Source organism: Vipera berus (genome assembly GCF_964194415.1).
Source record: "Vipera berus genome assembly, chromosome: 2".
Lineage (NCBI taxonomy): Eukaryota > Metazoa > Chordata > Lepidosauria > Squamata > Viperidae > Vipera > Vipera berus.
The window spans coordinates 164,010,934-164,083,022 of NC_138203.1; positions in this window are offsets into that span (position 1 = coordinate 164,010,934).

Sequence of the window (72,089 nt, forward strand, 5' to 3'; positions counted from 1 at the left end):
AACATCTGGAGGCCTCTGTTTAGGGATCTTTACATCATTTGAATATTGTTTATGGTATCTGCTTACTGCTGAATATGAAATGTATGTTTTCAAAATGTGATGCTTTTCTATTTAGAGATATTGAAGTGTTGCCTCAACATTTTTCCATTAGAAATAATATACAGCTTCTGATTAATAAAGGATTAGTAGCCTCACACAGTTTTCTATATTATGTCAGAATCACCTGTAGGTCTCTTCATATCACTCTAGATCTAAACCAGCATCTTTGATTATTGGCTATGTTTCTTACGTATGCTGGATTGCTGAAGAACCTCTGTAATCCCTACACAGCTGTCAAACTTGATCATGTCACATGATGTATCGTGACATATTGCAACGTTTTTTACCTTTGCAAAGCTGGGGTGGGCGTGGCCTGCACTTGACTCATCTGGCCCGCGGGCCGCCAGTTTGGCACACAGAAGTTGGTCCTGAATTCAAAACTCGATTCCCCAGAGATGTCCACAGTTCCAGTAGAATTTATTCTAATCAAGCCTGCTGCTGGAGGAATGATGATGAAATTGCAGAACCTGCTGAGATGGAAAAAAATGACTTCTTTGATTAGAGAAAGGCCAATGTCTATAATTGGTGACTGGAAACCCCTTCTGGACTTTTTGCACAAAGATGAAAAAAATGAACTTGTGATTTGTTTTGATGATTAGATAGGATAGATTAGAGAAAGAAGAGAGTCATGATGTTACTTTAGAATATAATTGTACCTATAACTGCTGTGAAAAATGTTGGAAGTGACTTTTTTATACCTTCCTACCTTTCCCTTTTTTTTCTCTTTTTGGAGTTTCTTCTTCTTTCTTATTCCACTTTTCTGTTATTTCCCTCTTTTTCATTTTATCTGTTCTAATTTAGTTTGTATTAGTTCTTGGACTAACGTTACATAGGAACGTGTAGCACAGGTACAATGGGAATCTTAACACTATTGAATTAAAGGGGCTGATTTTCCCAGGGTTCTACCTGGAGGTGTTTTTTTATTAAGTGACCCGCTCTTTCTCTCTCTCATGTAACAAACTGAGCAAGCTCCTCAAAGGCGCAGTTCATCTACTCTACTTTAACTGAGCATTTATGTCCTCTTCCCTGAAAATGTATTCATGGTAAACAGCTGTCTCTCTAAAAGCTCACATAGCTGTTCTCCCTACTCACTTTCTTCTTAATCCTTCTTTCTAGTGTAGATCTCTTCCAGTTTGGTTCATCAGATTCCACTCTGCTTTTTCATCCAGCCCTCCTAGTTCCAAGGCTCCTTCAACCTATCCCCTAGGAATTTGCTTGCTGGTGAAACTCTATCCATATTGGCCAGAATAACCATTAATTTCTTGACTCCTTTGCACTCCATTGGCTGCTTTCTCCCTTCTTGGCTATAGGGCACGTGACGTGTCACAATGTATTGCAACTTTTTTTTTGCATTGTCGGAGCTGGGGTGGGCGCAGCCTCCGCATGATGCCACCGGCGCACAGGCCGGCAGTTTGACACCCCTACTAGAGGGAATGGAATCCCAGATAGGCAAAGAGCAGCAGGAAAAAAGAGTCTAGTACTTTCCTTTCTTTCACCTCTACTACCTCTAGTAGCCTTTCTTTCAGCAAGAAGACTCTCAGCTGTGATGATTTCCAATACATTTCCTTCCTCTCTGTCCCTCTTCTGGTTTTCCATATCTAAGCCTGGACTTTTCTACAGTCTCTGAAATAAGAAGAAATGAACAAGCTCAAATTGTTATACTTTGGACATATTATACAAAGACCTACCTGCTTGGAAAAGAAGAGGAGACCCGGTAGATGGACTCAGTTACAGTAACAACGGGCACACCACCAGAAGTTCTGAAAGACAGGTTAGGGGAAGATTGTAATGGACAAAATCTATCTACTGGTCACTAGGAATCAACACTGCCTTGGTGGTACATAATCAATTTCAACCTCCATTTCAGGGTCATACTGTAGATTTTTAATTTATGTGCCTTTTTTTGCATGTTCTTGCCATTAGTTAAGTGAGTTAGAGATCTGTACAGAATTTCACAGCTGGTTCATTGTAGCAAATAAAATGTTTTTTTTCCTCAGTGAATTGTATATTGATGTTGCTTTAACTGTTAACCCAGCTTTACAGCATTTTTTGAATGCTTTTGGCTTTGTTGTGATAATATGTAGGTATGAATTGTATTTGTACTTCTATTAAATCAGTGCCAAAGAACATGCCTGCAGAAGACTGCACATTTCTTTCCCCCACCTTCTCAACATGTTGAGAACCTGACAAGCAGACAGACACCTGCTGTACTCCCTTGTGGGAATGGATTTGCACCTATTCCAGGGTAAGTAGGAACATGATGTTGTACAAAACTATTTCTCCAGGTTTTGTGCTGCTGATAAAACATCCAATAGTACCTTTTCCATCAGATGGCAGCTCCAATTTGCTAATGTTGATTTACATTTCTGGTACCATTTGCTTTCCTTTCTCATTGCTCTTTCAGTTGCATTATGTTGGTCATATCATAGCACTAGCTTTTCCCCCATGCCAAAATTGCTTTTAAAGGCCACTCTTTGTGTGTGTCAGCAGATAGCAGCAACTCACTGGTCCTGTCTGGGTTCAGAAATGTTTGGGTTTGGTTAGTACTTTAAGGAACTCTCAGGGAATCTCTGGTCTTTAGGCCAAACCAGGAAATTTAAAAAAAACCCTTCCTAAAACAGTGAAAAACCATGTCTAAATTGTTGCCAAGAAAATGGCATAAGTTATCCAAACAGTTACCAAGATCTGAGCTGTAAAGATATTTAATTTGATAGCTGGAAAAGTAAAGTGGATAATGGGACAGAACAGACAATGGAAGTTGATTGGTTGGAGAATGCGGGCTCCTGCACGAGACAATCTACATTATGATTGGTTGCTGGGTGTAAAGGGGGAGTCCCTCCCCCGTGCCTTTTTCTTCTGTGTGCTGTGTATGCTGTTCTGTGATTTACCTGATGATTTACCTGATGATGTAGTGATGTGCCTGACTATCTTATTTGCTGTAAATATAAATGTAAAATATATTTATTTATATAAAAATACAGGTTTGTGTGAGTATCTCTGACTTCATTTGAACACTGGTTGTGCAATTCCCTGATATGCGCCTACCTTGAAGCAGCTTTTACTGTTATTTGTATTTATAGAAAAGTCAGATAAATTTGTGAGTTCTTGCTCAGCATGGAGATTACAGTTTCCAAATCTCACAAAGACAGCTGTCTTATCTGTGGAATATGACCCTTCAGGTGGAAAGTACTTAAATATTTAGTCTCCCCCACACCTGTTGGTATGGATATCCAGGTCTTGCTGACCAATAAGCAAATAGTGAAATAATAATATCGAAGCTTTTCCAGATGTAGCCCAGAGTGTGGAGGCAAACCAGGGAGAGTAGATAGTAGAGGAAACCACCATAGCTATTGAATTGTTTTCATTCCTAAACGAGGCACCCTCTTTTCTGGCTTCTCTAACAAAGTCCTCTAACAAAAAAGCAAGAGGAGTGAAAATATAGAATAACTAAGTATCTAGAGCAGCACAAAAATAACAGAATAAGTTCGCATGTGTTATAAGTTGTAACAAAGAAACAGCTAGCACAAGTATTAAAAGGTGTCAGTACTATAGTATCAAATATAAGTATTAGTTCACTGCAAGAAACAGACATGCTAATGTACAGCATGGCTGCAGTTATAACTCAATATCTTGGATGCAAAATCAACAAATGGGGGGGAGCCAAAATGGAAGATCAGGTTAGAAAATAAAATCAGCATGCTAAAATTGGATGCAAGCAAGCTAGAACAGATGAATGAAAAGTTAAACAACGAGAATACTAAAGAATACCTGATCAAAAATATTACCTAGAAACAAAGATGATCAAGGAAGCATTGGAAATAATAAATCAGCAAATGACAACTATAGCTAAAAAGATCAGCTGATATGGAGCTCAAACTGCACATTATAAGCAGAATTTCCAGTTTCAGTCAAATAAAAAATGTTTCTAGCAATCCTTTAATAGAGAGACTGCACTGAACCAGTCAACAAATAACAAATAAGAAATAGTGCAGTTCTGGGTACAACTATAGGAAAAACCAAACAAATATAACAAGAATGCAACTTGGATAAAGGAAATGGATAAGAATAAAAAAAGAAGCTGAAATGAAAGAACTTGTAATAACAATGGAAATGGTGGAGAAACAGAGGATCAAGAATTGGTCAGCAGCAGGTGAAAATAAACTGCAAGGTTTTTGGTTGAAACATCTGACTGGTCTATACACACTCATTGCCAAGCAGTTTAACAACATAGTATCAGGAGTTGAAACTGAAGATTGGTTAACATCTGGAAAACCTACCCGATAATGAACGCTCTAACAAAAGGAGCAGCAATAGCGACTACAGGCCAATTATCTGCTTACCAACAACTTTCAGACTTCTAACTGGTGTGGTAGCTGATGCAGTTCAGCAGCGTTTAGTTGAAAACAAGCTTTTTCCATATGAGCAGAAAGAAAATTGCCCAAACAGCTGAGGAACAAAAAATCAGCTCCTAATGGACAAGGTGATTTTAGAAAAGTGAATGAGAAAGAGAAGGAAGACCAACTTGAATGAGTGCGAGAAGGCATTTGACTCTCAAAAAGTGTGGATAATGGATGATGCAGGTACCTGGAGACAGCAGAATAACCTCGAGAAAATCACAAAATACAAAGATCTGCAAATAGAAATAGAATGACTGTGTCAAAAGAAAGCAAAGATAGTACCAATAATAATAGGTGCCTTAGGTGCAATTCCAAAACATCTGGAGCACCATTTGAACATCATCAGCATTGACAAAAATCACCTCCAGTTAACTGCAAACCACAGCTGTTCTTGGAACAACTTACATCAAAAGCTTAATACCATCAAAAGCAACATCTGCCTTTTCCTAGGGATAGGTGAATAAAAATGCCAAATCCTGTTTAAACATTTGGCTGACTATGTGACCAACCATGATAATAATATCCCCAGTGAGGTACTACCTTGATGAAGTTGTGAGGCTTGCATGTTCTGAAGAAGATGAGTGCTATGCCAGAGGTTCAACTGGTCTCATCAGGGAAGTCAGATGAACAGTGTCCCTTTCAGAGACAACATAGTGAGACAAAATTTACAGAAACCCGTACTGTATCAGTCATTGCCCAGGTCAACAAGCACTGTACTAGGTGTTGGAATTCTTCAACATCTGGTGACAAATGGGCTATAGGACTCAAGGGCAAGAGCTGCAGGACTGCTGGAAGAAAATTTGCTTGCCTGTTGCAACTATAAAAAGACTGAAAAGAAAGAAATAATTATTTGTATTATGAATCAAGTTCAATGAAAAGAGGACATCTGAAAAGAATGCACCAGTTCCAAAAAGAATAGCATTCAGAATCATAAAGAGGCTATGAAATAATGTATTCACGAAACAGAATTGGAGGCAAAGGTCTAGCCAGGGCAAAGAAATCAAAACCTTGCCAGAAGTAGCTCAGACAGTAGAGGCAAATCAGGAGGAGTCAGTAGTAGTGATACTAGAAGTTAAGATTACCAAACTAAAACTTTCTTATTTTGGTGATGTCTAGTGGTTAAAACACCAGGCTAGAAACCAGGAAACTATGAATTCTAGTTCATATTTGGCTGGGTGTCTTTGGGCCAGTCTCTCTCATCTCAACTCACTTAACAGCGCTGTTGTTGTGGAAAAAATAGGAGGAAGAAGTAGTATTAGTTATATTCACTGCCTTGAGTTATTTATAAAAATAATAAAGGTAGGATTAAAAAAAACTAAAAAAGGCTAAGAAACTAAAATTGCAAGAGAAGGAAGGCCAAGTTGAATGTGCCACAGATTGATTACAAGAAGACTTTAAACTCCCTGCCATGTGGCTAGATAATCAAATGCCTAGATATAACAGTCAATAGAAACATCAGAAGTTTTGTGCAAAGATCAGTGGCACAATGGCAGACACAGTTGCTGGTCAATAGGTGATAAACTGGGAGAGGGGGAGGTTAACATCAAGAGAAGAATCTTTCAAGGATAGTTACCGTCACCACTATGTTTTATCGTTGCATTGATTCTTCTATCAGCAATATTGAACAAGTCAGGCCGTGAATATCAAACATCAAAAACATCTGCTACACTATCCCATCTCCTTTATCTGGATGATCTGAAGTCATATGGAAAAATTCCACCTAACATGGAATAATTGCTCAGCACAGTCTGTATATATAGGCAAGATATTACAGTGGAGTTTGAACCAGACAAATATAGCATCCTTACTATCAACAGGGGGAAAATAGTGAAAACTTGAGTAAAATGGCCTTATGGAAATAACAAGAATCTGGAAGAAGATGATACTTGAGCATCCTTCAGGCTTACAATATCTAGGACACTGAAGTCAAGAAGAAGGTTAGTAGTGAATACACCAGAAGATTTTAAAAGATATTAAAGTCCAAACTCAGCAGAAGAAAAACTGGGAAATTTCAGTCATTAGATATACAGCTGGAATAATGGACTAAACTCAAGTAGAACTAGAAGCTTTGGATAGGAAGACCAAAAAAAATAATGACAATGAATCATACCCTTCATCTGTGTAATCATCTTGACAGGTGCCATTTACCAAGGAGGTAAGTAAGGTGGGCATGGAATTTTGCAAGTACTCCATATAGTTGAAGAAAAAAAAATCTGGAAGAATAATTGAAGGATCATGAAGAAGATGCATTGAAGCTAGTACACCATGAAGGCTTACTGAATATAGGAGAGACCAAACAGGCCTATAAGAAACACTAATTGAAAAATAGAAAAGAAACATAGGTTAGGCAAAGTATTACATGGCCAGTATACCAAAAAACCTAGCAGGCAAAATACACAACAACAAGAATTGACAATGACTAAGAACAGGATAGCTGAAGAAAGAGGCAGAGGGACTAATTCTGGCTGCACGAGTCCAAGCCTTCATAACAAATTCATATAAAGTCAGAATTGAGAAGATAACAACAGGAAATGTTGCCTCTGCAAAGAAGCTAAAGAACCATGTATGACTTAGTTAGCTGCTGCAAGAAGATCATACAGATTGATTACAAACAGTGGCATGACAAAGTAGCAACAATGGTACATTGGAATATCTGCAAGAAATACCAATTGTCTGCAAGCAAAATAGACAAAATAGACAAAGTAATAGAAAATGACATGCTCTGGGACTTTAGACTGAAACAGACAAGCTCCTGCCACACAGCAACCCAAATTTAACAGTTGTTGAAAAGAAAGGCAAAAACAGTCTGGAAAGTGGACATGGCAGTATCTGGAGACAGCAGAATAGGAGAAAAACATAAAATACAAAGAATAGCAAACAGAAGTAGAATGATCAAGGCAAAAGAAAGCAAAAATAGTACCAATAGTAATAGATCCTTTGAGTGTAATTTCAAAACGTTTGTAGCATCACTTAAACACCATCAGCATTGACAAAATCCCCAGCAGTCAATTGCAAAAGGCAGCTTTTTTTTTGGAACAGCTTAAATTCTCTGGCAAAACCTTTAATATCATCAAAAGCAACATCTGCCTATCCCAATCAGCCATAATATAGTTTTAGAGGCCTCCAAGTCCAAAACAACTTGGGGACAGGTTACACTTAAATGTTACCTTTAAACACTGCTCCTAACACTTGGCATTGTATGTGGATGAATTTTTCCCTGAAAGAAAAACAACAGAACAATGTTGGGCATTATTGAATCAGACCTTGAAATTTTATTGGGCAATTGTGAGAAGAAGAAAAGAATCTGTTCAAAGCAGGACCATCAAACCACTATTGTCAAAGAATTATATAGGCTAGAGGTGAGAAAGCTGTAGCCTTTCCAATGCTGCTCAGTTATTCTTGCTGTTATTTAAGCTTGACAACAAGCCAAACTTCAGCAAACTTAGGCAATGACAGAACGAGGAGAGGAGGGTGCAAAATTTAAGAATAATTACTTCACAGATTGTAGAATGAATGGCGCTTCTCTGAAAATACTTACAGGAATGAAGTTAGAGACAACAGTGCTATAAGTAGCAGTAATTTTACTTTTGTACTCCTCCACCCTTGTGTCAACTTCAACTGAGGCTCGACCGAAAGTCCACGTAGACAAGTCTGACAGGTCAGCGGTATGGGAGAAAGCTCTGGCCATCAGGGATCTTTACAGAGCAAAGGGAGACTTCCTGTGCAAGTCTTTGTGTGTAACACAAAAGTATGATATTGTGTAAGGCATACAGTATATACATTCAGAAAAAAGTGATACGGAAATTAGTCATAGATATGGGAAATCCAAGTTTTGCTGAAAAATGGCAATAAATTCATTGCCCTTAGATCAGGGGTGTCAAACTGCCAGCCCGTGGGCCAGTTGCATCATGCAGAGGCCGCGCCCACCCCAGCTCTGGCAATGCAAAAAAAGTTGCAATACATCGCAACACGTCACATGACTTGGTGAGTTTGACACCCGTGCCTTAGATAGACCCAATTGGTAAATTTCCACACTGATAGTATGAGATGTACTATAGAAAACGATATAAGTCTTGTTTTTAAAATGATCAGTTTCACAGTTTTGCGATTATATAGCTTGCAATTGCTCTATTTGTAAACCATATATATTCCGTTTAATCAAAGGAATGGAAGGTTAGCATATGGTAATAAGCTATGCTGTATGAAGTCTCCCTTCAACATTCTCTTCTACTCAAAAATCCAGAAGATCTTTTATTAAGAACTATAAGATAATATATCAGGAGAATTCTTGAAGCTTCTTAACATGCTAATTGAATGAAAACTTTAAGTAATTATACTAGCATGGATGAGCAGTTACATGTCAATCTAGGACTCAAAATATTAGATTTCTCTCATGATATCTGCTACTTGACCATTGCTCTGATTTTGGATAAAATCCTTATAAGACCAAAAGGAGGGATGGGAAGTCAAGGACAATTCTTAACCCAGTTGAAGGAAAGACAAGACATTTTGCAATAATAAAATTAAAAATGATAACACTGTATCTTATAACAATTTTAGATGATATGGAGAAAGGAATAACAAACTGAAATATTGAGGTGATAGGATCCAAATTAGGCAGGCTTCCAGCATGGACCATTTCTACCGTCTATTAACAACTTATCCATTTTTGTATAATTTTCCCTTGGTGTCATTGCAGGGAAGGTGACTATGATGGTATGGGCAGAGTTAGGAAGCCCTGAAAGAATGTAAATTACAGGGTAGAAAATAAATTGGGATCCTCCAGTAGTTCCGTGAATGGTTTATGACAGATCAGTAAAAGGTTCTGAGTAATAATAGCTGAATGATAATGACAGTAAAACATACCTTTTCCTCTTCCTAATTAGCTGCTGAAGAAAGAAAAATATGGATGATATCCAAATAGAAGTTTTGGCAAAAGGATAGATGCATGATCTTTGGCTCTGGTGCTGGAAATGAATTCCGAAATTCAGCCTCAAACTGAGATATTTTGTTCTTCTATGCCTGCCTGTCTGAGCTGCTATTTTGCACTCAAATACTTGGAACATGGAGGTTCTTATGAAAAGTGAGTTCTGCCCACTTCTGCTGTAGTACAGATAAAGCCACATGAATAGAGCATTAATTTTGTTTCCTAAAATGTCCTGGATGGGAAATAAGGCTGGCAGTCAATGCAGATATTTTATTAGACCATTAATTGCTTCATGATTGGTTAATCAATCACAATACATATTCCTGCACTGCAATAAAAACAATGTACTGAGAATGGTAATAATGACCATTGTTTCCCTTGACACACATACATTCACAGTCAATTGTCTACAACAATTTTCCTCAGCCTGGCACCTTCCAGATACACTGGTTTACAAGTCCCAATATTTCTAGCCAGCACGAGCGGGCACAATGGCTGGGAATGATGATGAAACTGCAGTTAGAAGGAGTCAGACTGGGGAAGATTAATTTAGAAGACCATTGACAATGTAAAATCAAAGAGTTAAGGATTACACAATTATTAAAACACTGCCACCTACACTTAACACATGCCAGCCCTTCAAGGTAGTTCAGATCAGGGAATAGAGCAAGGATTTCAGGTATGATACAGTATAGAATCTTAAAGCCTGCCAGAATCTACCCTCTCTTATACCAGACAGAATCAAGGTAAAGTTATTTTGAGTTCCTTTCTCTCACCTCCTCCTTTTCCACAACTGAGTTGTTCCTTACTTTAGTTCAATGATTTGTGCATTTCTTCATCAAGATTATTGTACTATATGATACCACCCAGCCTATAATAAAAGTTAAAATCTTTGCAGAACGATCGATGAAGTTGATGGAATCAGTCACAGGGTAGTCCTCACTTGACGGCCACAATTGGGATCAGCAACTCTGTTACTAAGTGATAAGGTCATTAAGCAAGCTATCATCTGACTGTGACTTGTAATTTCATCCTGGCTTCTCTTTTGACTCTGTTGGAAGCCAACTGTGAGATTTGCAAATGGTGATCACATGATCACGGAAGACTATGATTGTTGTAAATACCCACTAGCTGTGAAGTGCCTGGATCTCAATCATGTGACCACAAGGATGCTGCACTGGTCAAAAGTGCGAGGAACCAATCATCGAGTTACTTTTTCAGCGTTGGTAATGTAACGTGTGACTTGCCCTAACTGATTAGGCAGTTGAAAGTGGTGGCAGAAAGTTTGTACTTTCAGACCTGCAAGTTTTTGTTAATGTTGCCTTACGATAAAGTAGAATTAGTTCATCTAGTCAGGTGCTCTGTCTGGTATACCTGGGAGGGCTGAAAGCGCTGTTGCAATTTTGAATGGTTGCTAAACAGGGCAGTCGTTAAGTGAGGAATACCTGTAGTTACTTTCACAAATTACAAGGTATGTCACAAAGCCAAAGGACTGAGACCATTTACAAGCCAGAAGCTGAAAAGAAAGGCAAAACTCTAGATACAGGAGGCAAAGATCAGTTGTGGAAGTAACACACAAAAGTAACATGTAAGAGATGTTTAATGGAGACATTGTTCAAATACTAGTAATTATTTTCATTTAGGATTAGATGGCTCAGACAGTTTATAAAAAAATAATAAATTTACTATTTCAGGATATTTCTTAGAGAGAAAGTCAGTTTAAAAATAAATAGATTTATCTGGTTTCTCTGGGAAATTTCCCTGAATAATTTAGGTTGCTAAGGGGACAGCCCCCTTCATGGATTACAGCAAAAGTAGATATGCATGAAACAGTATTCTCTTTATCAAGCAATGCATCTCTATGAGACCCAATTATATGACTAGTGGCCTTCGGCATAATTTCATGTCATAGCTTGTAAAAAAAAATCCTCCTTGACTTCAGGAGCTACATTCCAGGAAATGATTTGGTTTCCCTGAATGGTCTACAAAATAGGTGTCTCACAAAGGGTTCTGGAAATGGGGCACTTATTCTCCTCACAGGTCTTATGGGCAATGAATCTCCCATGTGACACTTTTCAAGGCATCCTATCTGTAGCCCTGAAGGTTTTAATTCTTCTTTGTCGCAATTCCACACTTTACTTGTTTCCTGTTATGAAACTTCTGTGGTACCTAAATAGCTTCTTTAATTTTAAACTAGCAGTTTAGATGTTCAGTGCATTTTATTTTAGTTTGTGTTGGAAGAAAGAAAAGCGGTTTAAACCGCAGCTGTGTTTTATGATGAAAGTGGCACTTCTGATTTTTTGATAAAACCCATAATGAACGATTCACTTAATGACCATGGTGGTTCACTTAATGACCATGGTGGTTCACTTAATGACTGCTGCAAAAAGGTTGTAAAATTGTGTTAGTCACATGACTGACCCATTTTATGACCAGGTAAGATATGACCAGGCTGAGCCTGAGGGAGGGGTCAAATGTGTCCTCAATCTTGAATCCCTTCACACAGATCTTAAGTCTAACCCACCTTGAATTCCATTGATATCTATCTACCGCCAATTTGCTTTGACCATCAGTAGTTCAGATTCTTGTAGAGAATGTTAACATGCAATAAACCTATATATTCACCTGAATTGCCTGGACTTCTGATTTCCTGTGGTTGACATTAAAGGCATACAATCTTAAGGACAGGCTCCGTTGCTATCATATGTCATGGGTTTGAAGAAGTTGAAGAGGCAGTTTAGGCTATTAATTCATGGCTCCACTCATGGTTGGAATCCCAATGGAAGAATTCCCCCACAGGAGGCTATTCAGCCTCCACTTCCATTCACCCAGTGAAGGGAATCTGGCCATCACTCCTGCCCATTCTCACCCATACTGAACTACTTTCACTGTTAAAAAGTTTTCCCTCTATTAAATCTGAATCTGCCTTCCTATATGTAACTTTATTAGTTTGTAGATTGGAATAATAGAGAGCAAGCCTGGACTTTCTTTTTTAGTTTGGGACTTTTTTCCCAGCAACGTTTTAAGTTTTAATATATTTTCAAAGGAATTTTATTTCATTCAAAATATAAAAAGTATGAAACAAAACTTAAATACACAAACAGTAAAAGTAAGGGAAAGAGAAAATAGCAAAGATAAAAGGGGAAGAAAAAGAAACTATAGGGTTTCAAAATAATGCTAATGCAGGTGGTCCTATTTAGAATCACTCATTCAGTGACCCTTCAAATTTATGATGGCACTGAATGAATGGTACTTATGACCAGTGGTGGGATTCAAATATGTGAACAACCGGTTCTCTGTGTGGATGACGCTTCTGGAAGTCTGTTGCCCACCTGGGCAACAAAAAATTAGCAACTGGTTCTGCTGAACTGGTGCGAACCGGCTGAATCCCACCCCTGCTTATGACCCCTGCTTGAAGTTCGGGCCATTTTCAATCTTTCCTGCCCGCTTCCCACAAGCTAAATCAATGAAGAAGCTGACAGGGAAGGTTATAAGTGGCTCTGGTAAGACTTCTGCAGCAGTCACCCTCACCCCATCCACTTGCCATACTGGCCACTTGTTCACCTTTGTGTGCCCTGCCTCACCCAGCATCAGCCACTCCAAGCCTTGTTGCACTTGCATTATGCCACACCAGTCCCTTATGTGCCCTTCTGCACCCTGCAACAACCACCCCCACCCTAACACACTTGGGCCATACCAGCCCCTCATACTGTATCCTCATATGCCCCCCACCATCCAGCAGCAGCCATTGTAAGCCCTATTGCACTCACATTTTACACATCAGCTATTTCCACAGCCCTGTCCACCCTCCCTCAATTGGCAGCAACCACTTATCTGTCTGCCACCTTACTTACAAGCTGACTGGGACTTGCAACTTCCTGTCAGCTTTCCACTTACTTTGGTTGTTGGAAGCCAGCAGGCAGGTAATCATGTAATCAGAATAGAGCTGGAAGGAAACTTCAAGGTCTTCTAGTCCATCCCCCTGCTCAAGCAGGAGACCCTGGCTATACCATTGCAGACAAGTGACTGTCCGGACTCTTCTTAAAAACCTCCAGTGATGGAGCGCCCATGATTTCTGAAGGCAAGCTGTTCTATTGGTTAATTGTCTTCACTGTTAGGAAGTTTTTCCTTAATTCCAGGATGCTTCTCTCCTTAATTAGTTTCCATCCATTGTTTCTTGTCCTGCCTTCTGGTGCTTTGGAAAATAAGTTGATCTCCTTTGTGGCAGCCCCTCAAATACTGGACTATTGCTATCATGTCACCTCTACACCTTCTTTTCTCTACTAGCCAGAGTCGAACTACATTAGATGTGAGGAGATGCATGCTTAATGACCTACAAACCTCACTTAATAATGGGAACAGGGACTGCCAGGATTGCCGTTGCTGAGCAATATATTCACTTTATGACTACATCACTTGATGCAGAAATCCCAGAATTTCTGGTCCCAATCATCATCCTTAACCAGAGCTACCTGTATAGGGTATTCCCTGTAACACTCTATGGAAGTGAAAGTTGGGCTTTGAAGAAGCAGGATATCGATCCTTTTGAACTTTGGCATAGAAGAAGACTCCTGAGATTACTGTGGACACCAAAGGAAACAAACCAATGAATCATCAAACAAATCATTCTAGAGTTCTTCCTTGAGGCACAAATGATAAAGCCCAAATTATCCCGCTTGTAGTGTATGCCCTTAAAGCATACACGGAAATGTCAGCACAGCAGGGGGCTGGACAGCTCCAGGCTATAACCGCTTTTGGCGGGAAATCCTGAATAGAGCGAGTCGTTGACAGCCCCAGGGCATGGTCAGCTCTGGTGGGAAGCCAGGGTTTAAATCCATTGGCCACCTGCACTGGCGGGAAGCCCAGGTTTAAATCTATTGGTCACCATTCACCTGGGCAGGTATAAAGAGACGCCAGGTAACCCCTTTGCTCCAGCTTCATTTCTGACTCAATAAAGAAATACTACCCAGCTCAAGTGTCCATCTCTCTGTGCAACCACGCGACTTTGCACCACTTGAGACACATTATGCATGGATCTAGCTCTTGGAAAGAGACTCAAATGCTGAAAAAGGTGGAAGGAAAAAGAGGAAGAATATGACTAGAAGTAAGGTGAATGGACTCACTCTGGCAATGAGTGCACTGTTAGAAAGCTGAAAGACCTAGTCAGAGACAGTAATGGGGAAAAAATGTGTTCACTAGGAGTTGGAAACAATTTGATGTCATATACAGCAATTAATCAATATGCTGTTTGATGAATTAAGCCTAGTCCATAAGTAATGAATAAACAGAAGGATAAGAATTGTCATATATCATTAAACCAAACCTTAACATTCAGTAGACCCACGTCTTTTCAAGGATATCAAAATCACTTTTTTTTTGCCCAAACACGATATACCCCAAAATCCTCATGCATAGACAAGTTCCACATTTTTGGAATATAATTTAACATTGCATTTATCTCTTGAAACCTTAACTAGTTAATCTTTTCTATGCTGAAGATGTAATGAATTTGAAGGAACATTACTTTGTGCATGTCCATGGATGGTTTCTTCTTAGTTAGAGATTAATATTGTGTTGGACAAAACTCTTGGAAGTAGCTTAAATCTCTGATCTCTTTCCCTTCACATTCTTAAAAGAATCATCCTATCTAGTCTATTTTTCATCATTTGGAAACTATGCTTCTAACAATGTAGCCTAAAAATGCATTTGCCTTTTTAGCAGCTATGTCATGCTGCTGACTCATGTTCAGCATGTGATCAAGTAAGATCTAAGATTCTTCTCACGCATGCTGTTAGCAGTCAGCTATCTCCCACCTTATTCCTGTGCATTGGATTTCTCACTTTATGCCTATGCATTTGATTTTTTTCCTAAGTAAACTTTGCATTTATCTTTGTTAAATAGAATGAAAACATAATTACATTTATTTAATCTGAGGTTTTTGTTTAAGTCAAAATACAGTATATTATGACTGCAGAATTCCCAAAATTTATACAAGAAGTTATCTGGTGGAAAACATGAAATAAAATTAGTCTGACAAGTTTTTGACAAATCTGTGCTGACTTCTGGTAACAAGAAACTTGCTTTATGGCATTGGAATCTTCCTAGGTATTAATTTCAGACTGACTGATCTGAATTCATTGGGTTCTTATTTTTCCAGGTTTGAAAATGGGAATAACATTAGCCAATCATCTGGATCTCACCTATCAAGAGACTGGCTGTGGATGGATCAATGATTGACTTGCGAGGCCGGTGTGTAGTGCAATAAGCTCACATGGTGTAATAAGATGGAGGGTTTGTGTCACTGTAAGTTGTGGGGTGGGGGCACAAAGAGAGGCTCAGCCAATCTCAATATATACATGGTTGTACTTTGACAATAAAGGTTCATTCATTCAAACAAACATGAGGCAAAGGTTTTATACTTTGTGCTGAAGTTCTATTATACAGGCATCTTCTAAATGCTCTGTCATGGTTCTGACAGATGAAACCCATCAAAAGAACTTCAAGGCAAAATTCTTCCTTAAAGAACATTTTATTTGGGAAACAAAGTATCAGCACTACATAATTGAACCCAAAACTAAATTCCCTTTCCCTGGATACAAAGTAGCAAAGTGCAATTCCCACCCCCAATAAACTGTCATAAAGCACATTCCCCAATTAGCTTAAAGGGCAGGCTTTCTCCTCATCTCCTCAGCCTGCCAAAACATTATCAGCTTGTCCTTGGTTTCCCGCGGCAGCATTATTATTATGGCTAACTGAGCTCTCACCCACCACCCACCCCCGCTTCACCTAATTTCTAAAAGCAAGAAAGCGTGTTAAAGGAGAAGGGGAAATGGCTGTATTTTCCATCAGTTGTTACAGCAGAAACATCCAATGTTAGCAGCGTTGACATGCGCATCCAGACAGGGTGGTCTGCAACTTTATATTTAACATTGCTTTATAGTCCACCCAAATCAAAATTGTCTGGATGAGTTACAACATATTAAAACTTATAACAATAAATCATCCTTCCCCTAGGAGCGACCGCAATAACACTGAATTATAAAGTTGAAGTCTCAGTGAAATAAACTGTCTTCAATAATCTTCTAAATGCCATGAAGGAGTGAGCTTTATGAATCTATGGGGTTTTGGAATTACAAAGTGTGGTGCCACCACAGAGAAGGCCTTTTGCTTTATCCATATTATCTCAACTTCGGATAAAGGGGGAGAAATTCAGATACTGACAGATGTTCCGGACCAGAGCAACCTATGTTGTTTCCATTCCAAGACTAGGTAGGACTTCTGACTGGCATGGATACAGTTAATACAGTATGTTTCTGCAGTTGAATCACCACTATTTTTTCAACAACTTCCTCTAAAAGGATCAGGCTGGATACAGGGTAGAAATTATCAAGAACTGGTTGGATTTAAGTAAGATTTTTTCAAGAGGTAGTGGTCAATCACCTCCTGGCATTACTTCTCCCTCAGAGAGACATTGACAACTTTCCGGATCCAGCAATTTACACATCCTATCTAACTACCTAGATGAGCCAAAGTAGAAGAACTGTACTGAATATGCTTGTGGATAAGTCCATTCACAAATAAGCAAAACCCAATTTTTGGGGAGGAGCACCCAACTTTTCAGCTTATCCATGTTTATATGTGATAGTGCCGCAGTGAAGCCTATCAATTTCCTCAACTACAATAAGCTCAAAGAATCCCAGAAAGCATTCCAAGGTTTAGCTTTATCCACTCCACTGGATTCTGGCCAAGTAGTATCCAACCGAGAGTTGAAGTCCAAAACAACTGGAGAGTAATAATAATGTAATCTGGAGAAGAGTACATTAGCACCTCAAATATCACAACTGAACAATGTACCATACTAATACTATGACATTAATCCAATCAACATCTTTCTCCAAGGCATGGTTTCATTGTGATTTGTTGACTAAACCACAGTTGGCTGGGTTCATATGAACTTGCAATCCATGGTTTACAAACTGCATTCACACAATGTGTTAAGCCTAAAACAATTATGTCTTAGTGCAATGTATGACCCAAATAGCTAAATGGAGAAAATGTCTGTGGAGTTAGATCAGAAACCTTTATCATCACACCAGCTAAGGAAGTACTAAGTTTCTACAGGAGTAAGGGTTTCTAATTCCCCTGTAACCTTAATTTTGCTCTGCTGCATTGTGATTCTTTACTGTCCATACTGGCCTTTATTTCAGCCAGCAACACTTTCAGAAGAGAACATATATAGCTTGAGGTCAAACTGATGGGCTCTTGATGGTCTTTCATAAAACAGCCAAGCTCACAGAACACCAAGAAACCCACAACTTTTTTTTACTAAAAGACATTTTGGGGGCAAATTTTATGTTTTACCCTTCTTCTGAATTTTATAATTTCAGAGCAAGTTTTCAAAATGAATCAAGAAGCAACCCATTCTTTTCCTGATGGAGGAAGCTAATCGAGCTTTATAAATGTATCTGTGGTATGGTTCATTACCTGTGATGACATATTGAAAGCCATGAATGGTCTGGTATCAGCAAATCAATTTAAAATTTAATCTGAGAGAAGGGGAAAAAAATGAAAGAGAAGAAATGGTACGAATAGAAGTGGTTTGAGGTTTTTAACATCTTACCAAACACTTTTATCAGAGTAAATTGAGCAACTCCTCCCTTTTTATAATATAATTCTTACTGTGCATCAGTTGCTATGTAAACATACATATACATACATACACATACACACACTCACAAGTTTTCTGATGATTAATTTGTGCAATTAGAATTATGTAAAATCAGTGAACAGAATGTGAGTTATGTAAAGAACTTTTCAGTAAAAATGGAGGGGAAAATATAATTCTTAAAATTTTGAAGGATTTTACTCATTATATCCATCTACAATGTTGTTTTAATATATGCCCTGGAGTCTGTAATGAGTTTACTGCTTAGAATGCTATGCTATTATCATTTCTAGAAAGAAAAACCTACACATTGACATGGTGGAGGTTGCAGTGGGAAATATCTTTACTGAGGTAGATCTATGTAGGATGATGATTTCAGGTAGAAATGGGGTGCATAAATAAGTTCTTTTATGCAAATATAAATTTCTTAGGAAAAGCATCCCATACATGTTAAAAAAATTGGCAATCACCCATCCATGCAGTGCTATTTCCTATCATATGTAATAATAAAAAACATTCTTAATAACGTACTATATGTAGCAATTGCTTTGGTCAGCTTTGAGTGCATACGTACCATAGTGATCCTTGCACTATTGTGGTTCTTGCTGATGCAGTAGGAGCTTCATGAATTAAATAGGTTATTTTGCTTAATGAAGATTCAAGATCTCAGTATGAATACATTGCAATAACTGTATTTTAGATTTCTCCCTTACCTTGCATTATTTAGCAGAACAACTCATTATAAATTATACTTGTAACATGCACTTTTTCAGAAGTTATTCTTCTCATATCTTGTGAATTCTTGGGAATGCTTTTTCTCATCCTTCTGGTTATGTTTGTACATAGCTTAAGGCTTACCTTACCCAAAGGTAAGCTGTTTTTCAGTTACTTTTATGTAAAAAAAGTTAAGTGGGTTATCTTTCTCTTTCTCTCTCTATTGTTGTCTCTCTACCTAGCTATCTATCTATCTAGCTAGCTAGCTAGTCAGATAGATCTATCTATCATCCATCTATCTATCTATCTATCTATCTATCTATCTATCTATCTATCTATCTATCTATCTATCTATCTATCTATCTATCTATCTATCTATCTATCTATCTATCTATCTATCATCTATCTCAGGGCTTTTCAACCTTTTCACCCATTGTACCACTTTTAGGATATGGCAACATCCGAGTACCACCAGTCGCCTAGCAAGGTGTTAAAAACTTGATGACCAAAAAAAAAAGGAAAATGATGTACAGGTAGTCCTTGACTTACAACAGTTCACTTAGTGACTGTTTGAAGTTACAATGGCACTGAAAAAAGTGCTCCCCCAAGCCACAGCCAAGCAAGACACCTGCCACCCGGCGGCGCTCTTCCTCCTGTCCGAGGTGTTCATTGTTGTGAGCATTTCTGTTGAGGATTGGCAGCGGGGGTGGGATGGGGGTATGTTTGGTTTTTATTCCCCCTGTCTGCTGGGTGGTTGCACAAGGTTTTGGTCACTTCAAATGACCCTGGTACACTGTGACCGTCATAAATATGAATCAGTTGCCAAGAATCTGAATGTAAATCACAAGACCCTGGAGATGCTGCAACGTTCCAGCTGATCAGCGCTTCTTCTGAGCCCTGACAGCCCCGAAGAAGCGCTGATCCTGGCGCTTCCGCTGAGCCCTGACAGCCCTACAGCTCCAGCCACCTCTCACTCAAGCTTGTGCGGTGCTGCCACCGGTTCAGCTCATTCCCCTCTCCTGCTACCACTTTTCTAGGATGGTTGCATACCATCTGCCAGGTGCCAATGTACCACAGGTGGTACCGGTACCACTAGTTGAAAAGCCCTGATCTACAGCATCCATCCATGACAGAAAAGAGACACTGACAGCTCCATACTTAAGACTTCTGGTCCTGCCATAAAAATGCTTCTATACACAACCTGCAATTTAGGGCCCTCTTGTCCTGATTAAATATAACTGCCCATTGATGTGGGTCAATCACAAATTATCACCTGTAGATTTAGATTGTTGCACATAGCTGGTGAAGATGCATGATTTCCGCATATTTAGAATATTTTCAAGTGTTTCATTTTATGATAAACCAGTATAAAACCTATCAAAGGTTGTCTTTTTTGTTTGTTTATTTATTTTTAAACCTGGCTTCTAAAAACTAACAGAGATTTTACTCATTCCCAGAAACTTTGTACAGGAGAAAGACCATCAGTGATTTCAAAAAGATATAAGAAAAATATAAACTGACTGTGAAGTGAATTCACTTTTTTGAAACTTGTCCCAGAAAAGCTGATCCTAAACTGAATGGACCAGGCTTCACTAATGAATGATCTAAACTGAATCTTACAGTGAAATTTTTGAGGGCATGTTTTAAACACAGACATATAAGTGTCCCAATTTATAGCAAGTCTATTATAACAAAGGCAGTGCTGGGATTCAAATATGTGAACAGGTGGTTCTATGTGTGGATGCTGCTTCTGGAAGTCCATTCCGGGCCTGGGCAACAAAAGATTACCGGTAGCTACCGGTTCTGCTGAAGTGGTGCGAACTGGCTGAATCCTATCAATGATCAAAGGCCATCATACAGTATGTATATAGATTTATTATTTATTATTTATTTATTTATTAATTTAATTTGTATACCGCCCTTCTCCCGAAGGACTCAGGGCGGTGAACAGGGCAATACATAAAAAAACAAGATACAAAAATTAAAAATTATTAAAAAGTAATTAAACAGTGCCCATAATAAATTAATACAGATTAAAATTAAAATCCGTTTATAAAAATCCCACCCCATCCCATCAGGCCAGGCCAGCTTGTTCAAAGAGATGGGTTTTAAGATTGCGCCGGAAGGAGCGGAGATCGGGTGCCATCCGGAGCTCGACTGGAAGATGGTTCCATAAATCCGGTGCACCCACAGAGAACGCCCTCCCCCTGGGGGCCACCAGTCGGCATTCTTTGACCGGTGGCACCCTGAGGAGGCCCTCTCTGTGGGAGCGTACTGGGTGGAGGGAAGTTGACGCCGGCGGCAGGTGCTCCCCAAGGTATTCCGGACCCATGCCATGTAGGGCTTTGTAGGTCATTACTAACACCTTGAACCTCACCCGGAAGACAACTGGAAGCCAATGCAGCTCGCGGAGCAAAGGTGTGACATGGGAGTGTCGGGAAACTCCCAATACAACTCTCGCGGCTGCATTCTGTACCAGTTGGAGCCTCCGAGTGGTCTTCAAGGGTAGCCCCATGTAGAGAGTGTTGCAGTAGTCAAGACGAGAGGTCATGAGCGCATGAGTGACCGTACGTAAGGCATCCCGGTCTAGATAGGGCCGCAACTGGCGCACCAGGCGAACCTGGGCGAAGGCCCCCCTAGTCACAGCTACTATATGGTCTTCTAGGGAAAGCTGTGAATCTAGGAGGACTCCCAAGTTGCGAGCCCTATCTACAGGAGGTAATAACTCACCCCCCATAGTGAGGGGTGGGATATCCTGAATATCCCGAGATGCCGGTACGCACAGCCACTCAGTCTTGTCAGGGTTGAGTCGAAGCCTGTTCCTCCCCATCCAGACCTGGACCGCCTCCAGGCATCGGGACATCACGTCGAGGGCATCACTGGGGTGGTTTGGGGTCAAAATGAAAAGTTGGGTATCATCAGCATACTGATGATACCCAACTCCAAAACCACGAATGATCTCACCCAGCGGTTTCATGTATATGTTGAACAGGAGAGGCGAGAGGACCGACCCGAGGAACTCCACAAACGAGAGGCCTCGCGGTCGACCTCTGCCCCCCTGCCAACAGAGGGCTGGGCAATTATGGCCTCTTTATAACCCATGGACTTTGTTGTGTAGTTGGTTCTTTGCAGGCATTGAGCAAGACGGGAGGTTCAAACAGCAACAGGCTTTATTGAAGGTCAGAACATAACAGAAGCAACAAGTGAGCTGCTGCGCAGCTATTTATACGGTTGGCCGGTAGGTGGCGACCAATAGGTTTAAAGCAGAGGTTTCCCGCCCAAAGACCTACTTAGCTGACTGGAGACAACCAGTCTGGGCCAGCTAGCAACCATTACAAGCATACATGTGAACTAGCACTTAGCAACTGAACTCAAGCAATTAGCAAGCAGTGCAACATAAGCAAACACTTGCACATATAGAAAAAGGCCAGTACATTACAGACTTCAACTCCCAGAATTCCATGCTCGCTCAGGAATTCTGTGAACAGAAGTCCACAAGTTGTAAATGGGCCGTAGTTACCCCCACCTGATCTAGAATTACACCCATGGTTTTATCTATCTGAATGTGGTATATTGAGAGCAGAGGTGGGCTGCAGCTCCCCATGATCAAGGTTCAGAGCCTGTTGTCTACCCCATCCCTGCCTCCCCATGAAAGCTGACAGATGGGTGATTGTGAGAATGAGTCAAGGAATGAAAATGGATTTGCAAACACATACAAATAACAGGTAGCCCAAATAAATACTAACATCCAGAAAGCTGGAAGAGGGAACCCAAAAATAAAAGCCCAGATAGGGATATACTGTGAAGATTACAAACAATGTGATGATATTGAACAACACACATTTGTCTTTAACCCTTTACTATTCAGAGATTTCTACTAAAGAATATTCATGAGTAGCAGCAATTTGTGCTTAGAGTTGTTTTTATGGTATGAAGGACAGACAACAATTCAAAGGTTAATTTTGAATGAATGTACATTTCATCTGAATTTAAAATGTTGGTACAACATGCAGTTTTTAAAAATGCCTTTTTAAGGGAAGGATGGAATAGAAAGGCATGTATAACTTCAGGTACAATCTTCCATTACTACCCCCAAAATATGGATCTCTACACTCTTTAAGGGCAAAGAGTAAAGAGCAAGGTTGGTTTAATTTATGTTTTCTGAATGCTGATCTAATGGCAGTCCTGCAGGAAGTTGGAGGAAACTCTGCATTAGAAAAAGGTTAGAGTCTATCAAGCCATTAAAAAAAAATAGAAGTGACCCCTAGAGCCCTAAGAAATCATGGGGGTAAAATCAGGCTGCAGAAGAGAATGAACCACAGAGCAATATCTGAATAGAATAGAATAAGTCACATGACACACCTGGAATCACATGTTTTATTTGAAATCACGTGTCTCCTTTCCTGCCAGCATTTAAGTGGAATATGCAATTTGGCTTTAATTGGCCTTTCCTCCTTGCTCATCCAAATTTAATCTCTGCATTTGCTAATATAAAAACCATCATGCTTTTTTAAAAAAATAGTTTCTGCTCTCTGTCAGGCCAGATAGCCATGAATAAAATCCATAACAGATGAAAGATCAGAGTTACATCTGTCATTTTCTGTTCTCAGGATTTGGAGGACAGCATTATTTATTCCAAAATGGTAGGTAAGATATGCTTATATCTGCAACATATTTTTCAATTGTACACATTTCTATTGGCCAATGTGATTATGTTTAATTGTTTTAGTTTGTAACACAAGCATCTTATTAGTCATGCTTATCTTAGATGTGTAGCTAGGTTGCAAAATTTGTGATTCTAAACCCTCTATGCCCTGAGGTTGCGTACTCTTACCCAGTAAGATGGGATAATGGCATATCTCATTTTTTCTTTCTTCAACTTGTTACAAAACAAAGCTTACATTTCACCTGAGAATTGTGCATTTTCATTGCACAAATCAAAATGCTTCTAAGTCAATGTCCATACACCTGAAAATAAAAAATATGGAAGACAAATATGTTGAACTCTTCACAAGAATGAATGAATAACCAACAGAAGTTCTTAAAAAATCAAAAGGCCCTATAATGAAATATTTTAAACATATTTTAAAATTGTGTGTGGATATTAAAATATATAATCTTGTTATAGGTGAATGGTAGCTTACCTTGAGATTTTGGCTTTCTAAGCTATTGCAACATTTAATAAGATTTTTTGGTAATTACATATGTAATTCTACCTAAATTAGTTTTAAAAAATGCCAGAATTTAAGGCCAAGCTTCTTGTGATGAGATCTCCTTTCCTGTATTTTCCCTGTTCGTGCACAATTTTAAAGGCATAGATGTCTGATTTTAATAGAAAAAGAGCTTGTGAAATTAGGCACAATCATACTTTATAACTTTCTTCACCCAATTTTTCTCTTTTTCTCCAACAATTACTGGGGAAAGCAATTATGGTGGGAAAAGTTAGCAGTAAAAGGAAACTGGGCATCCAAAGCCAGACGCCATCAAAGCTGACACCAGCCAAAGCACAGAAAAAACTCAAAGAAGCAACGCAAGATCAGAAGATGTGGAGACCTGGCCCATAGAATCACCAAGAGTTGGACATGACTGACTCTGTATCATCATCTCCGGTACGGAATTTTGCAGATTTCCTAAAATTGTAAGAGGCAGGAGCAAGAAGAAAATGGGAAGACAAAAGAGGAGCTTAGTATCCCTGTCCTATATGCTTCTGATGTAGCTCAAAGCTACAAATGATAACAGAAAATGGGAAAGCTTTTTGGACTAGTGGACAAATTTGAAAATTTGAGATCCTGCCAAAAGCATGGCTTCCCCAGGGGATATGGCCAGTCACAAAACACCCACTTATCAGAACATAAAGAGGGAAGGTCACTCCACAGTCTAGTCCTCCAGAAAATTGCCCATCACCACTGCTTATCTCTGTTTCTTTCTGCTTGTGGTTGCACTTCCAAATGAAATGCTCGGCTATAGCCATCCGCTGTCTTTTTTTTTTTTTTTAAAAAAAGGCATATATGGCTTATATGGGAAAGGACTCCCATAAAATTGATAGGGGAAGCTGATGCTTTATTTTATACTGAACATTCTTTTTATTAAAAAGAACATTTTAAAAAGACTCAGGAAAGAAACAAGGAGAGGTCCCAAGGGAAGGGGTTGTGCTCACCTTGATGGTAGTGAGCACAATCACCTGCCTTGGCACTTCTCCTTGTTTATTGATACTACGGGCACTGCGTTGCACACATTTGAAAGCCACAGCTGAGACAGTTTGATGTACCATAGTGGTTTAAGCGTCAGGCTACAACCTGGGAGACCCTGAGCTCTGGTCCTGCTGCCTTAGGAACAAAAGCATTTGGGTGATCTTCGGCCAGTCACTCTCTCTCAGCCCCAGGAAGGAGGCAATGGCATACCACTTCCAAAAAACCTTGCCAAGAAAACTGCAGGGACTAATTCAAGCAGCTGCCACAAGTCAAAAACTGACTCATAGGCATGTTTGTGTGTGTATGTATATGCACACACCCACAGACACATAGACACAAATGAACAATCTCCATGCAGATCTATATACTGTTCATATGTTGAAGGTAATTGCCAACGTTCCTATTGCCTTACTCTATGTAATCTGCATATCGCAACAAATATATCCTTTTATTTGCATCAGTGAGTAAAGTCACAGATGAATAGAAAACTGAGTGTCCTCCCCTTTTACCTTTTCTTCTGGAGCAAATGGAAAAGTACCTCAGCCTTTAGAGCAGGGGTGTCAAACTCAATTTCATTGAGGGCCGCATCAGCATTGCGGTTGCCCTCATGGGGCCGGGTGGGTATGGCCAGGGTGGGCGTGGCCTACTGGGTGGGCATGGCTAGAGTGCGTATGGCCTACTGGGTGGGCGTGGCCAGCTCTACATCGTTCGCATCAAGGGTGCCTATGGGGGCCTGGGCAGGAGTGGGACAGATCTGAGGGTCTCTGGCAGAAGGAGGGTCTCTGGGCCAGGGCCAAGGCAGTGGGGGCCGTTCCCTCCCTGTTTCCAGGATGGCTTCGCGGGCCACATGAAACCACTTCGCGGGCCGGATCCGGCCCCCGGGCCTTGTGTTTGACATGTCTACTTAGAGAAAGAGAAGGAGAGAGGGAAGGTGGGAGGGATCCTGTGTTTTCTGAAATGCTAAGAAGAATAGGATTAATGTTCAGCCCTTAGCCCCAGTGGTGCAGCTCTAAGAAAAGTCAAAGGGGAGCACTGTCAGCTTATGGTAAAGGCAAAAGGCCAGAGATGCATCCCGATATTACGTGGTATGTGACATTGTGGAACTGAAGTAATTATAGCAACTGCTCCTAGCCTTGGATCAGGATGGAGCGTTCACTCATAGGAGGAAATCAGAAATCAGAGATTTTTTCTGTTTCATTTTCCACCCAAAAGTCACAGCCATCATGCAAATATATTCTTTCATATAGCGCCATTCCTCTAATTCAGTTAACAAAGTGGTATTTTGAACTCACTAGAGGCAGAGTTCAAAAATTTCTTCCTTTGCCTTTCAAAAGAGAAAAAGCCCTACACACCAAAATAACAGCAGTAACATTTCGCTAAGGTTATAAATCACGTCTTCCTTGTTGCAGGCCAGGGTTATCTTTTCAAACTAATCTTTAAGCTGTTGGGTTTTGTAACTGGCAGAGGAAGAAGCAGGAATGATGAGCATTTTAAAGATCTGGTGAGCATATTAATATATAATAGTGCTTAATCATTAATCTACTGTTGCTTTCTCAGCTTCTTAACAACTTTTTCTGATTTCATTGTATTTACCTGGAAATGTTGTGGGTTGGAGACACTGAATTGTCATAACTGGGGCCTGTGATTCCTGTGTGAGCTGATATTGTTTTTATGTTACAGGATCTGAATTTCATTTTTGCTACAATCTGAACTCCAAATTATTATCAGAACTAAATCATCCCACACCAGGCTGTTCCTCCTTTTGAAGCATAGCGTACCTTGTGATCATTCTCCCACTTCCAGCTTTTTTCAGAACTGTGGCAACCAAGGGTACAGACTCAACTTTAGAAACTCAGTGGGAAGTGTTTCTTTTTTACACATTCTGGAAATCCCTCCCCCACCCCCATTTTCATTGCAAATAATTTTTCCTCTAAATTAAGGATAAATCTGCAAAATATTAAACTTTAATATTATGATTCCAACTGAGCATCCCTTTGTGGAGCCTTAATTCTGCACAAAAGCTGTTGATCTAACTCTATTAATGGCTATTTTTCCAAATCCATATTTTTCCTAAAGGTCTCATATAGTTAAGTCATTCTCCAAAGAAATGTGTGTGTGTGTGTGTGTGTGTGTGTGTATGCATGTCTGTGTGCATGAACATGTGCATATATATGCACAAGACATACCAAAGTTAGCCCCTTCAAATTGGTTGCTATTTTCTTCTAAACGCTTTCCTTGTTTGACACGTGACATTTGAACAGCCCAAGTACAGCAACATTTTTTTCTAAATAAATAAATAAATAATAAGTAAAATAAAACATAATATGAAAATTGTTGGCATCAGTTCAGGGTAGGACTTTTTTTTTCACATGGTAGCATGGGGTTGCCTAGCAATCTTTCATGATCTCTTCACAGTGACTGGAAGCTTTTCCTCCACTATGTTCTGGCTAACAGTGATGTACTTCTTGATTTGTAATATTGAGCTGCAAAATGAGTTCTGTTTTGCATTTGCACAAATAGATTTCAGGTATGATCTTGTTGGCTATTTAAGGAACCCAGTATTTAGATATTGTACTTTTTCCCATTCTCTATTGTTATAAGAAATGAACTCTAGATGATTTGAGAAGGAATCAGCACAACTTAGAAAACAAACTATACTCGCTTGTTTAATTTTCTCACAAAAAATATTCAGAGAAAAGAAGTATTGCCAGCTACAGTTTGTCAACAGTACTTGCTAATGGACTAGGAGTGGGTTGGAATCAGTGGTTCTCCAGATGCTGTTCCCCAGTCAGTTCTGGCAGTGAAGAGGGATGCTGTAAATATAATTCAACAGCATCTTCAGTGCCACAGATTCTTTAGCCCTGAAGTATAATTAACTAGACCCCATCCAAATCTTCACTCTACTATAAAGCTCACAGGGTCATACTGTACCAGTCTCTCAATTTATTTCACAAGGTTGTTGTGATAATAAAATGGGGCAAGTAAGGCAATATACCTTGAGTTCTTTGGATAATAAAGTTATGGCTATAAAATAGTTGTATGTACAATAAACATCAAATAATTGATTGCTTACTGAGATACAAAATACATTTCAATTTTGAACTTGCTGAAAGGATTGCTATGCTTTATTCTCAGCTATACTTTGTGTGTTTATATAATTCTGAAACCATATATACATGCCTGCCTGCCTGCCTGCCTGCCTGCCTATCTATCTATCTATCTATCTATCTATCTATCTATCTATCTATCTATCTATCTACCTACCTACCTACCTACCTATGTTTTTATTTTTTAAAATATGTTTTATTGATTTTTAACATAATCACCTTAATATTTGGTAAACAGCGTGTTGTCTGTTAGTATTTAAAAAACAATCAATAACAATTTATTTCTATAATTCTATAGTCCATATAATAACTTTGCTTGATTTTCTCTTCTTCCAATAATATTCTCTTTTGCCAATCTTAAATTAATACAGTTCTTACTATTTGAATAAATAACAATTAAATATAGACATTTTTCTCATGTTTCTGCAAATAATAACCACATCAATATAAAGCTTCTTTTCTAATTGATCATCTTGATTGCCTCGTCATGAATCCTGTTTACTGAATTCTTATTTAAATTTGTTTTCCCCACAATATTCAAAACATTCTTACTGGTTAAGATTTTCTCGACATTAGTTACACTTAAGTATTTAAGTCTTTTTTATCATACAAGCCATTCCAACACTTTTACATTTCTCGTATCTTAAAAAAAAGGAAAACCCCCCCACAGAGGAAACATTTCTTTTATATAAACCATCCCAACATTTTTGTATTTCTCATGTCAAAAAACAAAACACAAAGGAAAAAAGAAAGAAAAAATACTATGTTACTTGAGGGGTTCATCCCTCTTAAACTAATCTTCATTTATATCCAACATCTTTCTATTTCTTTAACCATATTCAAACAGGTTTTTAAGTTTTAAATATTCCCTCTGGTAAATCCCATCATCTAATTTCTTAATTCTCACTTTAGCCTTTTTTTTTGCCAAACATCTTTCCTGATCAATATGCTTCGCTGAATGAAAGAATCTTTCCATAATCTTAAAAATGTTGTTGCAGGTACAAAAGGCAAAAGAGGTAAGATGTTTTTATAGAAAGGCTTCGCCACTTCGTATTCATTGAGAATCTTTTCATTTCTTTCTTTCTTGATTTTATTTATCATTTTTTGTCTCTCAAGTTCTCATAGTTCTCCTGGCAGAATCCATTTTGTCAAATCTTTTTTCTTGTCCTCAAACGTATTTTGTAATTTTAGAGTATAGGTTACCTTTCCCATGTCCAGTATTTCCTGTAGGGTTTTTTCCATCTGGGTTAAGTCATACTTTCTTCTATTGTCAAGTTCCATCTTGAGATCTCTCTCCTCTGTCTCATATTCAGTTGTCTGTTTGTTTTTTGCTCACTCTCTGTTTTTATTTTCTGAGAATTTTTGTGTTGTAAAGTTAAATTGGAGATGTGTTCATTTATATTTTCAAAGTTATTTTTAATTTCATTGTGGTTTGAGATCATTGTTGTTTGGATTAATTGCAACATAGCATAGATCTCCTTCTGGAAAGTATTTGTTTTTTCTTGGTATATTCTTTCTGCAGATTTCTGGTTTTCCATGATGGCTAAAAATCAGGGTTTTCCTTTCTCCGCAGAAAGCTTTAGAGTCACAGTTGTGTTGGCATTTGGAATCCAGAAAGGCCAATTCTTTTTTTTTTAGAGTTTATAATTCTCACTTTGTAGATTGCCCAAAATGTTTTCTTTCTTTTTTGTCACAGCTGTTCTCTGTTATTAAGACACTGAAGGTCACCAAAAACAAGTTATCTTTTCCTGGGCTTTGCCAATCCCTGTAATAAAGCAACTGCTGTTGTATATTTTTATACACCACTAGATGTCAGCACCAGACAGTAATAGACAATTGTTTACTTCTATTTTCATGATTTAAAAGGAAAATCTTAACAGATTCCAGACTTATCCAAATTAAGTCTTATATTCATTTCATTTCAGTATATTTCTGTTTCCCCTGGAAAGTTTAATTTGCTGCTTCCATCTGTAGGAGGGTGGGGCAAAGATCCTCCTTCTTCTTACTTTCGGAGGCTTTTTGCTTCTTGGGGTTTTTCTCCCCCCCCCCAGGAAATCAATTTTCAAATAGAAGAGAGAAAATCACTGTTCTTACCCAGTTCCAAACGTATTATTTACAGTCAGCTTAAAGTAGTGCTTTTGGGCTTTGGCTGCTTGTAACTTGGACTAGACTCTGAAGTTAAGCTAGCCTTTCTCCTGCTGGTTTCTGGAGGGCTTTTCCCACACCAATTGGATCAACCACTCTCTCTCTGCAATTGGTGGGACTTTCTTCCTTCTTTGTTGCCTCTATGAGGCGGGGCAACTTCAGGCCCATTTAGGGTCTCCTAGCAGTCAAAAATTGGCCATAGGGTGTGGAGCCCTGCAATCCCTCAGCTGCTGCGCTATTGCGCAAAACCGGAAACCCTTTCTTCCCTTTTTAAACTATCACAGTAGCATGACTTATGGCTAACAGTAGTTTTGATATTGCAATATCTTAAAGACACTTCCTCCCTGAGGGTGATACTGCTGAAGACCTGTCTCTGACCAGAAAAAAGTGAAGTGCAGGTGAAGGTATAACTTGGAGAATTTGACAGGCTGGTCATGATTCCAAGGGTGCGGTGAATTGTGGGAGATAAAGGAGCTTTCCAAAGCAGAACAGAGAAGGAACTCTGAGATGGATGGTTGGAACATGGTTATTGGGAGAGCTTACAGAGGAAATATATGAAAATAGAAGAAGGGATAAGTAGACTAGGTCAGATTGAGAGAAAGCTGGAAATGGTCATTGTGAGATAATGGAGGAGAGAGATTAAGAACTGGAAATGGTGACAGGAATAATATGGAAGCCCTGATATGCAGAAGACTGAAAGACTGAGGCATATTCTAGTTGGGTAGGACGTGACTGGCTGGGGGGAAAAATAGAACTGAGTTGGATGGGAGCTGGTGGTTAGTGGCATGAGTGGAGAAACAGTGATGATGGTGAGCAAGATGGAATGGGGAGAGATTGTCATCTTTGAAAAGATTCAGAGCTCTGGTGGGTGCCATAGTGGGAGAGCCATGACTGCTATTACAATGAGAAGTAACAGAACTAATATCAGGAAAGGAGTGGCTCTCTTTATCAAGAGATGACCGAGGTTCAGAGTTTGGGAGACCAACATTAGACAAAGGAAAAAGGAACCTGTGGCTTAGGTAAACAGCTCTTCCTCTGCATAGGAGGCAGAGGGAAGTATGGAACCATGGTGCTCTGAAGTAGAAAAATATGGAGAGCAAAAGTTCAGGAGCCTTGGAAGAATAGAAGCTTGAGGAGTCTGGGTGGGTGAAAGACCTACTGAATTGCCTAGTGTTAGCCCAGTGAGGTAGTCCAGACAAGAAGCAAAAGCAGGAGTACTGGCTCTATTTTTATTGTAAGGTTACATTAATAGAATCTTCAAAGTCTGAAAATATTTCCCCCTCTTCTCCTTTTACTCTCTATAAAACTAGGAAGGGTCCCTTCTGAAATGCTTCTCTGCTCCTTCTGGGGGCTGAGATACATTTTGCATGCTGGTTATCCTGCAGTTCTCCCTAAGGTCATTCCCGCATACTATCACAAAAGCAGGATTCCATGTTTACTGGCCCCTTCCTAGTTACACAACCAGTGGCTTTTCATTTACAATTGCTTACTTCAGTGAAGAATCTGTTGATTCTTGGTTGCTTCTATTGGTTGCTTCTGTTTTGATAAAGAACCACCATGCACATCATATTCAAACTCTCTGCTTACCCTGTCACCAACCTCGGTTTTGGTGGGAAGAGTAATATGACATAGAACTTATTCTGGATTCTAAACATAGGAGGAGACTTCTGGAATAGCTTATTTACTGGAAGGACTATTCAGTAATTGGAGAGATTGTGGGAAAGAAAAATAGATTTTCATGTTTTGAACCTTGTACACCAGTTCCACCTGAAATTCTGCATAAAGCTACCTTCTTGTCACCTGCCACCACTATCAATAAACAACAAACCTTAGAATGAAGGAGACTCATCGTTTTCTGCCAGGTTAGACTCACCTGTGCCAGTTGCTGTGCAACAAGAAACAAGGGGGAACTGACTCTTTGTGGTCAGGCATGACTTGGGGAGTTGCCAGGCCCATCTGCAAATACGGGCAGGAGAAAAGAAATCCGTAGACATTTCCTATAGTGACTTGCCTGGGTCTTTCTGCACATGGAGAAGAGAAGAATTATAGATGGTGAGAGAGAAGATGGCGAAAAGAAAGGTAGATATAATGTTGATGGACAAGTGCATGATCTGTTAAGAAAGGAAAAATAAAAAATCAGGAAAGTAGGAAACATGGGGGGGGGGAAATTAAAACAACTCCACCTTGACTGTGTTTGGTATAAGATGGCAGAAACTCTGATGGGCTTTCAAGATTCTGTTATTATAGCCTACACAGTAAAGCAGCTTTCCTGGAATTCTTTTAGTGTCTGTTTCCTGATGTGGTCTACCGTGCAGGGCTGACAATAGGCATGCTATGCTGTGCTCCTTCTGGCTCTCTCATTGGCACTGGGGGCATTGTTTTACAAAGGGTCTCTCTGTTCTGAGTGTTTCTTTCCAGTTGGTATTCTAGAGGAGAGGGTATGTCAGTGCAGATCTTGGCCTTCTTTCCAATATTTCCATGAAGTTGCTGGGTGAGGTCATCTGTCAGTTTGGTTTAGTTGTCATTAATATACAGATGGTACCCAGCTTTACATCTGCATGACAGGCCAAGCAGGAGATGATGTGCAAATTTTTGTTGAATTTCTAGAGGCTATAAGCGGATGGAGTCAAACAGACTTAATCCTAGCAACCCAGGGTTGCTGATGGTGCAGAGGCTTTCTGAATCCATGGATGTTTCATGTTGTTGAAGGGGTGCTGTTACAATCTCAGTGTTCTCCTGGATTCACAATTCTTGGTGTAGCAGAATGGCAAAACCATTGCTAGTTGATCCTTTTCACCAACCCTAGCTGATCTCCCAGATGCAACTCTTCTTGGACTAGGAACCTTCATATTTTTGTCATCTCAGATTATAGGCAGTCCTTGATTTACGGCCATTCATTTAATGACCTTTTGAAGTTACGGCAGTGGTAAAGTAAGTGACTTACAACCAGTCATCACACTCACCTTTCTCTTTCTTTCTTTTCTTTCTTTTCTTTCTTTCTTTCTTTCTTTCTTTCTTTCTTTCTCTCTCTCTCTCTCTCTCTCTCCATTCCTTCCTTCCTTCCTTTCTTTCATTTTGCACATTTCTGAACTGCCCATCTCCCTCAAAGAGGGACTCTGGATAGTGCACAATAAAAAAAAAATCAAAATATAAAAACAGTACATAAAAATGAAAATGTTAAGAGTTAAAATTATAGAATTAAAAGTTTTAAAAATTTTCAAAACTTTTAGGAGGCAAGAAATAAACTCTGTTACAAATTAGTTGGCAAAGGGAGGGCTCTCATGACACCAACCAACCTCACAACTGCTTCCCCCCTTGGGCTCCCCATGCAAGGCCACAGAGCTCTTTAAACATGGCTCTGATCAATGATCACAATTTGGAGGTTCGGCAACAGACATGTATTTACAATGGTTGCAGCATCCTGGGGTCACATGATCACCACCTTCTAAATCCGCTTCTGGCAAGCATAGTCAATGGGGAAAGCTGGATTCACATAAAGACTGTGGCAAAAAAAGCTGCAAAATTGAGCAGTTATATATGATGACTCACTTAACAACCACACTGCTTAGTGATGTAAGTTTTAGTCCCAATTGTGATCTTAAGTCAAGGACTATCTCTACTGTAATTTCGTTTACATGAGGATGCCATTGAAGATGACCTGGAAGCTAAAAATGGCATAAAATGCAGGTTCCTGCCTATTAATTGATACCAGTTTAATAAAATAACACCTACATTGTGGGAGCTGCACTGGTAGCCAGGAGGGTTTGGGGCCTAATTCATGGCTGCGACATTTACCCATGAAACTCTTCATAGCTTGGGCCCTTGTTACCTTCAGGGCTTCCTGTTTCAGGTGTAATCTGGCTGAGCAGCACATTCTAAGTGGGAAGGGGTGCTCTAAGAATCCCCCTGCCAAGAAGTCAAAGGAACAGGAGTCTATAAATGGCTTTCTCAATAGTAGCCACCTCAATATGCAATAATGTTCCCCTCTGAGTTCTGGTGTTTAGAAAGTGGGGTGGATAGAACAGAGAGATAGAAAGAGTCCTTTGGAATGAGGGATCCTCAGTAGCTGACTATAGTGTGGGAAGGTTTTGTTTTGTTTGTGATTTTACTACATGTATTATATTTTTATTGTTTTAATATTTAAGCCACCTAGAGTAGGCAGCATGCAGATCATTGTAATAAATGAAATAAATAAATATTAAATGCAGTCACTTATTATCTCTTGGACACCAGGGAGGCTGGAACACAGTCAAATCTCTAATTATAGTAGTGATACCAGCAACGCTGCCGTATTCTTTCTGAAACACAAACGGTTAACTGACTGGCTACACAGTTGGTGGCTGGATTATAGTTGGCAAAACTTTACCAGTGATGTGAATCTGATATGACAAGAGACAGCAGGTGGGCTCTTGCAGCGCTCAAAGAAACAAGTGAAAGATACTAATCACCTGTGGTATAAGCAGTACTTTTCCTTCACCGACTGCTGGACCACAGTCAGGATTTAGATCAGCAAAGGCAAGTTAGAAGGGAGATGTTTGATAAGGAGCAATAGGGTGGCCTCTCTGTGTGGTTACAGGAGACGTGGAGAATTTAGTGTGAGGACAGGCACTAAATTGGATAATAAAAGCTGGTATCATTAGGCATAAGGCAATAGGGAACAACCTAAGATATTTGCCCCAGAAACGTGTATGCTTTGCACAAAGACAGCAGGTGCAATTTGCTCACAAAAGTATGTCACAATATACAGCTCCTTCTCTCTGTTGGCTTGGCTTTTTTTTTTTTAACAAAAGACAGACATGCATATTATAGACACATCTGCTGCATCTGTCCCATCACGGTTCCATCTGTCTTCTGGAGGATTTTTTTAAAAACATTTAGTGCCGCACAACTTTACTTCTCAGGGCAACATACCTTTCACAAAAAGGCCTCTTAGAATTCAAGTCAGTGGGAGAATTACCTTAGGTCAACATTTATAGAAATAAGCAAGTAATCTGGAAAGAGGGAAAAAAATGAACATAAACTTCATGTAATAAAAGTAATAATTCTTTTTTTCCTCTTCTTTTATAGATATGGGTGTGGGTTAAATATAGCATTCTACCTTCAATCAGAAGAGAGTTGGAAGGGACCTTGGAGGTCTTCTAGTCCAACCCCCTGTTCAAGCAGGAGAACCTATGCCATTTCAGACAGGTGGCTGTCCAGTCTCTTCTTAAAAACAGCCAGTGATGAAAGACCCACAACTTCTGAAGACAAGCTGTTTCACTGGTTAATTGTCCTCACTGTTAGGGAGTTTCTCCTTAATTCCAGGATGCTTCTCTCCTTGATTGGTTTCTATCCATTGTTTCTTGTCCTGCCCTCTGGTGCTTTGGAAAATAAGTGGACCCCTTCCTCTTTGTGGCAGCCTCTCAAATACTGGATATGATGTTGATGTGATGAAATGGCATAACACTTGTATTCTCCTGAAGTAAGCAAAGGATTAACTGGGCATTAATAAGGAAGACATGAGAGAGGAAAAGATTGTGGAGAGTTGGACAGAATAAAAAGAGAGCAAAGAAAGGGAAAGGAAAGAGCCTTTCTGCTCATATAATATTATTGCTACATAAAGCTTAAAAACAATTGGCCCTTTAAGTAAACGGGAGAAAAATATAACCTACCCCACTTCAACTAGAATATTATACTATCAGGAAGAGAGCTGTTATAAGAGAAAAAATAATATTGGTATAAGAATGGTGTATTTATCATTTGGTGTAGTTAGTTAGTTATCTCTCAAATACAAAACAATTATTGTACTGGCTTGCCACAGTATTTGCTAACTTATTTTGTTTGAATTAAAATACCCCACATGGAACAGAAAAACAAACATTGCTCTTATCTTATCCATTAAAGATTGAAATCTGAAGACCCCTTCTCTTGCCAACTCTTCTCTCCCCCATCTTACATATATCATCATATTTTAAAATTTAATGTCTCTAGGATTCAACTTTCAGGTTGTTTTCCTAAGCATTCTTTGGACTGTCTTTTTTCTCATCCAATATTTATAGTTGTTCTTCACCTAAAATATTGTATTTATTAGTGTGAAAATGATTTAAATAATTCAAATAACATTTTAATCACCAAGAATCAAGGTTGCCATGCAAGTTATTTACATGTATTAAACAATAATGTGATTCTGATCATTAAATATTGCTATTGTGCAATTCAACATAGTCATATTTAACAGAGCAAGTAACATGTAGCTTAGCACACTTGAGGGTCGAATCTTCCAGCAGCCTCAGCTAGCCTTGACCAGTGGCTAAAGATGCCAGATTGGAGGTCAGCAACTATTTTTTAAGATAGCACTTTTTATAATTAATTTAGTAAGTATAGATACTGTGCTCATGATCAATGGCAAAACAAGCTATGATAGAATGTAAAGGGAAAGGAATATCAGTTCAACTTTTGCTTCTGCCTTTGACTACATTTGTTGGGTTCTTTCTATTTCAGCTAACCCTTCTAACCCTCAACTCAGCTTCACTACCACATAAAGAAAGAACAATTTGTTTATCAGCCTATGTATATATGACTTAGTCAAAGAAGCAGAAGCCTTTAGGAATTGGCAGTTGTACTGCACAGAATCATTTCCATGAGATGAAAAACATGGAAGAGTGTCTATTTAATAGACAAATGTGTGTGAATATAACATAATTAATTCAGTATTGTGATACAGTATTGTATAAATATGATAAATAAATATATGTCGATTGTTAGGAATAAATTATATCAAGGGCTCAGGGTATTTCAGCCTATCTGTCACCAAAAGAACTTCCCTAAAACAGAACAAAGTGGGAGGTGGTCTGGTGTGAGAGAAGCCTATAAAACAAACATCTAGTACCAAAAATGGGCTGAGTCCAGTTATGAACTGGGAAATTGCCCCAATGCATCGAAGCAGTTGGGTAGCAGCTTGAAATGCTGGTGGTTACTCTGTTCTAGATTCTACTCCTTCTTTCTAGATACCAGATTTAAGCTGACCTATCATTACGAGGTGGGAAGAATTCCAAAAGTCACATTTTCCCTTCCTTTCCAGAGAGCTTTTATTGTATGATTTAGTATATTGAGATGAAAATCATAGTTTTTAGATAAAGAGTATTTCATGAAAAAAACAAAAATTTTAAACTATTTGTTACCTAAAAAAAGTAATGTCCATCCACCTAGTTTTTCAAGATCTATAAGTGAAACTGCATTTAACTTTTTAGAACAGCAATACATTATCAATTTCAACTTCCTATTAGCTGATTTCACATAAATCAGATCAGAACTTTATTAGTAAGTGACCAGAAGTCAAATATAATAAATAAAATCTGATACATAATAAAACATTCAGTGATTTTTCAAATGTGAGCAAGGTTACTGCTGCAGATGCTCATTGCTGTATTGTAATGGTGACCTTCTCACAAACGATCCATGTTGCTAAGTAGCAGAGTTTTGTACTGGATTAGGTGACTTTAGGACACGTAAGAGATAGCTGACATAATTTTTTTCAGTATAACTGGGAAAATATTTGAGTAGTTCAATCTTAAACTGGAATGAAGGGCAGAGTCTAGAAAAATGCACTCCATGGATTTTATCATACTTGATTCAGAATCACCTTATAGGGGAGATGGGTAGCATAAATTTTTAATAAAATAAATAAAATAAAATAAAATAAAATAAAATGTCAATGAGATGTTTGTTTTGGGCTTGCATGATATATAAACCTATCCATTATGGCTTAGCCTTACATATAAGCCATTATGTCTGGTTAAATACATCCTGATTAAAATATTTTGGCTAAACATTATGCTGCTATACTGCCATTCTTTAAATATAGATTTGTTTCTATTTTATTATTATTATTTTTATTCTTGCCAGACCAAGTTGCTCCCTTCTTTTCTAATTTCCCCATTTCTCATTGAAAAACCCTTCAGTTTGATCTTTTTTCTGCTAACCTTATGTTTTCCAGTCCTTGTTTTTCTTCTGAACTCTCCAATATTGGGTTACTTTTATTGGGGTTTCTTTTTCTTACTGTATTTATTTATTTATTTTTGTTTATAAATGTGAAGGCTTATATAATGATATTTCAAATCTCTAAACCAATAGTTTTATTTTACTAGTTAGGTATGGTGCCATATATTTGGAGTTTTAGCCTTGTAGATAAACTTGGTTGTTGTTGTTGTTGTTCCTACCTAAATGTTTACTCTAATTTCTGTAGCATGATCCTTTTCGTGCATCCTATGCTTTTTTAGTTAATTACTGAGTCCTTGCAGGGTGGAAGCCTAGAGGTCCCAAATCTCCTCTCCTAGAAGAAAGGTTACAAATATTATAAGAGACCACAGAATGTTTCTAAATTAAAGAAATCTTCATGAACATAGCCTGATATTTGATGGAAGGCTGACATTAAACTTTTCCATAAGTATTACAGGGCCATAAAAAAATACGAGGTATAACATAGCAAACTGAAATTTAAAAAGGGGGAAAACAGCATAAATTCCTGACCATATGTTTTCCTATTTCTAAGAAGTAGTATTTTACCAGAGCAAATGTTTCTCTGCTGCAATTATTTTGAATTCTTCACCATTTTGGAGATTCCAATTTGTTAATCAGAGACTGCTGGGAAGCTGGGAGCCCCCTTTTTACCAACCTTTTCCTATGTGCTTGTACCAAATTTGCCCTTTTATTTTAAAAAGGCCAATCCAGGATGGTCATGTACTTTACATTCGTAATAGTCCTAAAATATTCTCTTCCTTTTTCTTCTTCCCTTATTATCTTACAATCCTGTAGGGCAAGTTTAGCGGCAAAGCATACACGCACAAAGTCTTCGGTGGAAAGGTTTTCAAATAGCATGACGGGGGGAAAATGGCCTTCCCCAAAGCTAGAGAGGACAAAAGGGTCTGAACTTGATTTTGGGGGATGTCCCAAAGTACATGCAACAGAATTTTAAATCTCCTCCAGAAAATCCTGAAACTGCTTTAATGGTCTTAATATTTTCAAGGTGGCTGGAGAAAGAAAAGAATCTACTTTCGGGGAAACACGGTAACTTGTTGAGTGACAACTCTACCCTTGAACAGCATTCAGCAGCTCAAAATCAGGAGCACAGACAAAATATTAAACTTATTTATTTTTGATCTTCCCCTTTCTTTTCAGGAAACCCTGGAAAGCAACTGCTATTGGGAATACTGCATACTGTGCAGGGGTAGCTGTAGAACCAGAGGTCTGGCATGACATAATCTTACAGAATAATCTTGGGGAACAGGAGGAAGAGCCACAACTAAGACAATAGTTAGACGAAAGAAATTTGAATCTAAAGCAGAAATATAATTTGAGAAAGCACCTCTGGTTTGACCCTCCTCAGTTTTCCTGTAGATAGGGGGAGGAAGGGGGAGATGCATTTAGACTTTGCAAGATTCTGCTACTCTAACCTTACAATAAAAGTAGTAGATGTGATGGAATGTGCTTCTGGAGAAGTAGTGAGGGAGAGTTTTGGCAACATAGACTTTTTCCAGAGAGAGAGACCCAGATTAAGAGACTGCATAGTCCTGAGCTGGAGGGGAGAAGGGGTTCAGGATAGTCATATCCTAGAATTCCTCAAGATATATCTAGTAAGTCAGAAGGCTGTAGCTCTACTTTGGCAAGATTCTGTCCATTAGATGTAAGCACTACAGTAGTGAACTCAATTGGACATCTTTGAACTTGAGCCCCACAGTACGGGCATTCCTATCTTTGGTTTCCTAGTATGGGCTGCCTCAAAGGGTTGACACACGGTGTGAGATGGCTTGATATCTGATACACTTACCATATATACCAGGGGGGGGTCTTCAAACTTGGCCCTTTTATGACTTGTGGACTTCAACTCCCAGAAGTTGAAGTTGTGGGAGTTGAAGTCCACAAGTCATAAAAGTTTGAAGACCCCTGATATATACTCATGGATAAGCTCATCTGAGGATAAGCTAAACCAAACCTATTTTGGGGGGTGTATTTTAGGTGTAAATTTCTCAGCTTATTTACATGTATATATGGTAATTTGAACAGACTACCTAAGTCTTTGGTATGTTTTAAAAACAACAATAAATATTATTCTTAATTAAATAGGACTCGTTTCCAGGTAAACATGGCTACATAACAACATAACCTTCAAAAGAGAGGTCGATGATTGAGTATTAATGACTACTCATTGTGTTTTCTTAGCCACCTTCCTTATGGTGACATGGTTATAACTTACTGAGCCTCAAACACTAAATATTCATTGGATAGTTGATTGGAATTCTTAATCAAGGTCATGATATAAATATATGATCCTGTATAGTAGACAGTGCCATAGCAAATTGACAATAGGTATCTGGTACCTTATTAATCATAACTCCAAAACGTTAACACATAGCTTAAGAGAATTTGGAAAATGACATTTTAAGAAAAATAGGCTCAAATACAGATATATATTCACATTCTAATAAGAATGATGATACATTAGAAAAATAATTAGTATGGAATAGCTAAAGAAATCATTGGCAACCCACAACACACACTTCAGGTTTTCTCCACCATTTTGTTTAACCAGCATATTATTATTACTAACAATACCATGTCCCTGATTTAAGTCTTCTTCTGCTAATAATTTACACAGGAAACTAAAATTGAAAGATTGATGAAAAACTCTTCTAGTCAAACTGCTCTGACTAAAGGAGAGAAACATGCAAGAGAAAAAAAGATAAAAAAACAGAAGTAACATCAACCTCCTCTGCCACTCTCATATGAATTAAACTGGGAATCACCAGTCTGGATCAGGAAGACCAAACTTCTTTAACCCATCTAGTAGTACGACTGACCATTTAGTAGTCATCTTCCAATCATCATCCTGTTAACAGATTTTGCCCCCCCCCCGTAAGATGTTGACCCATTGCTAATATGCTAGCCAAAAGGCTTTTAGTGCCAAAAGAATCAGCACCAATCACATCTTCTTCGGGATGTTATTCAAAAGCTGATGGGTCACAAAACAGAAAGCTGTAATTACAAAATATACTTCTTTCCATAAGTGGAAATTAAAGAATATCCCCTCCAATGATCTCAGAACATAACATAAAATGGCATAGTGTTTTTATAACCTGTGGGCTCCCCATTTTCCTCTGCACAGAAAGTTCCTCACTCTATGGATTAAAAATTATGAGTCTTTTGTTCATTGGAAGTTTGTTAGTTGGAAAAGAAGCTAATATGGCTTTCTTGTTACCATGTCTATTGTAGAGTATAATCCGGTATGGATATAAGATTTCAACATATAGCTCCTACCCTATTAGATGATAAGATCTGTCTATATGCTGTGTGTGATTTGACATAAGAATCAGGAAAGTGATTTGTCAAATCTCAGCTTTTCAGCAATAGCTGCACAAATTCATACCACCACTAGATGGCAGATAAGAGAGACAAAAATTAATTCCTTGTTAGTTGAAAGGTCAATAACCGTTTTGGATACATTATGTAAATGTGCCTGGAAGCATTGTATGACTGAATGTCTTTCTCAAACATCAATACCTCTTTTTAAAAAAATCTGCCTTCAAGAGCACTCATGCAGCAACTGCATTTGGACTGCACAATTCCAAGAAACCACAGCCTTGTAGTTAAGAGATCAGCTCTTTCTGCCATGTAGCGGTCATTATATCCATAAGCAGGGCTTTTTTTTGTCATAGAACGCTCAGAATGGAGTTCCGGCACCTTTTTTGGATGGAACCTTGTAGGATAGGCAAGACGGATTGTATGACATGTGTGAGTTCCGGCACCTTTTTCTTTTACAAAAAAAGCACTGTCCATAAGTCAACATTTCTTTGGAAGGAGTGCCCAGACCTTACAAGCACCCACTCCAAAATACATTCTTTATGGTCATTCATTGTGAATTTCCTGTGGTTAGTGATGTTTAAATAATACTGGTAATAAATACCAAGTGCTATGGACTTCTCTGTGGTGGCAACTATGTTGTAGTTTTAATAATGTCACTTGCATTTGAATTTTTTACTTTATTATTTGTATAACCACTTTGTTATGATAAGACATGTCAAATATATATCAACAAAATAAAAATAAAAATAAAATCACAATAAAGCCAAATATTTGAAAATTAGAAAATACCAAAATTCTGCTTAAAATGTTTGGGAAAATTCAAAGCTTGTCATCTGTCCTGAAAAAAATTATGAGCCCCAGTCCTGGGACTAGAGCCAGGTCTTAAAGGCCTTCTGGAACTCCAGGAAAATAGGTGCTTGTCTGTATTTCTAGGGAGATGCTGTTCTCGAGGGCAGGATCCATGACAAAAGAGGCATATTTCCTTGATCCCACAAGATGGCAACATTTAATTCAAGGGACCTGGAGTAAAATCACTCTGCCTGAACATACCTGGTGGGCAGAAACAATTGCAGATAGCTGTCCCTCAGATAACCAGACACTATGCTACAATAGAGAAATATGGGAGGTGATTATCCCCTTTCAATCCTTTAAAAAACGAGTAAATAAAAATAATATTGTTTCTGAAAAGGAAGCAGTGCCGAAGAAGCATTTTATAAGTAGGGTGACATAAACCCCTCTGTTTGTTCATTTCTGACAATGGGTGAACAAAGACCGGAGCCTTTGGCTGATGATCTCAGAGTGTAGGATGATAAAGCAGCTACCGGCATTACACCTTCAGGTAGTTGAAAGCCCCGAGGCTAAGAAAATTGTGACTAGAAAAGGTGAAGGAATCCTTGGAAACCTGCTGAAAAAGGAATTAATATATTTTCAGATTGAATTGATGAGTTGATGTAAGAAACTGTTTGAACAAGGCTTAAAAAGAGAAGAATGCATGCCCTTTACTAAGAAGACACAAACCCTGGCTAGTACAGACAATGAACAACATATTTCTTCAGAAAGAAGGGACTGTCTTTAATGAGTCCTGAGCAGTGCTTTTTTTGTAGAAGAAAAAGGTGCCGGAACTCACACATGTCATACAACCCACCTTGCCTACCCTACAAGGTTCCATTCAAAAAAGGTGCCGGAACTCGGAACTCCGTTCGGTTCTATGCCAAAAAAAGCCCTGGTCCTGAGAACTATGAAGGAGTGTGAAACTTAGGCACTACTGGGGACAGTTTCTTGAATGGGATGGTTATCTTATATAGATTTGAGAATGTTTAAGCTGGTAGGTGCAAAGGGCTGTTTGTGAGAATGGCAGGTGTATGTATGGATGTGTATTGTACTAATAGTAGTAGATGATTGCTAAACTTTTACTCTGCTTTTATGGAGGGAAATGTACATTATTAGCTTCCACGGTTGGGGAAATTCAGCTTTAGATTTGTGTGTTGCTAATGGAATATTGGTTGACTGGTTTTGGGGAAGGCAGAATAAAGCAGGTGCATTTTCAGGTGGAGTGCTGGGAGATATTTAAGAATTCTGGTGGGTTGATCAGGAGACAGAATGGCTGGCAAGTGAACCTTTTGGGATGGAAAAACCAGGACTTGGATTCATGCATCATGTATACAGGGATTTCTGCCAAAAGCCATACTTGACACAATTCTGAGAACCATCCGGTGCCTCTACGGTTCCCACTCTGCAACCCGCTCAGACAAGCAACTCGGATTAGGGTTTCCCAGCGTTTTAAGCACTTACCACCTCAGATACCGGTGGAATAGATGGTTTGGGAGACCCGGGCGGAATTCTCACTTTGCACGAAGCAGGTGCCTCTGAGTGTCGATAGGAAGGTGGAGGGGAGCCGAATTGATACACCAAAGAAAGGCGAGAGGTTGCTCGAGGAGCCTTCCCTTCGCTACGCAAGTTTGTGGCGGGGGACGGGCTGGGAGGCGGCCGCAGGTGCTGCCGCACGTGGCCTCTTCGGGGCTCTCCCTCCCCCGCGACGGGGGCGGGTTCGCGCGTTCCTTCCTCTCGTTTGCTCGCTCCGGGCTATAGGCGGCTCGGGCGCAGCCGCATGTTCTGCCAGCCTGCCAAACCGGAGCCGGAGCCGAGCGCAGAAGAGGCTCGTCTTCCCAGTCTTTCCCGGCCTCGCTCCACGCGCTCGGCGCGCCTCCTCCTTCTGACGCTGGGCAGCCCCTGGGATGTCGCTCAGGGCAAAGGGACTTGGAGCTCCTGCGCTTGCCTGCCCCCGTCGCAGGGACTACTGAGACCGCGTGAGTCACCCTCGAGGGCTGCCCGGGAGCTTCCGGCCAAAGGGCCGGCCGGGCTTCTCTCGCCGCTTCTTCTAGGCTTTAGGGGGCTTTGCGTGGGAAGGGTGGGGGGCGGGTGATGGTGGTCTGCCTGGCTTTCCCTCTCTCCTCAGGTGCAGCGGGGTGGGGTGGGGGGGTGGGGTGGGCGAGGCGCGCGCACGATTCGGGCTGGGGGGAGGAGGCGGAATCTGCGCGCCACAAGGAAAATCCTGGCGCGCGAGGGCGGGCGGGCGGAGGCAGGGGCTCTGCCGACGCCAGGCGCTGCTGGCCCTTGCTGATGCTTCTGGCTCGGGGAGATGATTCATTTCTCGCGGGGGAGGCGTTCAGACGTTTGGCTAACCCTTCCCCCCCCTCCCTCCCTCCCCAGCTATGGCGAGCAAGCGCGCGCGCGCGCTCCGAGAGGCGGGCTCCGATCCTTGCGCGGCGGGGAGATGAGCCCCGCAGCTTGTCCTCCCCCAGCGGTTGCCCTCCTCCTCCTCCTCTTCCTCAAAGGCAAGAGACGGGTGGGCGGGGTGTGTGTGTGGGGGGGTGTTTCGGAGCGGCGCGGAGCGTTCCGGATGCCGGAGGACGCGCCATTTGACCTCCTGCCCCTGCAGTCCTCTTGGAAAGTAGGGTGGCCGCGCGGCGCGGCGCTCTAGGGGAGCGTTTCCCAACCTTAGGAACTTGAAGATGCGTGGACTTCAACTCCCAGAATTCCCCAGCCAGCTATGCTGGCTGGGGAATTCTGGGAGTTGAAGTCCACGCATCTTCAAGTTCCTAAGGTTGGGAAACGCTGCTCTAGGGGGAACGCGTGTCATTGAAGTCTGGAGGGCTTTTGCTTCTGAGCAATCTGGCCGAGGTTTAGGACTGCCCGGGCAACTTTTCGATCCTGCCGAGATTGTGTGGGGGGGCGGGCGGGAGAGAATATAGGTCTGGGTTTAATTGGACGGTCTGGGTAGCGGGAGGTCGGGCTGTTCCTGAACGCGAAAACCTGCCTTTTTAGTTCTGGTGACCGATACTTTCTTAATTAAAATATCTGGGTAGAAACCAGCGAGGAGGATGGCGTTGTCACTCCTCTTCTACCCTCCTGCTCTTAACGGGCTCCGAAGAGTGGAGGGCGGGAACGGCGCACAGCAAAATCCTTCCTTCTCTTTATTGTTTCTTCTGCAGCCTTCCCAGAGAAGTTGGGTTGCTGTGCAGAATAACAATACAGAGCTAATCTCTCTGAGCGAGATCAGCCTCACCATCATCCCGAGCTGAACTGCCAGAGAATGGAAGGGGAGAGGGGATTTATTACCCAACGGTGCCTCCCCCCTTCCTCTTATGTTATCACACACACATTATTACACCTCAGCAGGGAGCTGGCAGTAAGAGCTTCCCTTAGAATGATAGAATCAGTCTGAAGCAAAGTAGCTCCTATGGAAATGAGAGATAACTTGAGGAAGTGCCAACCCACAAAAGCAAATAAGAGCCAGCCTTGAAGGTTACTGTATTGTGCAAATTCATACCTTAGCTTTTGTTTCCCTTCTCTCCCCTTTTCCCCCCCATCACCTCTGCCTTTTACCAGTTTGCTATCAATACAGGAGTTAGCAAGCTCTGTTCTTTTTGGTTTCGTTAGATACAGTTCGGAAGCGCTAAATGGGAAAGGAGATTTAGGCGCAGCGTTGTCATTACATTTCTTTTTTCTTTAATGGAGTGTGGGAAAGAGGGAACACTCTCATTCATATAAATCAGCTGATAAAAATCAAGATGTTTTGAACTGGTTGATACGATATGAAAGAGAGACTGCAGGTAGACAATTAGCTTGGATGTGGGCATCCGGACATAAAGAGGTTTTCTACTGAGTTAGTTCGCTGGCATATTTATGAACTGACAGTGCCAAGGTTTCAAGCAGAGTTTTTCTGCTTTACCTGGAGATGCCAAGGATTGAACCTTGGTCTTCTGTATGTGTAGTGTGCACTCTCCCTCTGAACTCAGAGAAGAGAGTGATAGCTTAGATGAGAGATGGATTCCACTTTCAATTCGGCCTTAAATTCAACGCTTTATCTTAAGTAAAGCAGGGATTAAAGTGATACCATACAGTTGGTTGGTTGGTTGGTTGGTTGGTTGATTGATTGATTGACTGCCATCAAATCATTTTCAATCCTAGTGACCATATAGATAGACTTTCTCCTTGATGATCTATCCCTAACCTGTTCTTTCAAGACTCCCAGCACTACAGCATTTTTCCAGAGAGCTGGATCTTGGCATAATGTGTCTGATGTAGGTACTTTTAATTCTAAACTAGCCCTTTTGCGTAGAACCAGAACAAGAAGGTATGCCTTGAAAAGCAGCTGTCTTTTCCTCTGGACTTCAGGACTGAGGATAACTGGGAAATGTTCAAGCCATGCTGGATTTAAAACCAATTCTTTTCAGTGATCAACTGGAGACCCAAATGGAGTGTTCACCTCTGAATCTCAAAAGTCATCATTCTTTGTCATTCAAAGGTGGAAAACTGAGGATGAGACTATCGGAAATAATAGTGGGTTTTCCTTTCTGGGATTTGGGAAAAAGAAATCAAAATGCAAGAGCAAAAGAAATATAGGTATTAAATGTGTGTGTGTGGGGGGTGTAATTCCTAAGAGTATGATACCTTCTTTGAATAGAAAAGCTGACACGGGTTGTTTTTATGTGTGTGTATAAATGCACTCTTAGTTAAGAGGCAGAAGAAATTGTTTCAGGGCCACTGAAAACTCTTCAGACATAACATAGCATACACTGTCAAACATTTAAATGAGGGCAGGAATATATATTTTCATTCTCAGTACCAGTTTATTCTGGTACTGAGGTTGACTAAATAAATTATTGGGTAAATAATGGCAACTGATACATTTATCTACATTTATTTATTATGAAACTCCTAATATTCATCCTAAACAGCAGGCAGTTCTTACAAGAGTGCGCCACTTTGAAGATTTGCTCTTTCCTTCCTTTTTTGTTTTCAAAAATACCTGAATGGCTGATTTTGATTGAATATACCCATTAATAATTACATCTATTAAAACGTAAAACTTTCATTATTTTTTCTCTACAACCTCCTCCCAATTAAGTTTGCATTTTTGGATTCTTAATAGAGATCTTAATTAGGCACTATTGTAATATTCCCCGTCAACACTAATTAAAATGAGCCCCTCTAGGTGAATGTAAATTGCAAAGAAAAGAGTTGCGTGGAGTGCTGGTTGATTAAAGGGGAGGAAAAGAGTATCCAGCTAGATTGAGTCCAGTTCTATATAAGTAAGTCCCACAAATTTACGAGATTTACTTTCAAATGATTGTTTAGGACTGCATCTTGTTTTTAATTTTTTATTCTCTCCCTTTTCATTTTTTGATTCTACTTAGGGTGCAATAGTGAGAAGAAAAGACATCAGTAAAAGGCTATTTAGTGGCAAAGGTTAAGTGGGAGATTGAAAGTAATCTAAATCTTTGTGTCTTCATCAAAAAAGATATTCCAAGCTAGGACACTTACTGTATTTTGTTTAAGAAGGGGAAACGAAATACCCTCTGAATTAAAGAAAATAGATTTTAAACCTGTATTTTAGTGAATATGTAAACAGCAGGCACACTTCTGTGGTCCTGGGTATTGCTATTCATTGCGTGATGGCATACTTGTGGTGATTTGAATTTTTCTTTTATGTAATCTGAGTCAGAGTGCATTCCACTAGTCAAGTGGATTCATCTTTGAAATTTAGCATTGTCCCCATGTTCTAAATAAGCAGTTGGCAAAAGATTCTTATCCCATCCTAACCTGGGACTCGGGATTTCAGAGTGGCATATATATTTAGCCTCTTGAGTTTCATGTGGTTTTCTGCATCCCGAGAAAACTCTTTGTACTCCTTAAACTCAAATCCATCTTTATTTATTGCGTTGTTAATTTCTTGATCCTTAATTTTGCTAATCAGTAAATACTGTATGTAGCAATGATTGAATGGATTTTGTTACTTCTGGAAATAGACCTTTAAACGACCAATGAGAAAAAGGAAATTGAACAGATATTTTATTAGAGTTAAGAAAGTATAGTTTTCTGTTGCCTAACTTTTAGGGAACAGTTGTAATCATCCTGATTTTGCATTGGCAATAAACATATTACCAAGGTTGGGTTTAATATGTATATGAATTGTATTTTTGTTCACAGGCTTTAGATGTTTTCAGGTAAATTTTAGACTGAAGTGTTGCATGCCCGAGGAATAAAAAATTGCAACTGGAATCTTGTTACATTTGAGAAGGAGGTGGCAGGAAACACCATTTATCTTGGAGAACAACTGGGCTTTAGGCTATAATGGAGGAGAGAGTAACTAAAAAAAATTTCCCCAATGTACTTTTCAATATTTACAAGTGGCTTTCAATCTGTCCTGTGGTTTTGTTTAGCCCAAGGCAGAAAATACTGAGAGGTATTTTTAAGAACACAAACAACCATAGGAAAATTTGTAGTGGAAGATCAGCAGACCTTTGATTGAGGGACAGTGATGTCTGTACTTCGTTGTACCTTTGGGATGTATGGATGGGGATCTTCTGTATGTTTATTGCTTACCAGTCATGACTGAAACATACACACAGACACTCATTCAAGAAACTGAAGCACTGCCATTGTTTATTGAGCTGAGCATTGTCTATAAAAGTTAAAAAGAAGTCTATTTGTATGCATATTACACTGGTACTTTCAAAGTTAGATCAGTCTTTGCGTGCTAAGAAAAATAAAACTAGCCTATAATTTTCCACAAATATTTTGGGGCTACAGAGAATGTTTCTCTTATTATAATTATTGTTTGAATACCACAATCCTTGAGAGCTGGTTTGGTGAATGCTGGTTAAAGCATCAAGGGAAAAGCCAGGAGACTGTGAGTTCTAGTCCCGCCTTGGGCATGAAGCGGCTGGGTGACCTTGGGCTAGTCACCTTCTCTTAGTGCTAGGAAGGAGGCAAGGGCGAACCACTTCTGAACAACCTTGCCAAGAAAACAGTCCCTGATAATCAGACAAGTTTTTGAACAGAAACCACCCCTACCCTTATAATCCTTAGTAATCCATAATACCAGTTGTGTAAGGGAATTGGTATTGCTAAGTTGAGATTTTATCTGGAAAGTCAAGTTCTTAATTATACTTATATTGCTTAGTAAATCTCAGAAGAATTCCAGTAAAGGGAGATTTGGCTTCTCGGTGTATAGGAAGCTGGCTGTGTAACTTTGGGACAGTCACTCTCTCTCAGCCTAACCCACCTCACAGGACTGTTGTTGTGGGGAAAATGGGAGGGAGGAGTATTATGTATGTTTACTGCCTTGAGTTACTTATAAAGTAAAAAGGTGGGATGGAAATCAAATAAATATTATTTCATATTACCGACTGCACAATTAAAAACCCCAGATGTTCTAAGTAAAAGAGGATAACGGCTGAGAGAAAATTATGGGATCTCTCTAAGAGCGGCACCATTTCATATGATAGGTATTTGACTCAGGATGTAGTGTACATAAGACTATAATCCCTGAAAGAAAAATTAAATAAAAAACTTTGTGTGAATTATACTTTATAGTAGGGAAAAGCAATTCAGTTTTACAGATTAAAGCATCTTTATTCAGAAGTAAGTACTTCTGAAATAAAAGTCTTAATGCTGAAGTAAATAAAGGATTGAGAGGTGAATAAAAGTTTAGGTCTTATTCGTGTATTACAATAATTGTCAAATATTTACAAGCCTAGTGAGCCTCTTTTTTCTTTCTTTTAATCCTTATGAATATTGGAAGGAAGCTGGAAATGGACAGAGAAGAGCATCTTTTCCACTTCAAGAAAGAGATATTAAGTTAGTCTCCTATAGAAAGCTAATATCCCTCAAAGAGCATTCTTTGCAAACAGCTTTCTTGCATTTAGTTCTCACCTTCATACGTACATAAGTACGTACAAACATAAATATGGATCCTTGGTTTTTCGGGTTTTTCCCCGCGTAGAACTAAAGGTGTAGGCGCAACGTTTCGACGGAATCCCATCCGTCATCATCAGGCTTGTGGCTTCAGCTTCCTTCTTCTGGGAGAAGCATGTGGCTGTTTGTTCCTCTTTTTTAAACTGCCAGAGGGGGTGTGTTCTGTGGAGGTGTGCTCTGATTGGGTGGGGGGACCAAGTGTGTTCTGATTGGGTGGGAGTGTGTTTTGAATGGTGGGTGTGTTCTGATTGGGTGGGGGGGTGTTCTGAGTGGATGGGCTGGTCTCAGCTGCCAGCTCCAGACCTGAGCTGGTGAGTTGTGCTGCTTTTGTTCGGCTTCGTGTTTGTGGTGGTGCCATGTTTTTATAGTGGGTGTCAGTTTGCTTATTGTGTGGTTTGGAGGGGTTTAAAGTGGCTGATGTTGCAGCTGTAGTTAGGTTTCTGTTTTGTGGTTGTGCCTCGTTATCATTGTGGGTTCGGATTTGCTTTTTGAATGGTTGTGTGGTAGTGATGTCATGTGATGTTATCCTGAGTTTGGGTCTGGTATCATTCTTGGTGGTTGGGCCTCGTCTGTCAATCAAGGCGGGTTTCCAAATGGCTGGTAGGCGAGAGGTATCATCTCGTTTATTCATGCTGTGGGGGCGTTTTTCTATCTCAATGGCTTCTCTGATTATTCTGTTGTTAAAATGTTCAATTTTGGCGATAGTTTTGGTTTTTTTAAAATCAATTTCATGTCCCGTGGCTTCAAAGTGTTGGACCAGGGATGAAGTTTGTTCTCCCTTTCTGAGTGAGTTTTTGTGCTCTTCAATGCGTGCACTTATTCTTCTGTTGGTCTGTCCGATGTATGTGGTGGGGCAGGTGGTGCATGGGATTTCGTATACTCCTTGGTTTTCTAACCCAATTATGTCCTTGGGGTTTCTTAGGATGGTGGATATTTTTCTGTCTGTGTAGAATGCTGTTTTGATGTTGTGTTTTTGGAGGACCTTGCTGATTCTGTCTGTGGTCCCTTTTAAGTATGGGAGGAGGGCTTTGCCATTTTCTTGTTCTCTGTCTTGGGTTTTTGTGGGTGTCTCTCTTCGGATTAAGTTGGTAATCGTGTTTCTTTGGAATCCATTGGCTGTTAGTACATTAGTGAGAGTGTGTAGTTCGGTTTTTAGGTGTTGTTCGTCAGCTAGGTGTTTTGTTCTGGAGATGAGTGTCTTGGCTACGGAGTTGATCTGTGCTGGGTGGTGGTGTGAGAGTGCGTTCAGATAGCGGTTTGTGTGTGTTTTTTTTATGGTAGATAGTGTGTCCTAGGGAGCCGTTGGATTTCTTGTAGACTAAGACATCAATGAAGGGAAGTTGATTGTTAGCTTCTGTTTCCATGGTGAATTGTATTTTGGGGTGTAGGCTATTGAGGTGTATGAGGAAGTCATCCAGTTTTTCTTTGCCGTGTGGCCAGATTACGAAGGTGTCATCTACGTATCTGAGCCAGAGTTTGGGTTTGTGGTTGGATTTTTCTAGAGCGAGGGTTTCAAAGTGTTCCATGTAGAGGTTTGCGATGACAGGTGAGAGGGGTGATCCCATGGGTGCTCCTTCCATTTGTTTGTATCTTTGTCCATTGTAGATGAAGTATGTGTTCCCCCACCCAATCAGAACACACCCACCATTCAAAACACACTCCCACCCAATCAGAACACACTTGGTCCCCCCACCCAATCAGAGCACACCTCCACAGAACACACCCCCTCTGGCAGTTTAAAAAAGAGGAACAAACAGCCACATGCTTCTCCCAGAAGAAGGAAGCTGAAGCCACAAGCCTGATGATGACGGATGGGATTCCGTCGAAACGTTGCGCCTACACCTTTAGTTCTACGCGGGGAAAAACCCGAAAAACCAAGGATCCACATACAGGCACCCGCGAAAACCTCAGAAAAGAAACATAAATATATACACACATATATACATACCTAGTGCACATTTAATATGGCACTTACCAGTATGTGGTAGTCTTACCAGAGATTCAAAGAACATTAAAGAACAAAACTCTGCCATGAATATCTGATGCTGTTGGCATTGCTTCCCTTGCTATATAGACTGTATATTTTTGGTTCAGTCAAGTGAATCTTTGATGTAGATCCCAAAAGAAACAGTTTGTCAACTCTTGGAGATAGTTGTTATTTATGATTTCTACATGATGACAAGATTTCTGTTGACTGTTGGTTGCTATAAAAACTCATAATAAGATTGTTCCTGCTATTATCAACTCCTTGGAGCCCAAAATTAAAATGGAAAATTGTGTTTATGGCAATGAAGGACCAATGGAAGAAATCACCTGCTTTTGTATACTGTATATAATAGTAGATTAAATTTCCTCTGTGTCTAAGTTATGATACTTTTATTCATTACTCTGGGCATCAAAGTAGAAATCGGAAGACAGTGAGTCCTGCTTTAGGCGGAAAGCCACCTGGGTGATCTTAGGCCTGTCACTCTCAGACCTAGAAAGGAGGCAAGAGAAACCACTTCTGAAAAACCTTGCCAAGAAGACTGCAGGGACTTGTCCAAGCAGTCACTGACTCAAAAGGACAAAATAAAATAAAATAAATGGACAAGTTTCACATTTATAGGTCTTAGGAAGCCTTCTTGTATTCTAAAGCCAATAATGGTCATCTCTTCTCTATAAAGTGGGATCAGAAATTGCTACGAAGACATGAAAAGCAAGGAAAGGGCTATTAAATCTTCCTTTTTCTTTCCCTAATGCTTCCTCTGCTACTTTCTAGACTTGCTCTTGGGCTATTTGTTTTTGTAGCTGAACAAAATTCTTAGCTAATTTTGCATAGAATGGGGTATGATCTTCATAATGCCTTATTGTCTCTGGTTCATTCAGTGCAGCAGGAAGAATAACAGAAAAAGCAGGAGACATTGATGCGTGGAGATAAAATAATGTTTTGTGTATTGTTTATAATAGCAAAATAACTTGGAGTATCTTTGAAGGTTTTAACTATGAATTGGGCAACAATAATGAATTCTTCCAGTTCCATGAGAAATATTTCTAGTGTGTTAATTGCTGTTGTTCTCAGCTGCATCTTTATTCAAATGACGAGATGAAAACTAGAACTGCTCCTTAATGGAGGCTTGTTTACAAAGTTATCGATTTAGAAGCTATTTGAGACAGCCTGTCTGCATGAAGAAGGAATTCCATGGGAGTCCAGCCATATTGCCCTCTTTCTAATTTTGCTTCCTGTTTTGAGTTATTCTTGGCTCATTTATTTTTGAAAAACGCTCTGTATAGATATACATCTATATCTCAAAACTAGTATTCTTTATTAGAGTGTTAACTTGGATGAAAATAGGAAATCCAGAGCAGCTGATTGGGCTAACTCTCTCAACTTCTTTTAGCTTCTGTTACTTTCAAAACCAACATATAAATTAAAGATGGAAGAGACTTGACTGGCTACAGCACGGGTATCAAACTTGCTGTGTCACGTGACATGTCGCGCCGTATCATGACTTTTTTTGCACTGCTGGAGCTGGGGTGGGTGCAGCCTCCATATGATGCAACCAGCTCGTGGGTCGGCAGTTTAACACCGCTGGGCTACAGGAAAAATTGACTACAGATACTGATTTCTCAAGGTTGATAGCATGGAGCTTCGTATAACAGTAGTACATGTATGCATGTTTGTGACCACCTTGCCATAGCGCTTGGACGCAGTACTTAGACATTTTGGTAACAGAGATTGGCAAGAGGTAATGGATTACTAATGTTCAGGTTCAAAATATGCAATGACAAACCAACCTTGCCTACTATTCCATGTTCTTCAGCAAAAAGGAAAAAAAATGAAAAGAAAGAAAAAAAATGGACAAGAAGGATAGGGCACATTATAGCAAGCCTCTCTTCTCATAAAAAATGGTACTCTAAGGATTCTTGCCTGCAGATCAGCCCTCTCCCAATTTCTGTACAGCCTTGACACACTCTAGCCTTTCCTCATAATTTGTTGTAGTTGTAAGCACAGAGAGAAAAGGTAGCAGCAGTGGATGGGGATTCTGCTAGGAGTTGAATTAACCCAGTTTGAACAGGATTGCTTGCATAATCGCCCCTGCATCAAATCCTCCTTGTATTCCTAAAAACAACCTCCCTGAAGTATAAGCTATATTTTTGCAATTAAGTTGTACGTGATTTAGTGGGGGTTTCCATTGCTTATTTAATATTTGTAATAGCACAGTTCTCTTGCTTCCTCTTTATGTTCCTGGTTAGCAAAGTTGATTTTGTTTTACTATAGCAAGTGGCAGTGCTCAGTTGAACTTGGTTGATCCTGCCCTCAATTAAATAGGGTAAGAGCTAGTTAGTGGTTAGATGGGAAACTGTACAGCTGAAAAAACTGGGGAAAAAATCCTTAAGAAAGCTATGGAAAATTCACATATAATCAGGCTCAACCTAAAATAGTTCTTATCTTCAGATTTTGATTTAAATAATTTTAAGGAGTTCTGTTAATAATGAAAGAAGAATCACATATCTCTGTATTAGTAATTCATTTGCTTCTTTTAAATGGGAGAAGTACTATTTGTTTGGTAGAGAAATTCACTAATCTAGAAGCTGCTTGCAATGAAGTCCAAAGTCAGTTTGATCCCTCTGAATTAGCACAGAAAAATATTGGAGTTAGGAAAATAGAGATAAGAGGTAGTTCTCAACATACAACCACAATTGAGAGTCCAAAATTTCTGTTGCTAAGTCAGACAGTTGTTAAATGAGTTTTGTTCCATTCTATGACCTTTCTTGTCACAGTTGTTAAGTGAATCATAGCAGTTGTTAAATTAGTAACACGGTTGTTAAATGAATGTGGCTTCCCCATTGACTTTGTCAGAAGGTTATAAAATGTGATCACATGACCACGAGAGACTGTAATAATCATAAATATGAACCAGTTATAGCATCCATATTTGGATCATGTGATCACAGGGATGCTGCAAACATTGTGAAAAACAGTCATTACCAACTTTTTTCAGTGCCATCATAAGTTTGAATAGTCATAAAACGAATGGTTGTAAATCGAAAATTACCTGTATAGTTCCCTTCCCTTAGACATAGAAAAAAAGTAGTTCCTTTCTCCTTTTGCATGAGTCTCCCTATAACCAGTGTCTTCTTAACAAATCTTTCTTTTTTTCTGAGTGGAAAAGCAAGGCAGGAAAGAACGTGTCCAGTTTGATGGGTGAGTATGTCTAAAACCTATTGCTTGGACCAGATTCAGCTTCCTGCCATGGTCTTGTTTGTTGGCTCATTTGTTCTGAGGAAAGGGATGAGTAACTCTGGAAGCTACCATGCAGACCCCGCCATGGGGATCAACGAAGTTCCACAAGCCCAGAGCCTCAGACTCAGGTTTAGATTCTCTGGCACAAGCTCCAAGTCCATGAAAGTGCCAGCCACAAGGAGTACAATACAAAACATCTACAAGCCACAGAACTACCAAAGGGCAGGAAAGAATTTCAAGGGAGGAATGGTCTACTAAACACAAGAGTTGCTATAGTTTTCAAATGACTCTGTTTTCTGAGCAAGGCTAATGCATGCCGGCTGAACTGCGGTGAGGCTTCAGGATTCTGTTATAGAAGCATCTTCTGTTGAAAAACTCCTTGTACTCATGTGCCCAAGACCTGTTCTTCTGATTCATTTGGATTTCTAAGTGTTGAGTTCTTTCAGTATATTTTATGCTGATCTTACCACATAAATTTTACAATCCCAACTGGGATCAGAATTTCGTTGCTAAGTAAGATGGTTATTAAATGAGTCATACCCGATTTTATGACCTTTTCTTTGCCATGGTTGTTAAGCCAATCACTGCAGTTGTTAAGTGAATTCAGTTTCCCCCCATTGACTTTGTTTGTCAGAAGCAGGCTGGGAAGATCACGAATGGCAAATACATACTGTAACCCCAGGATGTTGCAACCCCAGGAATTCTTTACTGGTCAAGTGTGATGGGACATAGAAGGAATTTGTCTCTGGTGCACAAGCTGTCAGTATACATACAAACATACAATGTACATACAAACATAAGCTTTCAGTGCACATAAGTGTGAAGATTGATCATAAGTCACTTTTTTCAGTGCCATTGTAACTGAACAGTCACTAAATCAATGATTGTAAGTTTGCTTGGACCCTCTTAATAATAATAATAAACCTTTATTGTCAAAGTACAACGTGTACATTGAGATTAGCTGAGCCTCCCCCCGTGCTCTCTCCCCCCAACACACAGTGACAACAAACCTTCCATCCCACCACACTATGTGAACCAACTACACCACACACCGGCCTCCCAAGTCAATTCTGCATAAGATTATGTCCCATTTAAAAGCCTAACAGCCCACGGATAAAAGCTATTTTTCAGCCTGTTGGTACGACTGGCTATATTCCTATATCTCCTACCGGATGGTAGGAGAGTAAAGAGATACCGTCCAGGGTGTGAGTCATCCCTGAGAATCTTCCTCACTCTTCCAAGGCAACGAGCCCTGGCGATGTCATCCAGTGGTGTCAGGGAACAGCCCACAATGTCTTGTGCTGTGCTCACTACCCTCTGTAATACTTTCCTATCCGCGGCTGTCAGACCAGCATACCAAACCACAATACCATACGAGAGGACGCTCTCTATAGTAGACCGGTAAAAGAGGGTCATTAGCTGTTGTTCTACCCTGTTCTTCCGCAAGACCCTAAGAAAGTGAAGCCTCTGTTGGGCCTTTCTAGCCACCTGAGTTGTGTTAACTTTCCAGGTCAGATCTTCACAGAGGTAGACTCCCAGAAATTTAAAGGAGGAAACTCTCTCTACACAGTTCTCTCCGATGTGAAGTGGGGCAGGTTCCTCCTTTTTTCTCCGGAAGTCTAACACCATCTCTTTTGTCTTGCCGATGTTTAGGTGCAAGTTGTTGTTACTACACCATATGGATAGTTTTTGTACCTCCGCCCTATATGCTGTCTCATCCCCACCTGTAATAAGACCCACCACAGTTGTATCATCTGCGAACTTGATTATCGCAGTGGATGGGTCAGATGATACACAATCATATGTGTATAAAGAGTACAGGTAGGGGCTAAGCACACAGCCCTGTGGCGTGCCGGTGCAAAGCTTCAGGGGGGTGGACAAAGCAGAGCCGACCCTCACTGTTTGTAACCGATCCCTAAGAAAGTCTTGAATCCAATCGCAGATGGCGGGGGAGAATTTCAAGTCAGTCAGCTTCTCGATGAGAATGCTCGGCAAAATGGTGTTGAAAGCCGAGCTGTAGTCAACAAAAAGCATCCTGACGTAACTTCCAGGCTTCTCGAGATGACTTGCTACAGAGTGTAAAGCAGTAGCTATTGCATCGTCTGTCGACCTATTTCCCCTGTAGGCAAATTGATGTTTATCAAAGTCCAGTGGGAGGCATGTCCTAAGATGTTGGAGAACCAATCTTTCGAAGCATTTCATGACTACAGACGATAATGCAATAGGTCTGTAGTCATTCAGGCACTCAACTGCAGTTTTCTTGTGGACTGGGACAATGGTAGCTGCTTTCAAGCACGATGGTACACGTGCCGTTTGCAAGGAGATGTTAAAAATCCTTGTCAGGACCCCTGCTAATTGATCGGGACAATTCCTGACCACTATCCCCAGCACCCCATCTGGGCCTGCGGCTTTGCTGGGATTCACAGCCTTCAATACAGCTCTCACTTGGTGTTCACACAGGGTGAGTGGCTGAGAGTCAGAAGGCCGGCCAGCAAAGGCTACGGGGTCTGGTCTTTTAACCTCGTAGTGGGCGAAGAAGATATTCAGCTCCTCAGCCAACAAGGCATTGGTGTTTGCCATGCTCCTCGTGCTGCCCTTATAGTTGGTTAAGTGCTGCAGTCCCTGCCATACTTGCCTCGGATCGTTGTTTGCTAAATGGTTCTCCACCTTTTGTTTGTATTGTTGTTTTGCCATCCTAATGCCTCTTCTGAGATTTGCCCTGGCCTCTCTGTATCTGTCCCTGTCCCCCGCCTTAAAGGCAGAATCCCGGGCTCTCAGGAGTGTTCGTATCTCTGCAGTCATCCAGGGTTTACAGTTCCCGTAAACTCTAATGCACTTATCCGTTGTTACACTGTCAGTGCATGTTCTAATATAAGAGAGTACGGCATCTGTATATGAATTTAGATCTTGTTCTTCAAATACACTCCAGTCAGTGGTTTCAAAGCAGTCCTGCAACTGACTGAGAGCACCCACTGGCCAGGTTCTGACCCTTTTTGTGACTGCCTGAGTCCTTTTCCTGAGAGGAACATACTTTGGGCACAACAGTCTTAAACAGGACACACCCTGTTTGTTGCAGTAGGCTGTATCAGGCTATATTACCAGTGGACTCTCAATGTGGTGGTGAAGAAAAAGTTGCTCCTTTTGTCCAGAGATAGGTAATTGTTGGCACAGAGAATTCTATGCAATTAGTTTGCTATTCTTTGTTTCCATCAGGAATGAGTTTAATTATTTATGTCTATTGGCATAGTATAATTGCACCCTGAGGCAATCTAGGTAGCTTGTATGCATTTACAAACTGTTGAAAATACTGTTACTTCAACTTGGACTAAGAGTAACCCAGGTCAGAGAGACAGGCTAGTATATGGAGGGGGATTCATCATTCTGAGTTCTCTACTGTTATCACTTTGTACATTATAGGAATTTCTAGAAAACTTTTATAAATCTTGCTGGTAATTATGTGTTTGAGAAGCATATTCCTTAATTCAGTGGACCAATAAGACTGAATAACTTCATCTAGGCTGGACTAGTGAGGCATTTATAATTACTGTATGTATGTAAGTATTATTATCTAAAGATGATGAGTGTGTTTGTGTTTGTTTGCTTTCAAGATAGTTTATCAAAGCCTATGGGATGACTTTACTCGTTCATTCTGTAAACACAGATTTTAAGTGTGCATTAGCTAAATCAGTTTGTCATCACAGGTTTTTAAGAGATAACAGCTGATGGCAAATAAATGCCTTTTGAAGGTTACTTAAGATCATAAAGAGCAAGTAAGGAAGTCCTTAATTAGTTGGTATGTTTTTAGATCATATTTGGATGGCTAGTACATACATTTGTTCTTGTTAAACATATGTAATTTATTTTTTTAAAAAAAGATGAAAACAAGAGGGGAGCCAGCAAGCTATTTCATGATTGTTGAAATTATAATGGGTATGCAATTGGATTGTAGCCAAACTGGGATAATCCCTGGTATAGAGAAGGTTGGAAAAGTATACACACTTAATTAAGATTCATCAGTGACAGTATCACTTGAGTACTGCATCTTGAACTACTTCTGAAATATTAAAACATGTTTTTTCTTCTTTCCTACTTCATTTGGTATAGTCCTCATTTTCCTTATTGGTATGCACATGAGTGCACACCTTTAAATCAATGTCTTCTGATAACCACCTTGATCAGTCCCTGAAGTTTTCTTGGAAAGATTTTAGAAGCGATTTTCCATTGCCTTCTTCTTTAGGGGTGGGTGAGAGACACCAAGGTCATACAGGTGCCTTCATGCCTAAAGCAGTACTAGAACTCACACTTTCCTGGTTTCAGGACTGGTACCTTAACCAAACTGATATCTCCTTAATGAGTAGAACCTCTCTATTATGTGAGAGTTAGCTTTATTGAATACTTCCCAATAAATTTACTGCTATTTAATTTAAAAGCTTTACCTTCCAGATTAAAATATAACATTATAGAATAAATTAATGAAATAAAAGCAAAACTAAAATATTAATTCATAATTAATCTTAAATATTTTACAGCAATATACATATTACTGATATGATAGAGCAGGGGCCAACTAAAATATTTAGCCTGAGAAATAATGTGCTGGAACTGAGAAGTATAACTTAGTTTGGAGATAGTAGAACATAATGTAAAGATCTGGTTGTTGAATACAATGTGGAAGGATAAATTTGTGATATGTTTTGCAAATGGAAATATTTTCTACTAATCAAAGGATGCAGCAATATGTGTTACTATGGCAGATAGTCTACGAAATCTTACAGCATTATCCTGTTCATATTATAGAAGTAAATTCATTGGTAATTCAGTAGGTATTAGTAATTGTAAAATATAAAATAGATCATTTCTTTTCCTTTCTTAGTATTTTTGTTTAGTTTGCACTTTTTAAAAAACACTGTCTTTTTCTTTTAAGATTATTAAAAAAATAAAGATACTAAATAATAAAAAAACAGTATGGGAAGAGATAGTTCTAAATAACTTGATCCCAAATATCTAAGACTTTATTATAGTTACATGTTTATTATAAAGCAGCACTTCCAGGAACAAACTAGAAACTAGTTGATTGATTATGTGCCATTAAGCTGTTTTTTTTTACTCCTAGGAACCATAGATAAGATATTCTCCATGACAATCTATCTCAGCCTGCTCTTTCAAATCTCCCTCAGGTACACTCAGTAAAACTGAGTCCATCCACCTTGCTGTGGTTGTCCTCTTCTTCCTTCTTTCCACCTTTCCTAGTGTTAGAGTCCTTTCCAGAGAGCTGGATCTTCAGCAATGTGTCCAAAGTAGAATAATTTGAGCCTGATTATTTGTACCTCAGGTGAGAACTCTGGATTGAGTTGTTTAATGATCCATTGACACTAATACAAATGAATAAAAATGGGTGTAATAATACATTATAAAAAACAATTAACAGAAATCATTCCAACCAAAATAATTGATTATAATTTATGGATTGATCCCCCCCCTTCCCCCCCCGGATATATGACAGGGTCTAATTCTAGGTTTATTCTAGTTGAATGAAAGTGCCCTTTTGGTCAAATTGTTCTATTGCCTGGTCACCATTTTTTAAAATTTAATTATATATTGAATATGTTTAGTATTATAAGGTTTTAAGTAGGGTTGGTTGATTTTTTTTAATGCTGTATACTGTCCCCAGTCACACTTTTTGAATTGAACAGCCTTATAAATCTTATTAATAAATAATAAATGGGGACAAGGTCAGGTCCAAATATTTCACAAATATAGATGTGATTCATAGAAAGCCAGTACTGGCTATATTTCTAAGCCTAGATTAGCTCTCCTACTGACTCAAAACTCTTCCTTGAACCATAAACCCAAAGCTTTCGCTGTGTCCCAGCACAACAGATACAGTGTCCTTTCTGACCTTAATAGGGACATTAAGGAGACAGGTAAAGGTATCTGTGATAATAACTCAAATAAGCAGGGGATCGTGGTCCAAGATGAAAAACTTGTTTTTGACAGGGAGAAGTGTGAATCTGGTATTACACACCAGTCATGCAAGAACAGAAAGGCATCCAAAAAGAGAAGCCACCTTCTGGTTGGTGATTCAATTGTAAGGGATATAAATTTAGGAAAGGACACAGAGGTTTTGAAAGAGGTCAGGTGTCTTCCAGGTGCTACTGCCAGTAGGGACAAGAAGCGTATTTCTAAAATAATCAAGAATGCCAGCAAGGACTGCGATGTGGAGGCTATTGTACATGTTGGCACTAACGATCTGTCCCAAAAAGATGTACTCTCTGTGCAGAATGATTTCCAGAGCTTGAGGCAGGAACTTAGCAGAATAGGCTGTAGGCTTACTTTTTCAGAGGTTTTACCTGTGTATAAGGAGCAAAATGGAAAAGGCCAGCGTATAGCAGAATTTAATATGTGGCTAAAGGAGTGGTGTAAAGGAGAAAACTTTGGTGTTTTTTTTTAATCCCATTTATATCCCGCCCTTCTCCGAAGACTCAGGGCGGCTTACACTCTAAGCACAAATCAATGTGCTTAGCAATAGCCTTCATTCTATGTATATGCCTGCTTATTAGAGCTTTCGTCCCCCCAAGCGGCATTATTACAAAGTCAGCTTATTGCCCCCAACAATCTGGGTCCTCATTTTACCTACCTCGGAAGGATGGAAGGCTGAGTCAACCTTGAGCCTGGTGGGATGCGAACCTGCACTAATTATATTAGTCACGATGTCTGTAGCTGGTCCAATGAAAAAATGTATAAAAGAGATGGTCTGCATCCATCCAAGAAAGGGACTGAGTTACTTGGCAATAAAATCACAGCTTTTCTGGAGGAACATTTAAACTAAACAATGGGGACAGTGAGTTAATTGATACAGAACATCACTGTCCCCGGCAATCTAAGAAAATAGGGGAAGCCAGGCACCACACAAGTTATGAACCAAGTAAACACAGGGTCAGTCATAAAGGACTCAAATGTCTATACACTAATGCACAGAGTATGAACAGTAAGCAGGGTAAACTAGAAATTCAGGTAAATGAGGGCGGATATGATATTGTTGCCATTACGGAAACATGGTGGGACGAAACCTACAAATGGAACACACAGCTAGAGGGATTTAAACTATTTAAAAGAAACAGACTAAACAAAAGAGGAGGTGGAGTTGCTGTCTATATAAGAAATAACTTTATCTCTACAGAAATAGAGCACAACACTGATGAAAACTGTAAACTTGAATGCATTTGGGTCAATATAAAAGGGGGGAAAATGACATTGCCATAGGTGTATACTATAGGCCGCCCAACCAAGCGGAGGAAATAGATGAACTTTTTGCTAGTCAGCTAACTAAGGTATGTAAGAAGCACATCACAATAGTAATGGGGGACTTTAATTACCCTGATATCAACTGGGAGACAAACTCTGCACCAAGTGGAAGATCTAACAGATTCCTGACAAACCTAGCAGACAACTTTCTCTCCCAAAAAGTAGAGAAGGGAACTAGGGGATTAGCCATATTGGATTTAATTCTCACAAACAGAGATGAAATGATAGAAAATGTCGAAGCCACAGGAACCTTGGGGGGAAGTGATCATGCAATATTGGAATTCAACATTCTGGAGGCACAAGCAATAGAACACAGCCAAACTAGAGTCTTGGACTTTAAAAGAGCTAATTTCAATAAACTTAGAGAGACCATGGGAAGAATTCCATGGATGAGAATTCTAAAGGGGAAAACAACTCGAAGAAGCTTGGGAAATTTTGAAAAGTGAGATAATAAAGGCCCAGTCTAGTACAATTCCAACAAAGAAGAAAAATAACAGCTCTCAAAAGAAACCAGCATGGCTGCGTAAAGAACTCTCTGATAAATTGAAAGATAAAAAGGACAAGTATAAGAATTGGAAAGGGGCACATAACTAAGTCAGAATATCAGCAAATAGCCCGTGCCTGCAAAGATGAAGTGAGGAAAGCTAAGGCTCAAAATGAACTAAGGCTTGCAACCAAAGTCAAAAATAACAAAAAATGCTTCTTTCAACATATAAAAAACAAGAAAAAAGTTAAGGAAATGATTGGTCCATTAGTGGGGGAAAGTGGCAAGAAGGTGACAAGCAATAGGGAGAAAGCAGAACTATTTAACTCGTTTTTTGCATCTGTCTTTACACAAAGGGAAAAAACAGTCCAACCTACCAAAACCAGTGCCATAAAAAACAGAATAGAAACGCAAGTTAAGATAGGCAAAAAAATGGTAAGTGAACACCTGTCCAGCCTAGACGAGTTCAAATCACCAGGACCAGATGGATTACACCTCAAAGTTCTCAAGGAACTGGCAGACGTGATCTCAGAACCACTGTACTATATTTTTCAAAGATCCTGGAGCACTGGAGAACTACCAGAGGACTGGAAGAGAGCTGATGTAGTTCCCATCTTCAAAAAAGGGGAAAAAATAGATCCTGGAAACTACAGACCTATCAGCCTGACCTCAATACCTGGGAAGATTCTGGAAAAGATAAACAACGAATCAGCGAACACCTAGATGCAAACAAAGTCATCACTAAAAGTCAACATGGGTTTGTCAAAAACAGATCATGCCAGACAAATCTTATCACATTCTTTGACCAAGTGACAAAATTAGTGGACCAGAGGAATGCTGTAGATATAATTTACTTGGACTTCAGTAAGGCATTGATAAAGTAGATCACAACCTACTACTTGATAAGATAGAAAAATGTGGGTTAGATAGCATCACCACCAGATGGATTCGTAGCTGGCTGACAGGCCGTACTCAGCGTGTGGTCCTCAATGGAACTGCATCTACATGGAAGGAAGTGTGTAGTGGGGTGCCCCAGGGCTCTGTTCTGGGCCCAGTGCTCTTCAATATCTTCATTAACGATTTGGATGAGGGGATAGATGGGGAATTCATCAAATCTGCAGATGACACCAAGCTGGCAGGAATAGCCAATACTCCAGAAGATAGGCTTAAAATACAGGAGGATCTGGACAGACTCGAACACTGGGCGCTATCTAACAAAATTAAATTCAATGGTGAAAAAAGTAAGGTTCTACATTTAGGCAGGAAAAATCAAATGCACAGGTATAGTATAGGTGGTACCTTGCTCAATAGTAGTAACTGTGAGAGGTGCTGGCCACTTCCAGGCGATGGTGCATTTCTTCATTCCTCACGAAGGATGACACTTTCCCAGCTGCGTTTCTTGCCTGTTTTTCTCCCTCCCTCATGTCAAATATTTTCCTACAACTCGAAGGAAGGAAGGAAGGAAGGAAGGAAGGAAGGAAGGAAGGAAGGAAGGAAGGGAGAGTCTGAGGGAAGTCCTGCCTTAGTCCTTCCCTGCTGCCCTTTCACCATCCCCTTGCCCCCTCCTCCTGTCCTATCCTGGGGGGTCTCCCATCCTATTGCTAAGGAAGCTTTGGATACAAAGCCAGGTCTCCTCACATGGACAGGGAATGGGCCTCCCTCTTGACTTTGCCTTCGTGCACATCATGAGCAACCTGGCTAAGGAGAGCAAGCACAGCAGCAGCAGCCTTGAGGAGGTAAGTGCAGCTGGGCACCCCCTTGGGGAAGTAGGGCTGGACTTAGTGCCGTGGGTGCTTGAGGGCATTTGACCTCCGTGCCACCATCCAGCCCCCCCCACATGGCCTGAGAGGAATAGTGAGGCTCCTCCAGTGGACCATGCCTTGGCACTTGCCCGGTCCCTTCTCCTTCTGCCAGAGACCCTCAGATCTGTCCCACTCCTGCCCAGGCCCCCACAGCTACCCTTGATGCAAATGATGTAGAGCTGGCCATGCCCACCCAGTAGGCCACATGCACTCCAGCCACGCCCACCTAGTAGGCCATGCCCACCTTGGCCACGCCCACCTTGGCCACACCCACCCGCCCCCCCAAGGGCAACCGCAATGCTGATGTGGCCCTCAATGAAATTGAGTTTGACACCTCTGGTCTAGCCCATAGGCGGCAGCCAATAGGTTTGAAGCAACCATTGCCGCCTAGGGATAGCCAATTATAGCACTAGAGACATGTAGTCTGGGTTGCTGGAGAGCCGTTAGCTGCTCCAGCAACCCACATGGTATTACTAATGAGCCCAGTACATAACACCCCTCCCCTCTTAGACCAGACAATATTAACACAAATTACCGTCAATACAATTATCAAAGCTCAATACAAATATCAAAACACACTAAAATAAAGTAATAGAAAAAACAACAACAACCCATATAGGTTAGAACGTTATTAACATAGTCTGAATGAATAGGCTTCAAGGATAGCACATTTAGATAGTTATAACATAGCACTAGTTTCTGTAGTATAGTCCTAAACAGCAGTACAACAATATTATAGCTCTTTACAACGTAATCAGCGAGATATGAAGGAGGCTTGTGTGCCCTAGTGGAAGATCTCGGAGTTCCAATCACTTTGTGGTCTACCAGCTTACCCAGTGGGCTGGGTAGACTTGTGTCCCTTTGTGATCCTGAGTCAAGGGGATTAGATGCTCTCTGGCTGGCCTCTCCAGGTTGGCCCACCCCAGAGTCAGACTGATCAGCAGAGTAGGCGCAGCGGTTGCTGAAGTTCGGATGGCTTGCTCCTTCAGGGGATCCATGTTGCATTCCAGGAGATCCCCACTTCTCACTCTGGTTCCACCTCAGTTATGAAGGAAAAGTCCAGAGAGTCCATGTGAGGGCTGGCTTGGCCGCAAGTTTGAGGACCTTGGGAGGGACTTATGATGCAGTCCTCACTTAGTGGCCATTCTGGAAACCGTTTTCTGAGCTGATTAAGGTGTCATCTGACAACTTGCCCTCCCTCCAACCCCACTTCATAAGATAGGGGTCCGGATGTCCTGGTAATTTGACCAGGAACCCACAGATTCCCATGACCATAGTTCCTGGCCCAAACCCAATCGCCCATGTGCAGCCCCCTCGGGGGTTTTGGTCGAGAGGCTTCTGCTGCCACTCTATCTCGATGCAACCTGTCCAGTTTAGTGATCAATTGCCTCCCCCAACGTAGTTCTGCAGGACTTTTGCCTGTAGCAGTGCAGGGCGTAGAATGCTGGCAGAGTAAAAAATCTGCCAATCTGTGATGCCAGTCACCTGTGACAATGCGCTTGAGCAATTCCTTTGTTGTCCTCACCATGCATTCAGCTTGACCATTAGAAGACAGATGAAAAGGCGCAGACGTTGCATGTCTGATGGGATTACCTCTAAGGAAGGCCTGAAATTCAGCAGCAGTGAATTGGGTCCCATTGTCTGAAACTAAGACATCTGGCAACCCATGTGTGGCAAAGAGTTTTCTCAGCACACGGATGGTCCTAGCAGTAGTCATGTTAGGAACTTGAATTGCTTCCAGCCATTTGGAATGGCTACTATAAGGAAGAGCTGTCCCTGAAAGGGCCCAGCGTAGTCTATGTGAATCCTAGACCAGGGAGTGTGCGTTTCCTCCCACCTGTGAATTGGAGCCTGTGGCATTTCAGGCCTAGATTGCTGGCATGTATAACACCCATGGACTTGTGCCTCAATGTCTTTATCAAGGCCAGGCCACTAAAGGTAGCTTCTAGCTAAAGCTTTCATTCTGACAATGCCTGGATGGCCTTCATGTAATGACTGTAAAAACCTGTCTCTTAGGGAAGTGGGAATTATGACTCTGTTTCCCCATAAAATGCACCCCTTGTGGGCAGATAACTCATGCCTCCTGACAAAATAGTTTTGAAATTCAGAACCTGGGCTTTTATCCAACCAGCCCGTGTATACCCATGACAATTACTAAGTATTTTATTTATTTATTTATTTATTATTTATTTATTGAACTTACATACCGCCCTTCTCCCATGGGACTCAGGGCGGTTTACAAGGTAATTAAAATAACACTACAAATACAAAAAGTTAATAACAATTAAAATAATTAAATTATCCTTGAGTAAAATATAAAACACCTATAGCTCCAATTAAAACCCAATTATAATAAGTTAAAATTAAAATTCTCAGTCCTGGCCAGAAAGCTCAAAGAGCCAGGTCTTCAGGTCCTGGCGGAACGAACGAAGATCAGGGGCAGTCCTGAGCTCTACGGGTAACTGGTTCTGTAACTGGTTCACATGGTATTACTAATGAGCCCAGTACATAACACCCCTCCCCTCTTAGACCAGACAATATTAACACAAATTAGCCTCAATGCAATTATCAAAGCTCAATATCAAAACACACTAAAATAAAGTAATCGAAAAAACAAGAACCCATATAGGTTAGTACCTCTCCTAGTTGGTTCTTCCGACAGGTGTTTGGGTGGCCGGTCTCTCTGGCGGGCTCTGCAAACCACTGCAATGTGGCCTGTCCTTCCACAAGCTCTGCACATGGCTGATTGGAATGTGCAATCGGCGCGAAAATGGTTGCTGCCACACCCCTTATATCTAGGTAAGAAAACTGCCTTGTAAGTGTTCTCTCGCTGCAGGCTGTTGCGGTGTTGCACGTTGGGTTGCTTTTGGAGTCTGTTGATTTCGGGCTCTTCTTCCTCGGAAGATTCCACGGTGCATTTGGCGTCCTCAAGGTGGACCGTTTCTTAAAACTTTGTCATTTTGGCAGGTTGTACTGTTTGAACTGCGCCCCTGGTGGCTTCGTCGGCCATCACTTTGTTTTGTGCTTCAGAAAACGTTAAGTTTGGTCTTGCAAAGAGTCTCTGCTGAAGTGTTCTGTCCCGTAGGCTGCAGACGAGCCGGTCTCGTAGTCACTCTTCTAAATTTGAAAATTTGCAAAGGCGTGCGGCCTGCCTCAGGCCCGCTATGAACTCTGAAGCTGATTCCCCGGGTTGCTGCACTCTTTGGTTGAACTTGAACCGCCAAGCCATTTCAGACATCTTGGGCTGGAAATGTCCAATTAGCTTCTTTTTGAGATCTGCGTAGGAGACTGCTTCAATCGGTGTCAGCGTGAAAAGGTTCTCGGCCAAGTCAAAGGTTGCTGGGCCACACACGCAGAGTAGCGTTGCGGCCTTCAGTCCTTCTTCCACGATCTGATTTGCCCTGAGGTAGTTCTCTACCTGGGACAAATAGGATGGCCATTCCTCTGGGTGCTTCACGTCAAATTCTCAAAGTTTCCCGACCTTTGGCATTCTTTCTTTGCTGGTTCCTGCGTTACCTTCCGAATCCTACTTCCAGGCTCAGGGAATGAGTCCACTGAGCACGAGGTCGCTAGCGTAGCTTGCTAGCTGACCTTGAAAAGGGGGGGGAATGCCTTTTCCCTCCGGCGTGTGCTACCTTCCCCTCGTAGACTTCAACTCTTTTTTTCAGTGAAGCAGGATCCCATCCTTATCGCCAATGTTAAATAGCAGGTTCTTTGGCGCAAGAATGAAGACGAGGTAACTGAGTACAGGGAAACTCATATTTTATTTCATGCAGAATCTGTACTGGCAAATGGCTGCAACTAGCTGCAATATATAGTCTAGCCCATAGGCAGCAGCCAATAGGTTTGAAGCAACCATTGCCGCCTAGGGATAGCCAATTATAGCGCTGGAGACTTGTAGTCTGGGTTGCTGGAGAGCCGTTAGCTGCTCCAGCAACCCACGTGGTATTACTAATGAGCCCAGTACCTAACACAGTTAGTCTGGCGAGATTTTTGTGAGCAGAATAACAACAATAAAGAAACTATTTGGGCCTACTCACAGAGATGTTCTTGTTCCTTAACACCTGACGGTACCAATTGTTTGACAAGCAGTTACCTGCTTGGAAAGAATGAGCAGATGTTCTGAATTTGCATGTTTTCCAAGCCACCATCTTTAGTCCCAGGCACTGAAAAAACCATAACATCACGGCACAGTATTAACCACATTTCTACCCCCCTCCCTCCAGTACTTCAGAAACCCAATAATTTTCTGCCAGCCTTGAAGTTCTAAGAACAAGTCAGGAACGCCAATCAGTTCTCTTTCCAGCTGTCACAGTTCGCACAGTCTCTGGAGTAACAGAAATCCTCCTGCCCCTGTTCCACATACAAAATAATTTGCAAGTACCACACAGTCTGTGTTGTGTGGATTTGACCTCCTGTAAAAGAGTGTATGCACAAAATTATTTCAGGGAGAAGCCACCCTGTTCTAAAGGCACCATTCCTTTTATTTGTATAAAAAGGTTTCTGCTGGTTGTAGGGCTTAGGAGGTACCATGGAAGCATTTTGCAACCCAGTACTTTTCATGGTAATTCTAGCCACGGTAATAACATTTTTGAGCTTAAAGTTTCATAGAGTTGGATAGGGCCATTTAGTCCAACCTCTTTTTCGGAGCAGAATCCCAAATTAAAACATTCCTGACAAAATGGTTGCCTGGCTTTCATTTTAATACATCCAGTGAAGGTGAACCCACTAGTTCTCTGGTAAAAAAACAACACCCACACCTTCCTTACAGGAAGACCATTTCAAAAATGGATCTAATTTTTGAAATGCTCTTCCTTTAAGGAAGATTCCCCCTCCCCCCCAACATTTAAGCAGATGCTTCTGATGACTTCAGTCCATTATTCTGTTCTCGTACTCAAGCAAGAGACAGCAGTCTTGGTTTTCTTCTATGTAACAGTCTTTTCACATATTTGAAGAATGCTATCACATCCCTCTTAATTCTTCTTTTCTCGCAGCTAAGCATAACCAGCTTTGAGAAAAACAAACAGACTGCTCACAATGCTGCCGAAATCCAGGCCCACCCAAGATATTTAAGTGATAAGATACTGTTTTTCTACACCCATTTGAAGAAAAATAGCGAATTTGCTTTAGTATTGGTAGTGAGACAGAAGCAGGGAAGAGCTTCTGTCTTAAAATGGCAGAACTGTCCCACTGGCAGTTTATTTTAAGGAATGCAGGGCTTAGTATATATGTTGCCTGAAACAGCCTCCTCATTGTAAGAAGAGGTGGACCTCACTCTGATTTCAAAATGTCTATCTTTTAAGTCACATGACTTTTAAAAAAGTATTTTGCATCAGATGTCTATAGAAGTAGATACAAGTAGTCCTTGACTTACGGTCACAATTGAGCCCAAAATTTCTTTTGTTAAACGAGACATTTGTTTAGAACATTTTCTCCCGTTTTATGACCTTTCTTCCCATAGTTATTAAGTAAATCACTGTACTTGTTAAGTTAATAAAATGGTTGTGAAATGAATCTGACTTCCCCTTTGACTTTGCTGGTCAGAGGTTTGCAAAAGGAGATCACATGACCCCGGGACACTGCAACCGTCATAAATACATTCCAGTTGCCAAGTGTCTGAATTTTGATCACCTAGCCATGGGGATGCTGCAGAGGTGTAAGTGTGAGAAATGGTCATCAGACATTTTTTTTAGTGCCGTTGTAACTTCGAACGGTCACTAAATGAACTGTTGTAGATTCTAATTTTTATCAGCAGTCTATGGTCATGGAAGATGGGTATTGCTGTCCTTCATTATTATTATTATTATTATTATTATTATTATTATTATTATTATTATTATTATTATTATATAATAAAATAATAAGTTGGAAGGGACCTTGGAGGTCATCTAGTCCAACCCCCTGCTCAGGCAGGAAACCCTATACCATTTGAGACAAATGGCTGTCCAGTCTCTTCTTAAAAACTTCCAGTGTTGGAGCATTCACCACATCTGGAGGCAGGTTGTTCCACTGGTTAGTTGTTCTAACTGTCAGGAAGTTTCTCCTTAGTTCTAGGTTGCTTCTCTCCTTGACTAGTTTCCATCCATTGCTTCTTGTCCTGCTTTCAGGTGCTTTGGAGAATAGCTTGACTCCCTCTTCTTTGGGGCAGCCCCTGAGATACTGGAACACTGCTATCATGTCACCCCTCACCCTTCTCTTCATTAAACTACACATACCCAATTCCAGCAACTGTTCCCTATGTGCTTTAGCCTCCAGCCCCCTAATCTTCTTTGTTGCTCTTCTCTGTACTATTTCTAGAGTCTCAACATCTTTACAGTACTGTTTATATTGTACATTTTTCAATATCAAGCAAGTTTCAATATCAAATAGTAGCACAAGGTATTTATGTTCATTTCTTATGTAATTTTAAGTTGTAGTTCCTATATCCCTTTTATATTTAACCATTCAGTATTATGATTAGGACCCAGTCTAATAATGATATCACCTATCTTAAATTATATCCATATCAGCATCTTAATAAAACATATGTTTGCTTTTTATGTGAATCCAAATTCCAGTTGGCTTGTATGTGTGTAACCAGCTGCTTCAATTTTGGAGGCTTAAAACAGAATAATCTGCTAAAAACACACCTGAAAATAAAGCAGAAAAGTGTTTGATATCCTGGAAACTGGGAGCAAATAAGAGGTTGAATGAAAGATAATGCTTCCACCTCCATAATTTTAAGTAGGTATATTTTAATAAATGAAACAGAAAATAGTTTTTGAAATAAATTCTTTGGTTATCTATAGTTACCTCTCCACATAATCACAATTCACTTTTGCCAACCAACAGAGAAGTTTCTTAAAGCCATCATGAAAAACTTCACTCTTCAGTCAAAGTGATCCAATTTTACATTTGCTTCCTGGGTGGCTCATGAGGTATGAAGCCAA